The 72089-nt window shown below is 43.8% G+C and overlaps 2 protein-coding genes across 3 annotated transcripts; one reads left to right on the plus strand and one right to left on the minus strand.

Annotated features, from left to right (window-relative positions):
• The first annotated feature begins 6458 nt into the window (after positions 1 to 6458).
• st6gal2b (ST6 beta-galactosamide alpha-2,6-sialyltranferase 2b) lies at positions 6459 to 22957 on the plus strand. 2 transcript variants are annotated; one of them, XM_062527996.1, is made up of 7 exons: positions 6459 to 6670; positions 7458 to 7512; positions 10219 to 10798; positions 12908 to 13005; positions 13155 to 13256; positions 16598 to 16772; positions 20534 to 22957. In XM_062527996.1, the coding sequence occupies exons 2-7, from the start codon at positions 7465 to 7467 to the stop codon at positions 20779 to 20781; spliced, it is 1251 nt and encodes a 416-aa protein (XP_062383980.1). In that variant the 5' UTR covers positions 6459 to 6670; positions 7458 to 7464; the 3' UTR covers positions 20782 to 22957. The 2 variants fall into 2 exon arrangements, with proteins under 2 accessions (XP_062383980.1, XP_062383981.1); XM_062527997.1 differs by lacking the exon at positions 7458 to 7512.
• A 41628-nt stretch (positions 22958 to 64585) lies between these two features.
• On the minus strand, positions 64586 to 68007 carry ecrg4b (ECRG4 augurin precursor b). Its single transcript, XM_062528238.1, has 4 exons — positions 67840 to 68007; positions 67264 to 67314; positions 66521 to 66687; positions 64586 to 65020 (listed from the first exon to the last, which is right to left on the minus strand). The coding sequence occupies exons 1-4, from the start codon at positions 67907 to 67909 to the stop codon at positions 64871 to 64873; spliced, it is 438 nt and encodes a 145-aa protein (XP_062384222.1). The 5' UTR covers positions 67910 to 68007; the 3' UTR covers positions 64586 to 64870.
• Between the last annotated feature and the right edge of the window lie 4082 nt (positions 68008 to 72089).

Consider the following 72089-nt stretch of genomic DNA (forward strand, 5'->3'; position numbering starts at 1 on the left):
TATCATCATCGGGGCTTGGTGCTGTGTGGGAAGTTGGTTATTGGTGTCTTAGGAGCCATGTTGGACAGGAGGTGTTCACCCTGGAGATGCACATATTATCATAGTCCAGCAGAGGCACATGGCCGTCAGTGGATGGGGTCAGTGTTTGACGTCAAAGATGAACTGGAAGGACACAAGGAGAGAGTAGACCTCCGCAAAGGCCAAGCTCCCTGTCGCAATGTTACAGAAAGTGAAAAAAAGGGGGGAAAAAATTATCCTGAATCCACCTCCATGATGATCCAGAGCCGCTACGAAATCAAATGGGTTCTTCCATCTGAAAATCACTCTGGAGACATCATGAAACCACAGCCTCCTTAGGGCAGCCGATAGCCTCATAGCCTCCCTACAACTGAGCATATCTCAAGACCTCTGATCATTCTGACCACACAGCAGCTTCGTGAAGGCACATCTGTTGCCAGGACAAGGAAATGGTCGTGGGGAAGGTACCCCAATAAGCACTGCATGCATGTTTGCATATGTTTTGCTACCAAGACAGGTTGTTTCTGAAGGCAGGCTACTCGACGGGAGAAAATGGCCTCCACTGTGTACTAAAAGGGCCCTGGGGCCTGGCTGGGAGACGCAACCTCGCTGGTGTTTTAGCACTTAAGTCTGGTCTCACACAACTACTCTCTTCATTATATCTCTGCAAGCAACCTGTGCTTTTTGTTTTCTTCTTCTTTTTTTTTTTTTAAATGTTATCATCATCAAACCGGATAGCTCTTAAGAATGGCCAAACCCCACCCGTATTATCCTTAGATACGCCCACACATCACGTAAAGTCTAAACTCATGAAAACATGTCATGGTGCTCTTATCAGCTCTGTCAGACACATTTCTAAGGAAAGGGAAAGACTAACGTTAGTCAAATGTAATCAAACGGTCCATCAGGCATTGCAGTAATGCTCTGCTCTGTCCTAAGGAAAGGGAAAGACTAACGTTAGTCAAATGTAATCAAACGGTCCATCAGGCATTGCAATAATGCTCCGCTCTGTTGAATGTATCTGCTGCTGTGTTGTGGCTCAAAGTTGAACTGACACATCAAGGGTTTGATGCCATTCTCCTTCTGATGACGTTTCCTGAGTGTGCATCAGCACAAGCAACTCGCGCTGGGTGGTGGGATTGTGCTGCTTCACTTCTGGTTTCCGTTGCATAACATTCACAGCCATGCAGAGACACTGTTAAAGGTGCGGTGGGAGATCTTTGGAGCATGCTCTCTGGAGCATTTTTTTTTTAAACATATTCCTTGAAACACTCTTCACACCCCCATTGCAACCAATTAATTAAAAGTTTTGACACAAAAATTAAAAGTTTTAGTGGCCTCTAGAGGGAACAATCCAGGAAAAACACTATCCAATCATACTGAATGGACTGTTAATGAAGATTGGATTCTGATGCATCTACCCAACTGTAATCTGCTCCTCCCTCCCACTCGTGAACAAGCATTGCCAGTCCTGTACTCTGAAGGTGTGGCTTCGGGGGAAGTCTGAAGAAAGGGGTTGGGACTTTTGACCTGTGTATTTTCAAAATGCAGCTTTGCTGGAATCGTTTTCCAGGATCTTCTACCCTACCTTTAAGCTTTGAGTAAATTATGGGATCTATGGCGCTCGTCTGAACGCCTGAAGCGCCTACCGTGCTGTACACAACACCATCTCACCTCCACCGAGCTTTACAAACTCAGAACGGGAGCAGAGACATTGTGATCTTTGTGCAATAACTGAAATGCTAAGGTTGTACTCTGACAACATGCACAGGCTGTGTAATGAAATAACACAAATTAAAATTACATTCATGCAAAGACAAGCTCACTGTTATCTTTTCCCTGTGATCCTCTGCTGTGTCAGCCATTAGTATGTCAGTAAGTCAGAAGTATGTTCATACTCTGTGCTGTAACAACCTAAATGTTGTTTGCCATTACGTCTCGTTATGTTTAAAGATTACAGTGAATTAAAGTTGCCCAGGAATGTGTTTTACTGTCAAAAGACATGCATGACGATTCCAGATATAAATGACAATGGCCAACAGGGGGCAGTATTGGCCATTGTCATTTAAAGAACGATTACAGTAAATACACTAAACATGTGGAGATGGGACTCATGCATAGCAATTTAACATCATTTATTGTTTCATCTTTTGTGAGAATTTACTTTGAAAGACAAACACACAAAAAAAGACCTTAGTAGACAATGTGGTTGGTGTGTAACAACAACAAGACCTCACAATAGGAGAGATACTTGGTCCGTGTGCCATCTCTACAGTTTAACATTATGAAAGCCTCTTATTATTGTTGATAACACTTTATGGTGGATACAGCACATGAATGATCATAAATTCATACATGAGTTAATTCATGATTTATGCATTCATTCCTTCATACCTTATGAATCATCAGGAATTTACATGAGTTCATAGTCTCTCATCCATGAACATCACATCAACTAAGGCATTGTGCTCAAATCAGAATTTGAGCAATGATGACCTCATTTTTGTCAGAAAAGAAATCCTCACGCTCATGCTTAATAATCTTAATTCATTATGTGCCCACCATACCTTTTGCTTTAGGCAATGTGATGCCCATGAATGGGGTCATTTAGGTGGCTCTCTATTTCTGGTAGATCGTCTGATAAATGTCATGGACATGGAGCCCAATTTAAAAAAAAATGCTCTGACAATATGATAATGACTATGACCAAAGGTAATGCATGGACATGACTTTATATGATGTGCACAGGTGATTGTAAAGGTCAAACCAGTGGTTTTGAGATGTCTGGCTATCACCTTTATCAAGCTCAATCAGAAACAATATGCAATCGCTCAAGCAGAGAGGAGAGAGGGAAGGAGAGCAGAGAAGAGAAGAGAGAAAGGTAGAGAAGAGAGGGAGGGAGGGAAGGAAGGAAGAGAGAGATGAGACAAAGAAAGAGAAGTGATATCTCTGTAGTCATGTTGGGAGTGGGGCTAGTGTGAGCTGAGACTGAGGGGACTGGCTGTCAATAGTCTCACACCAGTTGTCTCGGAGTCATTCTGACCTCACTTGCAGTAATCAACTGCACATGCTCATCGCGGGTAAGGCCTTAGGATTGGCATTCAGGCCCCGGCAGTGGCGCAACTGGCTGGGGCACCTGCACCGTACGCTGGCGACCCGGGTTCGATTCCCGCCCCGTGGTCCTTTCCAGATCCCACCCCGACTCTCTCTCCCACTCACTTCCTGTCATTCTCTCTACTGTCCTGTCCAAATAAAGGCATAAAAAGCCCAAAAATAAATCTTTAAAAAAAAAAAAGGATTGGCATCCAGCTTCATCCATGTGATACGGCAACATGCCGGAACTGTATGAATACCCTGATTGAATAAAACGAGAGAGTTCCCATGGCGACTACAAAGCAGACTCTATTGAGCACCGTGTTGTTCTCAACGCACTGAACAAGGGCTTCATTGAGAGGCCTGTGTTGAGGACTGAGCCGTGTGTGCATAATGTCAGGGCGGAGGTGGCTCAGCATGATGGAGTTGAAAACGGTGGTGATGGTGGCGGGCGGCATCCGCACAAGTCTCTGCAATAAGTGTCGGACGTACAAGGCAAACTGTGTTGCGTCATCAAGGAGACAGCATGGAGGTGATGGAATTGGAGTTTGGGATATACTGTATACAGTAGGTGGAATTGGAATTGGGATGTATTAGGTGGTGGAATTGGAGTTGGGATGTATGCTGGAATTGAAGTTTGGGATGTGCTGTAGAGGGAATGGAATTGGAGTTTGGGATGTATGATGGAATTGGAGTTGAGATGTATAGGGGATGGAATTGGAGTTTGGGATGTACAGTATGATGGATTTGGAGTTGGGATGTAGCCTATAGGGGATGGAAATGGAGTTGGGATGTATAGGGGATGGAATTGGAGTTGGGATATGATGGAATCGGAGTTGGGATGTATAGGGGATGGAATCGGAGTTGGGATGTATAGGGGATGGAATTGAAGTTGGGATGTAAAGGGGATGGAATTGGAGTGGGGATGTATGCAGTAGGCGTCACAGTGCAGGAAAACGCTTTCCCAGGATGCCAGAAAGGAATGCTAGGAACACCAGCACCAGGAGATCGGCATGGGAACCCAACCAAAAACTTTGCATAATAAACTGCAATAAACAGCTTGTGTGTTGTGACAAACAAATTGTGTGTGTGTGTGTGTGTGTGTGTGTGTGTGTGTGTGTGTGTGTGTGTGTGTGTGTAGCCGAGTATAGTGTGAAATGCTCTCTGTTTGCTAAACACTTCAGCAGGACATGACTCTCTGCAGGCAGATTAGATAAGTCCAGAGGCCATAATGGATAAGAACAGGCCTGAATGTGTGTTGTGTGTGTGTGTGTGTGTGTGTGTGTGTAAGAACAGGCCTGATTGTGTTGTGTGGTCAGCGGTCAGCGCATTATAACCCTATTACTCTCCTGCCGGCCATTTAAATGCCACAGAGTATATGTCCGGTGCATGGGCTTTCAGTCTGGCCACACACTCAAAAGGAATAATGGCCAGTACCAGTTCTTCAGAGCGGTGCCATAGATACTGTAGAAGAACCTTTTTCAGTGCTTCAAAGAACCATCGAGGGACCAATTCACCTGATGCAGTCGTTCAACACAGAGGTTTGACTCCCCATGGGAAAAAGTAGCCTGAGGAAGAGCCAGTGGCTCGAAACGTTGCTTGACAAATAAATATCAGCTATACACTGGTGTGCGGACAACTTGATCTTTTTGTATAGCTTATATCTCTTGATCCTGCACCCAGTCAAAAAATAATTTTCCTTAACTAAGGATGTGTGTGGATTTTCAACTTTTTTTGACTTCTCCATGGAACCATCCAGAGATCTAAATAACCATTTAAAGGGACACTTCACTGATTAGCATTAAAGGGACACTTCACCGATTAGAAAAACGGATTTCAATGTTAGACTTTCTGCTTTCAATTATGTAAAAATCATCATTTTACATAATTGAAAGCAGGAAGTCCTATTCATGGGTTTCATTGAAATCCCTATTTCTCCCATCTCAAGGCAAACTGAGGGGATGATGCACGACCATTCAAAAACATGACTCTCTTTCTAAAGATACAAAGCTTAATGCTAATCGGTGAAGTGTCCCTTTAATGCTAATCGGTGAAGTGTCCCTTTAATGCTAATCGGTCAAGTGTCCCTTTAATGCTAATCGGTCAAGTGTCCCTTTAAGCACCTTTATGAGCACTAGTGGGGTGAATGGAGCATGGGCAGTGTAGCTCCTGGTGTGGGAGAGAGAGCGTTGAGACAAAAGATGCAGCCGGGCCCAAAGATTGACCTATTTGTGGGCAGAGCAGATAACGCACCCATGAGTATGTGGTGACCGTCATGGCCTCCCCTGGGACTTTTATTTTGTCAGATCTTTTGTTCTGCATAGTGGGAAGACTGAAACACATGAAGCACCTCAACCGGACCTTGCCTCTCCGAGCAAGATGCTGATTCTTTCTCTAATTTCTGAAATGCACAGAGAGAATGGCTTTGTGTGTGTGTGTGTGTGTGAGAGAGAGAGAGAGAGAAAGAGAGAGAGAGAGTGTGTGTGTGAAAGAGAGAGAGAGAGAGAGAGAGAGTGTGTGTGTCTGTTTGTATTGTGTTTTAAGGTAAATTTGGATCTTATCCTACTTGTCAATCCAAATAAAGAATTAAAATGGCAGAATGTCTTCTCACTTCAAACTTTACCATGATCTAGCACAGTTGTTCATGCAGAGCTCATTGAATTGTGCCTGTTCATGAGATGTGCTATGTACTGTAAATGAACTTGGGATTATTTAAAGGTGAACTATGCACGTTTTTTTTTTAATATATATATATATATATCTTAATTTGCCTTAAAGGAACACTCCACCTTTTTTCCATGTTAAACTACGTTATTCCCTTAACTAAGACGAGTTACAGTAATACATACCTCTCTCACATTTAAATTCCCATAAGAGCAGGAGGATGTTTTTTTTTATGCTTTTATTTTCAAAGGCCAGCTATTTCATGGATCCAGGATACTATGCATCCTGATAAAGTTCCCTTGGCCTTTGGAATTAAAATAGCCCCATCATACCTTTCACCATAGCTAGAGATTGGCATGGTGTTTTAGTTACCCTATTAGCCTGTTTGATGCTCATTGAGCTCAATGCAAATCATACAGGTTTTCACTGCTTGGTTTATTATTATTTAGTTTATGTAAAGCACTTTGGTGCAATGCTGTTGCTTTTAAATGTGCTATATAAATAAAATATGACTTGACTTGACTTGGTTGAATTCCCCATCTTCATAGCCTGCCATTTCCTCCTTCTCATGACTCATACAATAAGAGCTTTTATTACGACCAATTGTTTGCATATCATCGTCTAGCCTACTTTCAGTTTAATCATTAGGCTGACTCTCCTTATGACGCCCTCCTAGAGCACAGACAGTTTAGCACAGCGAAGAGTCCACAATGGAAAGCAGGTGTAAGTTGTGCAGTGAAGAGTAGGCCTACAGAGCGACTTTAATGTACGACAGGTGTAAATTGTAGCCTACACAAGCGTCGGAAATGCGACATATTCACAGATAGTCCTGTTGGAACCGGAGCTGAACTGAATGTCGATAACGCCGCGGTCAAGAAGTTCGTTCTTACGCCAGGTGAGACGCTTAGCCTACTGTTTCAGGAAATGAAATTGGAACTTGATCATGCTATTAAAACCTAAATGATTGACCAACTTTTAACGCAGGACACGTGTTCACTCTTTTGTTAGCCATAGCCTATTCAGCTGAGGAGAACGTTAACCTTCTTCCTTTCTAAAATGAGATCGCTGCGTGAGTCCATTTGAATGACTTGGGTTTTAATTGGCTATATGGAAATGTAGTTAGTTTCCACCGTTCTTCCTTCTCTCTGGTTCCTTACTTTAGATTGTCATAGACTAGGGCCTATGGGTCATAAGGCTATGATTTAAAAACATTTACATAATAGGTCACAACCACGCCTCTCATTATCAGATAGACTATGCTTGATAACACTTTCACTCTTGGGATTAAACGGCTCGTCCTTTGAGCGCGGCTTGCCTCACCAGTTGATCGTAGCCTAATTTTCATAACTGCACTGTAGCCTACAGTACTGTAGGCTATATGACTGCATGACACTGAACTATTTATATCTGTTGAACAAACGAGTTCGTGTAAGGAATTTCTGTATTTGTTCCTGTATTTATATCTGTAAAACAAACGAATTCGTGTATTTGTTCAACTTCAGCTTGGAACTAAACAGAAAGAGAGACGCACACATTTTGACTGCACAGGAGAGCGTCTGTAGTCAGAGGACTTTTCAGTTTTTATGATTGTTGCTGGTAGTAGCACCACGGATTAGTTGTTTCCCTAAAACAGGACTTCATGGATATAAAATAGTTCTCTTTTGTTGTTGTTTTTCATATAGGGAAAAGATGAAGGCAGCAGGGCCAGGGGAGCAAAGTCAGCTGGAAAAGAGCAAGGTAGATTGGTATACTGGTTAAAACGTTATAAATAGCCTAAAGGGGCTGCCTTAGCATGTCGCATAAAATACTGCTTGACTAAATACTGCACATAGTCTATTGTCCTATAAAGGATATTCTTCTTCACACATGTCATTCCATTCCATTAAAAAAATAGAATAGAATAGAATAGAATATATACTTTTTTGATCCCGTGAGGGAAATTCAGTTCTCTGCATTTGACCCAATTTAACCGAATTAGTGAACACACAGCACACAGCGAACACACAGTGAGGTGAATCACACAACCCAGAGCAGTGAGCTGCCTGCCCAACGAGCGGCGCTCGGGGAGCAGTGAGGGGTTAGGTGCCTTGCTCAAGGGCACTTCAGCCATGGTGGACTGGTCGGGGATCGAACCGGCAACCCTCCGGTTACAAGCCCGGTGCGCTAACCAGTACACCATGGCTGCCCCAAAAGACAGCAGCATTTGATGTTCACATCACAGTCTCATACATATAACATATCACACATCACACATCACATACTGTATAACATATACTATGACACACATCATACCCCCCCTCCCCTCTAGTTCCCCTCACTTCCTCACACCGTGCAAGCAAAAGTGGACAGTGCAGACAACAAAGAATAGAGGGGATGGATTATTGTCACCAGAGGTTGTTTAGTGCAGTGATGGCTGAGGGGACAAACCTGTTCTTGAAGTGCACTTTTTGCCAGTCCAGGGCTCTGTATCTGTACTGATGTTAAAGTATAGCCTACAGGCTGTTTAAAGTACAAACATATAGCGAACAGTCACACACACAGCTGAAAAGTTGGTTGGGAGCTTGCACAGAAAGTAGTTTTTCCTGTGAACCAGAGTGTGTGTCATGGCATGGGCACATGTTGATGATGCGTTGGTTCCGCTCCAACCTTAGGAAAACAGGCTGGTGCACTAGACAGCACCAGAGTTCAGAGTTCACACAGAGAGGTTATCAAACAGCCTGTGAGCCTCCCTTTGTTCCCCATGTGCCTGGTTTGATCTGGGCTGTCTCTGCTCAAGCCTTTATTAAGTGTGTCAATAGGAATGGGGGCCAGGCTGCCAGGACCCACTCTTAAAGTCCCTGTTAAACGAAAACAAATATGTGGGCTGAGTTTGTCACTTGTCACACCACAGAAAAAGGTGTAATTAACTTCCCAGATAAAGCTGAATGATTAAAAACGGCTAAGTATTTTGAGTTTAGACTTTTAATGTGTCAAATGAAAAAATGAAACTCTGCTCTCAAATTCTTGTTGGACAGGTCTGACTATGTTCAAACCACACCTGGGACAAGGTGTGCTCTCAACTGCCAGACTGTAATCGGTCTATGTGTAAGTCAATCTACTGTATGCACAGAGAGTACAGTTAGCTACAGTATAATGCACGAGTGTTGATGTCAGATAAGGATAGTCAATAGAGTTTGTTCAGATGAACCACTCACCTGGCCAGGTGTGTGTGTGTGTGTAGCCCCCTCCTGAAGGTAGGCACTGACAGTATGCAGTTTCAAATCAGAAAGCTTTATTTATCCCCAAATGGACAATTCAGTTTGACAGTCCTCAGTCTTATACTGTATAATTAGATCATAAAGATAATACAGAAGTATAATCCTAAATAGCAGCAAAGTAGATACAGAAACACACTTCATATTCAGCAGTAATCAAACACACACACACACACACACACACACACACACAACTCACATTCACATTTATTTCAGCCTGTCGGTAACCACAGCCCTGCACCTGGGAGCACCCAACAACACAATGAGCTGACCACCTACTCCTGACTTTGCTCCTCATTTAATAACCTGATGGTGGCAGGAAGAAAAGAGGGGGAGTATCCTACTGTTCTAGCTGTGGTGTTAGTTTCTGTTGGTGTCATGTGATGTGACCATTAATGGAACCTTGATGCCGGTATCCAATAGCACCCTATTAAGCATTGTGCAGCCTACATTTTAAAAATAGATACATTTCTTGAAGGAACATTTGGTGTTAGTAAGTCTTTAATGTGTTAACATGTCATTTTGGAAACAAATTATGATAAAAAAAAATCAAACAAGGATATATTTACACAACTCCAAACTTTTGAATGGAAGTGTATGTCTTTACGATGTTATGGTAGACCTAGGTTGAATGCACTTTCACTTTGAGTGAGCTGTGCTGTTTGAACAACAATCTTGTCCTTGAGAAATTGGGAACAATGATTGAGGTCAAGGTTAGATTTATTGCCATATAGTGTAAGATACACAATAGGAATGCAATTAAACCATCTAACCTGTTGTGCACAAAGTGTAGAGCTATTGAAAACAGAGAAGAACACTGCTGCCATTCTTCCTCTTGAGCTCCTAAATATACAACTTACTTAACTGGTTCAGCATTTTATTCCACTGTCATCACTGGTGTTGTTTTGTTTAACACTCGGACATCTTTTTACAGTTGAAAGAGAACGCTATTGTGTCTTGTCTACTGTATCTGGTCATATGATTTGACTGTTATCTTGATCTTGTGCTGCTGCCAAATAACTTCCAGTGTTGAAAGCAAAACAGGGTCACAGGTACTGTTCCGTTGAGGTGTGTAGAACCTGATTTTCAAGTATGAAGAGTGATGCGGTGAAGACTTGAGAAGAGCGATGAAGACAAAAGCAATACACTTTACTTTTGCTCTGCGTTGTGATCTTATTTCTCATTGCAGGTCTTGAATAGGAGCTGTGCGAGTTCAGTCATGAGGCACAGGAAGCAGCTGTACCTGCTGGCCTGCGTCCTCTTCTTCCTCATCTTCATCTCCCTCACGCAGATAGAGGAGGACTGTAGCCCCGTCGTCCCTCACAACGGCTCGGCGCAGGAGAGCGGTGTGTGGCCGGAGCCGTACCGGAGGCGGCCGGAGGCGAGCGAGGAGCGGATGTGGCCCGGGGACGACTGGAGCGCGGCGTGGGCGGTGGCCGAGCAGCTGCGGCGGGGACGCGTGTCGGAGCTCATGCTCAGCGCCCGCCTGCGCCGCGCCATGAGGGACCACGTGGAGTTGAACCGCTACGGAGTGGCCTTCCGCGGCCGCCGCGTGCTCACCCGCTCCCGCCGCCAGCTGCTGTGCCGCCTCAGGCGCCAGCTGTTCGGCCTCACGCTGGACGCCAGGGAGCCGCCGTTCTCCGCGCGCCGCTGGGAGGAGATGATGCCGAGCAGGACCCTGAAGGAGCTGTACGGAGCGCGTCTCAAGACCTGCGCTGTGGTCGCCTCCGCTGGGGCCATCCTCCACTCTGGCCTGGGACAGGACATCGGTGAGTCTGTGTGTGTGTGTGTGTGTGTGTGTGTGTGTGTGTGTGTGTGTGGAGAGGAGAAGTGTGTGTGTGTGTGTGTGTGTGTGTGTGGAGAGGAGAAGTGTGTGTGCCCAGGAGAGGACGTCGGTGAGTCTGTGTGTGTGTGTGTGTGTGTGTGTGTGGAGAGGAGAAGTGTGTGTACCTGGGAGAGGACGTCGGTGAGTCTGTGTGTGTGTGTGTGTGTGTGTGTGTGTGTGGAGAGGAGAAGTGTGTGTACCTGGGAGAGGACGTCGGTGAGTCTCTGTGTGTGCCCTCAGAGGAGGAGTGGAGGGATGCTTGATAGTGGATAATATGGGCCGGCGGTAGTGTAGTGGTTAAGGAGCTGGGCTAGCATGGAGTAGCCTGAAAAATGGTACTTCTACCATTGTGCCTATGAGCAAGGCAACTAGCCCCAAGTGCTCCAAGGACAGTAGCCCTCGAAATATAATTGATACTGTATATGTAAGTCGCTTTGGATAAAAAGTGTCTGCTAAATGAATATATGTCGCTATTTTTGCCATAATTGAGCAGACCTATTTCAAACTAATTTTGACTGATTGTTAGTATCGGTATGCACAACTTCTTTATGCCCCTTAAGGGCCTGTCCTGCACTCAACACAATGCATTCTCTACTCTAATTGTGATGGCTTAGTTGATGAGATACATAGCCTGGAGACTCTCTTCTTCATAGAGTAGGCTGCGCTTTGTTTCTACTGCACAAGAGCTATACCAGACAGTGTATGAGGAGAAATGAAATTGAGCGGAAGTACGTAGTATGATGCTCCTTATACACTTACAGTACGTGGATTTTGTAGCCAATTGTCTTCTGTGGACTGTGCACCTGCATAACGAATAGGCATGTTAATAAGAAAACATGATTGATTTGGGGGGCGGGGGAAGCTATTTTGAGCAAAATCCCAGTGTTGAATCACTTTTACTGTTACATGTAAACACACGTCCTCACCCTCCTCTCTCCCTCGCTCACATGGGCAGCTTCTCAGAAGGTGCCCTGAACTGTTACATGTAAACACACGTCCTCACCTCCTCCCTCCTCCCTCCCTCCTCTCACCCTCCTCTCTCCCTCCTCTCTCCCTCCTCTCTCCCTCACTCACATGGGAAGCTTCTCAGAAGGTGCCCTGAAGCACAAGCCTGATTGTTGCTAGTGTTGAGGCAGGAGTGCTGTACACGTCCCGACAGCCAATGAAAGACACCTGCTTCAGAGCTCAGAAAGACCTTGAATGCAACCTTCAAGTTTTTTTTTGTTAGATAAAACTTGGCAAAGTGGATATTAACAGGGCAAGGCAGCCACTCTAGTGGATATAGCGCAGGAGTATTCTCAGCAGGAGCAACATGTTGTGACCAGTATTGACCGTGGGAAGGTCATAGTATTTTTGCAGTCTTATTTTTGCTGATAGTGTTCATACTTTAGAGAAAAAGGAGAGAAAGGAACACTACTCTGGGTCAGATATCTTTTGAGTGCTCTTCAAAAAAGGGCCTAAGATACCTTCATGAAAAAACAGAAAAGTTGAGGCACCTCCTATTCAATAAAAAGCCTTTAATACAAAAATGGCTACATGCCATTTTTCTGTTTTTTCAGTGCTCATACTTTGTTTGTAATTGTTATTTTATAGCATGTATTTGTTATATTTAGGATATGTAATTGTATTTTAATCTGGTTTAATTGAAATAGATTCTAGATTCGGAGACATCTATTTTTCCATTCGTGGGTTCTTCAACAGTCATATCCTGCTCAATATTTGTTTTGTGCTTCCCCCTAGTGGTTAATTTGGTGCATTGCATCTGTCATACAAATTCCACCATAACTGTGAGTGACTACTGGCCAATAAGAATAGCACTATATGGAGCACAGTACTTGTGAGCCTGATCTGCAGTAACTGTGGATGTGTTTCAGGCTGAGATGAGCTGTTTTTCACACAAACAAATGCAATGGCTCCAAGTTCCAGTGACCTGAGAATTCAGTTCATCTTGTAACTTGCATCTTTTTCTGTAATTCTCATAAGAGTGAGTTGAGCCGTAACGGTCTGAGAGGTTACAGGTTTGTGTTTTTCTGCTGTTTCTGTGCCCGCTCAGATGCCCATGACGCAGTGTTGCGCTTTAACGGCGCCCCCACAGAAGGGTTTGAAAACGACGTGGGCACCAAAACCACCATCCGCCTCGTAAACTCCCAGGTGAGCAAACTCACCCTCCACCTTCCAACATGAGGGCAACGGCAGATTCACTTATTATTTTATCATTTTTTTGGCGGGCAAATCTTTAATTATTTGATTTGCACACACACACACACACACACACACACACCATCATATAATCATAACAGATTATGGTCCAGCCGAAATATGAGTTCACCACCAGCGCCCTCTACAGGAACATTACTCTGCTAGCATGGGACCCTTCACCATACAATATGGATCTGCTGAGGGTGAGTTACCACACACACACACACACACACACACACGCATACATACTGTGTATGTTTTTCACCATACAATGTAGACTTGCTGAGGGTGTGTGAGTGAGTGTGTTTTCTGTCTCTCTGTGAGGATGGTGCTTTCTTGTGGCTTTGAGATTCTCTTTCCCTCTCTCTTCTGTGGACGTTTCTCTGAGTCAAAGTTCTTCTTCTTTGGGTTTTTCTTTTTAATCTCACTCTTGGATTCAACCTCCTTCTCTCTCTCTCTCATGCAGACACACACACACACACACACACGCACAGACACACACACACACACACACACACAAACACAGACACACACACACACACACACACACACGCACACACACACGCACAGACACACACACACACACACACACACACGCACAGACACACACGCACACACACACACACACACACACACACACACACACACACACACACACACACAGAGCGAGAGAGTGGCGGTCCTGTTGTCTTTGTTTACTGAGTGTGTGAGAGGCAGCTACTGGGCTGGCTTTGATTAAGCTGCGTTTCACAGTAAAGGGAATTAGTAGTTGCCAGGATGGCTCTAGCCTTGATTGTGTTTTAATGAAAGTGCTGTAACAGGCCGTGTTGTGAGTGTGGGGCCACTAATGACTTGTCCAGTCTACAGGCCACAGCACAAACTGATTTAATCACCTGCTCGGCCTGTTCTATTCCGATGCTATTCCTGTTGTATTCCGATGCTACTGTATTCCAAGTAGCTCTATTCCAATGCTATTCCTGTTCTATTCCGATGCTATTCCAAGTAGCTCTATTCCAATGCTATTCCTGTTCTATTCCAATGCTATTCCAAGTAGTTCTATTCCAATGCTATTCCTGTTCTATTCCGATGCTATTCCAAGTAGCTCTATTCCAATGCTATTCCTGTTCTATTCCAATGCTATTCCAAGTAGTTCTATTCCAATGCTATTCCTGTTCTATTCCGATGCTATTCCAAGTAGTTCTATTCCAGAAAGGGAGCAAGTGTCTACACATGTTCTGTCTGGATTTTTTCATCCGATGTGAATGAAGTTTAGCCATTCAAAGCCAAGTTTACTTTTTCCCCTACTGCTTACACACTAAATCTTTGCTTGTCACACAATTGTTATTGCTTTAGTGTAAGCCTATAAATAGATAGACTCTATAATATATGATATTATATTTACTGTATAGACCCTTTAGTGTAAGCCTATAAATAGATAGACTCTATAATATATGATATTATATTTACTGTATAGACCATTTAGTGTAGGCCTATAAATAGATAAACTCTATAATATATGATATTATATTTACTGTATAGACCCTTTCGATCTGTTCCTAGAGGATTTCAGGTTGAAATGTTCAGAATCAGAACCAGTGCAGATACTTTGAAATGCAAATGAGCTGGGCTTTAGTGTAATGTTCTTTACATAAAACGTGTCTTTTGTCTCCAAGTTACTACTAGCTTAATGTTGTTTTCTGTGACTCTGGAAATGCCTTTGGCCTATAAATATGCACACCTAACTGTCATTTGCAAAATCAACTTTTTCAAAACTCCATGTACACCTGGTGGTCGTATTTTACTTCCTTTTTTCCTCTATGCACAATATGCAATGTTGTAGTTACAATTCATCTGCCCATGTGTAATGTTTAAGATAGCAATATTGTGCAAAAGCATGTAGCCTACTACTGTAATTGCCATGTCAATACTTTTGTTTGTCTGATCGAGTTTCCATCAAGTGAATTATTGATCCACAAAAATGACCACAGCACATCACTGAGTTTCACTGAATGCTTAGACGAGTGTCCTTCATAGATCTTGGGAAACCCACAGTCGAGGAAGATCTCATATGGAGGTGTCTTTTATAGATCTTATTAGACAAGTCTCCTTTATAGATCTTATTATACGAGTGTCCTTTATAGATCTTATTACACGAGTGTTCTTTGTAGATCTTATTACACGAGTGTTCTTTGTAGATGTTATTAAATTTCCTTTATAGGAGTTTCTTTTATAGATCTTATTCAATGAGTGTCCTTTGTAGATCTTATTAGACCTGTGTCCTTTATAGATCTTGGGAAAGCCCCAGAGGAAGCGTTTTCATATCCTCAGCTGTGAGATGTTATGCATTTAGATGTGACCCGGGGGCTGTAGCTTCTGTCTGGAGTAGCCTATGTCCATAAAGCATAGCACCATCAGTAGAAATCAGGAGTATGTCCATAAAGCATAGCACTATCAGGAGAAATCAGGAGTATGTCCATAAAGCATAGCACTATCAGGAGAAATCAGGAGTATGCAGGCATATCCCGACCTGGGATGTGACAAAACATCCACATCTAGACGTGAGGATGAAATCTGCTGTGTGTGTGTGAGTGTGTGTGTGTGTGTGTGTGTACGTACGTGAATGTGTGTGTGTGTGTGTGTGTTTGTGTGTGTGTGTGTGTGTGTGTGTGTGCGCGTACGTGAATGTGTGCGTGTGTGTGGCTGCCTGCCTGTGTTTGCTGAAAGGACTTAAAATGTGAACAGATGTTGTTTTCCTCGTCTGCACAAATGGGCCTCAGCATTAATCAAGATGGCCGACACGCCTCTGGCACAGCAGCCGCCACTTGGAGATGAGAAGGAGCGAGAGATGCACACACACACACTCCTCAAGTTCCCTCGTGTCAGAACTCAAGCACAGCCGGATTGTAATCTTATGTAACCAACACTAACCACCATATGTTTCATAAATGTTGAAAATAATATAGACATATGAACCTAACTGTGATATTTTAAAAGAAGGCAGGCAGCAGAGACTCGTTAAAGTTTTGAGGGGAAAAACAATTGTTATTTTGATAAGCCTTGCAATATAAATCTTCAAACTGCTAGTTTGGGAATATTCCAATTCCATTCAAATTGTTTACTAATTATTTTCTATTTAGGGGAATCGTTCTCTCTCTCTCTCTACAACCATCATGTTGTAAACTCACCGGAATCAGCTTTATTGGCCAGATTTGCGTAAACAAACAAGGAATTTGACTCCGGTTAACTCTGCTCTGAAAGTACATTCAAACACTCAAACAAATAAATCATGAAAAAAGATAAATAAAAAAACAGAAGAGTAAGAATAGAATGAAGGGCAGTAGAATAAGGCTATGTATAAGAATAATATGCACATTGCACATAAATAGACACGATGGGTGGGATAGAGTAATGCAATTGTTTGCGGCTAGGAATGTTAACTGTTGTCCTGCCACTAGTGGTACCACCAAGTCAGAGCCCGACTGCGACCTGTTCACCCCATATGAGGAGTGTAAACTCAGAGTCCTGATGTCCTGTTGTCCACTAGTGGTACCAAGAGCCCGACAGCGACCTGTTTACCCCATATGAGGAGCGGAGGCAGCTGGACCCCAACGAGCCCTTCTACATCGTCCACCCGGGCTACATCTGGAGACTGTGGGACTTCATCCAGGGGAACACCATCCAGGACATCCAGCCCAACCCCCCCTCGTCTGGCTTCATAGGTGAGGCAGAGGCCAGTGGGGCCACTCACAGTTAAGGACTGGGCTTGGTTGTTTATGTTGTGTTTGTCTGTGTGTTCGTGCAAAGCACTTTTGAGTGGCCTTCTGTGCTAGAAAATGTGCAGAAATGTTTCCTACTTACTTACCTACTTACTTCCAGTCAGCCATGTGCTCTATATAGAGCGTATAGGCTCTGATTCGTGTAGCCGTTCCTGTGTTTTTTAGATATCCTTTAGGCAACAGTGCCACAATGAATGACTAGGATTAGTTATCGCCGCTATAGAAGCTAATCAACTGAAGAGGAACGGTACAGAGGAACTGACTATTGTGTTGTATGCTGGTGGACAGCTGATTTTGATAGTAGTCTCAGTTAGACAGCTAAACTATAGCACATCCTGAACCCTCTGTAGCTTTTCATTTTTTTTTTAAGTTGTTTAAGTTTCAGAATAGAATAGAATAGAATATATACTTTTTTGATCCCGTGAGGGAATTTCAGTCTCTGCATTTAACCAAATTTAACCGAATTAGTGAACACACACAGCACACAGTGAACACACAGTGAGGTGAATCACACACTAACCCAGAGCAGTGAGCTGCCTGCCCAACCAGCGGCGCTCGGGGAGCAGTGGGGGGTTAGGTGCCTTGCTCAAGGGCACTTCAGCCGTGGATCGAACCGCCAACCCCGCCAACCCTCTGGTTACAAGCTCGAAGCCCTAACCAGTAGGCCACAGCTGCCCCCAGCATAGCAGAGCAGTCTGGGTCAGCATTGTAGCCTCTGACCAACTTTCAGACGGGGATCATTGGTTATGTTTTTAGGTACCGCTCGAATGAACTGGCATAGGAGGGCCTGCGTACACTCTCCCCAGAGATAATCTAGAGCAGGGGTGGCAGACATGAGGCCCCGGGGCCAGATCCGGCCTCATGTTTTGGGTACTTCATGGGGGGGCATTGGTATCTTCATGATCCCTTGTTTTTTTTTTTTTTTTAAAGAGAGCAAACACACATTCACTTTCAACCAAGACGCATGCCTCTGAGTTAAGGTAGCCATGGCCTTAGTGATGGCGGTTAGCTTCATCACTTCAGTTTAGCTGGAGTGATGTTTTTTACCTTCGTCGTGTTTGGTTGATGGCCTTCCCCTTATAGGACTCACATTAGAACGCCGGACTCAAGCATGGGCAAGAGAGTCGTTTAAATTCCGCCACCCAACCTCACTCACTCCATCACTTACACCAACACACATAGTTCTGAGTTAAGGATTCAAAGGAACACCGATCTCGAAGCCCTTTAGCCAATTCAATAAAACGCAGGAAATCTTCAGCAAGGACATAACACTTAAGTACCCACATTGACGACTCCATCTGGGTGTTGTAACACTTTTATTGTATAAACCTGCAGTGCACTGAAACACACACTTCACATTCCAGTCAGTTCAGGTAGCACATGGAAGCATGAAGCCGATGTGTAGAAATGAGAGATAATAACAAAAGAATGCACAGCCCATAATAAGACATGAAGCACTGCAGGTCTATCGCCAGGTGCACTGGTCAGTAACTCGGGACAACAGTCTAGTCTGGACTTCCACTCAGGAGGCTGAATCTGCTCTGAGACATGTTTGATGGAACATTGCGACTTCACTTTTCCACAAGGGGGTTAGGAACTTACAAGAAGCACACACACACACACACACACACATACACACACACATACATGTATTTACACACACACATATGGACTCATACTCATATACACACATTCTCACCGTCATGCACACACACACACACACACACACACACACACATACTGTACACACATATGGATTCACACTCATATACACACATTCTCACCGTCATGCACACACACACACACACACACACACACACACATACTGTACACACATATGGATTCACACTCATATACACACATTCTCACCGTCATGCACACACACACACACACACACACACACATAGACGCAGCTGTGTGGTGGTTATGGTGAGGGGGGCTGGGTGGTCTCCTCGGCGGGGTTGGTCTTGTCGGACTCCGGCGAGCTGCACTCGTGATGGTTGGGTTGGGGGGGCGGAGGGGCTCCCGTGGCGTTGGCGTTGGCCAGCGCGTTGCTGTAGGCGCGGCGGTTGAGCTGGATCACCGTGGTCTTGGACGGCATGGACGAGTGGCCGTTCTCCAGCGCCTGGTGCTTACAGTGGAACAGGATCAGGAAACACCTGTAGAACTGGGGCAGAAAGCACACGGAACACCTGTAGAACTGGGGCAGAAAGCACACAGAACACCTGTAGAACTGGGGCAGAAAGCACAGGGAACATCTGTAGAACTGGGGCAGAAAGCACACGGAACACCTGTAGAACTGGGGCAGAAACAGATCAGAGAACACCTGTAGAACTGGGGCAGAAACAGATCAGAGAACACCTGTAGAACTGGGGCAGAAAGCACACGGAACACCTGTAGAACTGGGGCAGAAACAGATCACGGAACACCTGTAGAACTGGGGCAGAAAGCACACGGAACACCTGTAGAACTGGGGCAGAAAGCACACGGAACACCTATAGAACTGGGGCAGAAAGCACAGGGAACACCTGTAGAACTGGGGCAGAAACAGATCAGGGAACACCTATAGAACTAGGGCAGAAAGCACACGGAACACCTATAGAACTGGGGCAGATACAGATCAGGGAACACCTGTAGAACTGGGGCAGAAAGCACAGGGAACACCTATAGAACTGGGGCATAAAGCACACGGAACACCTGTAGAACTGGGGCAGAAAGCACACGGAACACCTGTAGAACTGGGGCAGAAAGCACAGGAAACACCTGTAGAACTGGGGCAGAAAGCACAGGAAACACCTGTAGAACTAGGGCAGAAACAGATCAGGGAACACCTGTAGAACTGGGGCAGAAACAGATCAGGGAACACCTGTAGAACTGGGGCAGAAAGCACAGGGAACACCTGTAGAACTGGGGCAGAAAGCACACGGAACGCCTGTAGAACTGGGGCAGAAACAGATCAGGGAACACCTGTAGAACTGGGGCAGAAAGCACAGGGAACACCTATAGAACTGGGGCAGAAAGCACACGGAACGCCTGTAGAACTGGGGCAGAAACAGATCAGGGAACACCTGTAGAACTGGGGCAGAAACATGGGGACAATTGGGGGTGACCTTTGAGTTTGGCCTTTGAGCTTGGGTTGTTTGTTTGAACTCAACTTGGTTGTTTTGTTCGTTTATTTGTTTGTTTGTTTGTTTGTTTGTTTGTTTGTTTTAATGTGCAATATAAAGGAACGTGCTGACATAAATCCAAACTATCTGTTGGGCTGGGTGTGACTTCTTAATATCCCCTGCAAGTGAACCAAAAGTAGATGCAGTCCGAACTCAGTCTAGTCGGTCCTCATCATCTTGTTGACTTAATGAGTTCAGTTCTCAGAATATTTGGGAAATGGAGATTGGTCTGTTTTTGTCTATTTCATTTGTCCATGGAAAATGCGTGCAACAAACATAGAAATATACAACACCATACAAATAATAGTAGTATAAGTAGAACAGCGACTAAAACAGAACGATTATTTGTCCAGTAAAAATTGTCCTGCTTTGTGGCAGCTCATAGATTAAGTCATGCTGTATTTTTGAACTGTTCAGCATATCATCCTTGAATAAGTACCAGATGTCCGTGTGCAGTGTTGACTCCTTGCTTCGTCCATATTTATATTATCTTGAGTGGTTCTCTCTCTCTCTGTGTGTGTGTGTGTGTGTGTGTAGGCATCACGGTGATGCTGGCCTTATGTGAGAGGGTGGATGTGTACGAGTACGTCCCGTCGGAGCGGCAGACGGATCTGTGCCACTACTACGAGGACTACCAGGACGACGCCTGCACCCTGGGCGCCTACCACCCGCTGCTCTACGAGAAGATGCTCGTCCGACGCATGAGCCCCACCTCCGAGAGAACCCTCAAGGTCAAAGGTCGGCTCACTCTCCAGGGGCTTAGGAACATCAAGTGCAGGCCGTGACCTTGTGACCTGGTGACCTTGGTGACCTTGGTGGTAGTTTATGCTGCACTAGGATCAGCAAACACAAATGGTGCAACAAACTGTGATTGGCTCTACAGGGACAAATGAACTGTGATTCGCTCTACAGGGACAAATGAACTGTGATTGGCTCTACAGGGACAAATTCAGACGCTGCACCTGATACAGAACCGCAGTATGGGACTGCACCTGATACAGAACCGCAGTATGGGACTGCACCTGATACAGAGCCGCAGTATGGGACTGCACCTGATACAGAACCGCAGTATGGGACTGCACATGATACAGAACCGCAGTATGGGACTGCACATGATGCAGAACCACAGTATGGGACGTGCCGAGACAGGCCAGATGTAAGTGCTCTGCCTGTCATTACAGGCAGGGGGCGCACTGCAGAACCGTCCTAAACGAGTGTTAAACTAGCGACAGCAATTGCCCCGTTATGTTTTGGCCTGATGCGCCACCTTCTATCTACTAATCAAAAAGTCAGTAGTGTCTCGGCATCTATCTACTAATCAAAAAGTCAGTAGTGTCTCGGCATCTATCTACTAATCAAAAAGTCAGTAGTGTCTCGGCATCTATCTACTATTCAAAAAGTCAGTAGTGTCTCGGCATCTACTGTATCTACTAATCATGAAGTCAGTAGTGTCTCAGCATCCGGGTTGCCAGCTCTGCTCTAGTTACGACAGCTGCAGCTATAGACGTGTCAAATAAAAAATGTGTAAAGTTTTGAAAGAACGTGATTGCATTACCAGCTTTGGCCACAATACTGGTACACACTACATACGGTTCCTCTAAGTCTGATGCTCAGGTAGTAAGAGTGGGCTATAAGATATTTTTTTCTTCGTTTTTCCTCATTTTGTATTACAGAAGCAAATCTTTCACAAACATGTCAAGAATCTCATCTTATCTTACTTCATCCTGTTACTGTATGTCAGGGTTACCAAACAGTTAAGAGAGTACGATTGGATTGAGAGTTGGGAAGTTATAGTAACAGTAGTCTTGCACTGATATTATTACGGATATGAATGTGTGGTGAGGCTGAAATGCACGTACAAAAACGTGTAAAAACAAATCACTTCCATAGGTTACTGCACTGTGTGTTGTACTGTGTCATATTGTAATTATTTACTTACACTTAGCTATATGGTTTTATACTATTCAAAATTATTATTTATTTGAACTAGTACTACTAGTACAACACACTGAGAATCACTTAAAAGTACTCCATGAAACGTTTATTTTAATGAAATAAATGGGGTGACAAAAAAATCTGTTTTTGAAAGTAATTGATTTTGTATTTTTTTTTTATTGATGATTGAGTGCACAGTACACTTGTATTCTGTATTGTACAGTATTTGTATTGTAAGAATCTGAAATGGCTTGTAACGGGTCAAAATGGCTTATTTCAGTAGCCTACACATTTGAATCTTAAAACGATAACGATAGTGAAGTCTAGTTCAGCCTCTCTGAGTTCACATTGCTGTGAAAAGTCATGTGGCTGACTTGGGGCCACTCTACCTTGTCTGTGGACATCGTTCTTTGCTGGATAAAAAAATAGCGTGCGACAGAGGAAAAGTGCTTTAGTGTTGCTTTAATCTAGTGCATGTTCTGCCAGTCAGTGTACTCTAGTCTAGTGCATGTTCTTCCTGAGTTTCAGTGATGTGATTCACACATCTTCTACAACTGCTCTCAATGTTTAGCCTTGAGGACACAATAAGACATTTTTGTGCGATTTTCTCATTTATATCATTGATTTGATTTATGTATGGATAAGAGTTTGTGCACCAGGCAATTGATTTAATACATACATGTGTGTAATTAATTCTAAATATATATTCTTATTTTTTATATAAATATTAAAAAGTGATTAATTAAAATCTTTTCTGTTAATAATACCTTCACATTTACTGTGACCACACTTCTTTCATACCATGAAAAATAATTACAGATCAAAATCAGAATGCGTTAGAAGCTCGCATGTTTAACATAAATACGATCGAGATCAGCTGATGTAATTATGAATGCCATTGGCACATGTTTGCCACATATGTAATTATGAATGCCACACGTTTCCTCGAGCTAATGAACCAGTTCCAGAAAGAGGAAGGCTGTGGATGGGACTACGGGTTCACCTGTTTGTTCATGAGGATGTATATTAGGGGTTGATTGAATTAATTAAAAGTTTTGACACAAAAATGAACATTTTTAGTGGCCTCTAGAACAAAGAATCCAGGAAAAACATTATCCAATCATACTGAATGGACAGTTAATGATGATTGGATTCTAATACATCTATCAAACTGCAATCTGCTCCTCCCTCCCACTCGTGAACAAGCATTGCACGTTCCTGTACTCTGGAGGCGTGGCTTCGGGGGAAGTCTGGAGAAAGGGGTTGAGACTTTTGACCTGTGTATTTTCAAAATGCAGCTTTGCTGGAATCGTTTTCCAGGATCTTCTACCCTACTTTTAAGGGGTTGATGTGAGTCTACCTGTTAGTTCATGATGTGTATGAAGGGGTTGATGTTTACCTTTTAGTTCATGAGGATGTATATTACTGTAAGGGGTTGATGTGAGTTCATGAGGATGTATATTAAGGGGTTGATGTGAGTTTATGACGATGTGTATTAAGGGGTTGATGTGAGTTCATGAGGATGTATATTAAGGGGTTGATGTGAGTTTATGACGATGTGTATTAAGGGGTTGATGTGAGTTCATGAGGATGTATATTAGGGGGGTTGATGTGAGTTTACCTGCTTGTTCATGAGGATGTATATCAAGGGGTTGATGTGAGTTTACCTGTTTGTTCATGAGGATGTATATTAGGGGGTTGATGTGAGTTCATGAGGATGTATATAAGGGGGTTGATGTGAGTTTATGAGGATGTATATTAGGGGGTTAATGTTTACCTGCTTGTTCATGAGGATGTATATTAGGGGGTTGATGTTTACCTGCTTGTTCATGAGGATGTATATTAGGGGGTTGATGTGAGTTTATGAGGATGTATATTAGGGGGTTGATGTGAGTTTATGAGGATGTATATTAGGGGGTTGATGTGAGTTTATGAGGATGTATATGAGGGGGTTGATGTGAGTTTATGAGGATGTATATTAGGGGGTTGATGTGAGTTTACCTGCTTGTTCATGAGGATGTATATGAGGGGGTTGATGTTTACCTGCTTGTTCATGAGGATGTATATGAGGGGGTTGATGTGAGTTTACCTGCTTGTTCATGAGGATGTATATGAGGGGGTTGGTGTTTACCTGTTTGTTCATGAGGATGTATATTAGGGGGTTGATGTGAGTTTACCAGCTTGTTCATGAGGATGTATATTAGGGGGTTGATGTGTGTTTACCTGCTTGTTCATGAGGATGTATATGAGGGGGTTGATGTGAGTTTACCTGCTTGTTCATGAGGATGTATATGATGTTTACCTGCTTGTTCATGAGGATGTATATGAGGGGGTTGATGTTTACCTGCTTGTTCATGAGGATGTATATGAGGGGGTTGATGTGAGTTTACCTGCTTGTTCATGAGGATGTATATGAGGGGGTTGATGACCGTGCTGCTCTTGGCCAGGAGGGAGGGCACCACGCTGGCGATGGGGGTGACGAGCCCCGGCGGGCCGAACGTGGCCATCATGGCCACCACGCCGTAGGGCATCCAGCAGAACAGGTAGCACGCCACCGTGGTGATCACCATGAACAGGATGTGGTACTCTCTCCGCCGCGCCGCCGTCTTGCGGATCCGGCCCACCTGCCGTGACGTATGGATTACCATGGTTACGGTTAAAGAGCTCTTTTCCAAAACGCTATGAATCCATTTTTAAAAACCATTAAAATGTCATGTTGTTTAATTGTGTATTTCAGGTAATATCAATAAAAGTGCAGTTGTTTTGTTTTGATTGAGTAAAGATAAATCAACTAAACATAACCCAATACAGTTCCACTGAAATTGCTTGGAAAACAACATTTAAAAAAATTTAAATTCATTAAAATGGTGGATATAGCGTTTTGGAAAAGAACTCTTATACTTTAATGTCACAAATTTGTCTTGGACTCATCCAAGCAAAACCCAGTTACAAACACAGGACATAATAAATACGATAATAAATATGGTAGAGTGGGGGGGCATGTTAGAGTGGGGGGGGGTGTGGGGGGGCAAGGTGAAGCTGTGTAATTGGGGGGGGGCATGGTAGAGTGGGGGGGTGTGGGGGGGGCATGGTGAAGCTGTGTAATTGGGGGGCGGCATGGTAGAGTGGGGGGCGTCATGGTGAAGCTGTGATTGACAGACAAAAGGCAGAGAGGGGCTCAAGTGTTCCCTCTCTGGGCTTCATTAGTTACTTATCCGGATTTGCCCTGAATGGAGCACACACACACACACACACACACACACACTCTCTCTCTCTCTCTCTCTCTCTCTCTCTCTCTCTCTCTCTCTCTCTCTCTCTCTAACACACACACATATACACACAACGCACCTCTCTCTCTCCCTCTCTCTCTCTCTCTCACACACACACACCACACCACACACACACACACACACTCTCTCTCTCTCTCTCACACACACACACACACACACACACACACACACACAGACAGACACACACACACACGTTCACCTTTTCCATGTTAATTATGCACAGAAGTTTCATGCTGCAGGGTGCAAAAGTCTAGAATCCCGGGCTAACAAATTAGCATTTTCTCTTCAAAACTCTCAGCAATGCACATAGTGAAACAGCATAGCAGCAGCACACACTGCAGCAGCTCTCATTAATCGTGAGGACAAGAGGAGACAACTGTGTACAATGCTTCCTGGGTCTTAATTATCATATAGGCGCCTGGAGATGGGCCTGAATCTTTCCTCTCAGCTATACGTGACCTGCTCAGCTAATTAAAAACATGTCGGTAGGCCTACCACTTGATAATGATCAACAAAAGTCTACATAACTATTTCAGGAGTGCCCCCATAAAGCCTTGCAGTGTTACTGTCCACCCCTTAGAGCTTGACGTCTCAGAATGCATAAACATTCTGACGCCTCTTGACAATGGACCTGAAATGTTGATGAAGCACTCATTCATATATTAAAGCAAGAAAGTAACAGTGCAATACTTAAGTCTTTAGAACTATTTGTGATGAATAGATATGATTGCATGATTATTGTTATATAAACCATACAGAACAATTATTATGACTATCTGATCTTATCAAGCATTTCATATCCTAGATCTGTTTACAAAACACTTCAACAGAACATATGTTGTGTGATATTTGTGTTGTTTGATATACACTGTATACTACTATGATAAACTGTATGGCATGCCTGTCTTCCATCCTTGCTTTAACAGATCTCTGAAATTCGCCAACAAAAAGGACCCAAAGTTACACATAAAGGCCCTTATACGGGCAGAGATGGTACGCAGATCTCCTTATATGGGCAAAGATGGTTTCTGGATCTCCTTATATGGGCAAAGATGGTACGCAGATCTGCTTATATGGGAAAAGATGGCAGCTTTGGTTCCTTTTTTATATAAGCGAACTTCAGAGGTTTATTGTAAACAAAACAGGTTTCAGTTGGAAAGCCACCCATTGGACATGCAGGAATTCGCCAGTGAGAGGCCACTGCTGAGCGAGGAAACGCACCTGTTTGACCGCATAGATCAGCCTCCCATAACAGTACACCATGACCAACACAGAGGAAACGCACCTGTTTGACCGTGTAGATCAGCCTCCCATAACAGTACACCATGAGGAAACCCACCTGTTATAGATCAGCCTCCCATAACAGTACACCATGAGGAAACCCACCTGTTTGACAGCGTAGATCAGCCTCCCATAACAGTACACCATGAGGAAACCCACCTGTTTGACAGCATAGATCAGCCTCCCATAACAGTACACCATGACCAACACAGAGGAAACGCACCTGTTTGACCGTGTAGATCAGCCTCCCATAACAGTACACCATGAGGAAACCCACCTGTTATAGATCAGCCTCCCATAACAGTACACCATGAGGAAACCCACCTGTTTGACAGCGTAGATCAGCCTCCCATAACAGTACACCATGAGGAAACCCACCTGTTTGACGGCGTAGATGAGCCTCCCATAGCAGTACACCATGACCAACACAGGGACCCCCAGGCAGAAGATGAACAGGCAGATGATGTAGGAGTGGGAGCCCACTGTGTTCGACCTCCACGTCACCGAGCAGCTGGTCCCGGCACCCTCCAGGCCATAACTACTCCAGCCCAGCAGGGGGGGCACTGTCCAGATCAGGGAGTAGAGCCAGGAGCCCCCCACTGCCAGGATAGGCTTGCGGTAGTCTGGGGCCCGCTTGTTATAGACTGTCAGTGTGCTGTAGCGGTCGTAGGAGAGGATGGCCAGCGAGATGAGCGACACAATGCCTGTTGGGCAAGAGCAAGATGGATGTCAACAAACCACTCAGTAAAAAATGTTTTATGTACTGAGTTTACTATCATAAGGACATAGAGGGTAATGAAAGATGACAGGCAAGCATGCTGGGCACGTCTCAACATCATACACAGTTGAATATGGCCACATACAGTATTAATACTAATATTGTTGGTAGGAGCAGGAGGAGTGGGTTTCCCCCTAACTGGTTTGACCAGCTTCAAGTGAATTGTGCTAAGCTAGGCTAATGGTATCAGATTGAGCTATTGTATGCACAGACAAGAGATGGGTATGTATCCTCGGGGTAGATGGCAAATAAGTTAATTTCGAAAAAAAGTTGGCATGTTCCTTACAAGCCACATCCTGTGGACATGGAGGACGAAGAGAGAGGAAGGGCCAATGCGTGATGTAAGTGTTGGGGGAATATGGCTTCACTTGGGCTCTGGCATCCACATCAGAGATACTGTTTCAGTGCGTCAGACTTACACAATGGAGCCTGTCAAATGAATTTATCATGTGAAACTGAATTGATTTTACGACCAATGGTTCAGATGTTACTCAGCACAGTTGTCATCAAATCTGACCGCTCATATACGTTTCGCAAATCCCACTCCCACAGCTTGTCACGACAACGGAATGACAACATTCTCTATGAATAGACTTTGTCCAGATGTCAGCTGATTGCAAGGTTAACGAGGTACAGACTTTGTCAGGAGATGAGAACTGTCATGGTTCAAGATTATCAATAATACAAAAAGTCATCAATGCCAGTGAAGTTGCTATGAGAGCAATGGGGATATTCTGTTTAAATCCGGCCAGTAGTGTTTATTACTGTTCAACTGACAAGTCTGCAAATGGAACATGGACCACGACAAATTCAACAGCAGCTGAGCTTCAAATTCTGAAAATGTAACTGTTTTGATCAGTTTAACTTATGTCTCTCTTGTCTAAAGCACTTTGAATCACTAATGTGTATGAATTACATTATAAAAATTATCATCTTGCTCTGAAAAACTGGCTAATTCAGCCACTGAAATCACATTATGTATCACGATGTTATGTTATGTATTAGCAGTAGCACATATATAGGCTACATGTATTCATATATCTGTACATATAATGTATCAGCATATTCAAATGCATATGCTCCATCAATAAGGTATACAACAGCTGTTCTCAATAATCAATTACGTCACTAATTGTTAAATACGCTTGGTGTATTTGAGTAAAGCATGACAACAACACAGGTACAAATCCAGCACCTGTTATTTAGTTCCAATAACTTTGCTATTGATCACAATGAGTGATATAAACAAAAGCAACTGGTCTTGCTGTGAACAGATTACTTTATATCACATTTCTTTTAGTCCAACGTGACCCATTTGTCAACTATATTACAAGGGATTACACCGTCCCCGGAGCAACTTGGGGTTAAGTGCCTTGCTCAAGGGCACAACCGGGAATTGAACCGACAACTTTCAGGCTAGTAGACGCTAGCTCAGCTCCTTAACCACTACACTACCACTGCCCACAGGTAAGGCTCCCATCTCATCCCATCTGATCTGGGTCAGTCCTCTCAATGGAGGAGCTCCAACTCCAACTCCATACTTAAGTGGCTTTCAGCAATGCCAAAACTTTATAGAGTCAACCCACAAGGGAGGGTGACTCTGACTTTAAGAATTTGAATCTAAAAAGTAGACAAAAGATAAGCCTCTTAGCAACAGAGAGGAGAGGAAAGAGACCATCATCTCTTAGCACGTGAAAGCCTACGGCAAGCACTCAAGATCAAAAAGCTTTAGCATGGAATTGTCTAAGGGTCTTTTCAAGAAACAGTATTAACATATTTTTTTACTCAACACTCACTCTCTCTCTCTCACACACACACACACACACACACACACACACACACACACACACACACACTACAGCTTTGTGCTGAGAGTGAGTCGTGTGTGTTTGGGGCTCTGTGAGGATCCAACACTTCAGAACACATCGTTTAAACTCCATTTTGATGCCACTAAGACACCAACCCGGCACCCGCCATGTTGGTGATACACAGCAATGTAAAGATCACCCGCGCACTCTGGTGCAGTTAATGTATGCAGTAATGTAAAGATCATCAGCGCACTCTGGTGCAGTTAATGTATGCAGTAATGTAAAGATCATCAGCGCACTCTGGTGCAGTTACTGTATGCAGTAATGTAAAGATCACCCGCGCACTCTGGTGCAGTTAATGTATGCAGTAATGTAAAGATCACCAGCGCACTCTGGTGCAGTTAATGTATGCAGTAATGTAAAGATCATCAGCGCACTCTGGTGCAGTTACTGTATGCAGTAATGTAAAGATCACCCGCGCACTCTGGTGCAGTTAATGTATGCAGTAATGTAAAGATCATCAGCGCACTCTGGTGCAGTTACTGTATGCAGTAATGTAAAGATCACCAGCGCACTCTGGTGCAGTTAATGTATGCAGTAATGTAAAGATCATCAGCGCACTCTGGTGCAGTTACTGTATGCAGTAATGTAAAGATCACCAGCGCACACTGGTGCAGTTATGCAGTAATGTAAAGATCAGCAGCGCACTCTGGTGCAGTTAATGTATGCAGTAATGTAAAGATCACCAGCGCACTCTGGTGCAGTTAATGTATGCAGTAATGTAAAGATCACCAGCACACTCTGGTGCAGTTAATGTATGCAGTAATGTAAAGATCACCAGCACACTCTGGTGCAGTTAATGTATGCAGTAATGTAAAGATCATCAGCTCACTCTGGTGCAGTTACTGTATGCAGTAATGTAAAGATCACCAGCGCACTCTGGTGCAGTTACTGTATGCAGTAATGTAAAGATCAGCAGCTCACTCTGGTGCAGTTACTGTATGCAGTAATGTAAAGATCATCAGCGCACTCTGGTGCAGTTAATGTATGCAGTAATGTAAAGATCATCAGCTCACTCTGGTGCAGTTACTGTATGCAGTAATGTAAAGATCATCAGCGCACTCTGGTGCAGTTAATGTATGCAGTAATGTAAAGATCATCAGCTCACTCTGGTGCAGTTACTGTATGCAGTAATGTAAAGATCATCAGCGCACTCTGGTGCAGTTAATGTATGCAGTAATGTAAAGATCATCAGCTCACTCTGGTGCAGTTACTGTATGCAGTAATGTAAAGATCATCAGCGCACTCTGGTGCAGTTAATGTATGCAGTAATGTAAAGATCATCAGCTCACTCTGGTGCAGTTACTGTATGCAGTAATGTAAAGATCATCAGCGCACTCTGGTGCAGTTAATGTATGCAGTAATGTAAAGATCATCAGCGCACTCTGGTGCAGTTAATGTATGCAGTAATGTAAAGATCATCAGCGCACTCTGGTGCAGTTACTGTATGCAGTAATGTAAAGATCATCAGCGCACTCTGGTGCAGTTAATGTATGCAGTAATGTAAAGATCATCAGCTCACTCTGGTGCAGTTATGGATTCTTTATTTTGAGCGAGCGGCGTGCTCCGCTGTCAGCGTCTTCAGGTTGCTTCTGACCATTTTCATGCCATCTTGATGTGTGTGTGTGTGTGTGTGTGTGTGTGTGTGTGTGTGTGTGTGTTTGTGGTTGCAGATGATACTGCGGTGGCAGGCACACAGCCACGGGAAGTGGAAGCAGAAGTGAAAGTGGACACTGATGCCACCGCTGCTATTTGAGTGACCAGTTCCAGTGACGGCCGGGCCGGAGATGGACCGTACAGTAAGGGGAGCCGTCTCTTCCTCTGCAACCACACACACACACACACACACACACACACTCATCCCCCAGACTGGCCCTTCAGACACACCCTGTACTGTAACTGTACGTGTTCTATGGATCCGCCCGTGGGATCAGCCCTGGCACACACCAACCACAATAAGCCTGCTTGCCAGCTTTGCTCCAGTGTTGTGTGTTGTGTGTGTGTGTGTGTGTGTGTGTGTGTGTGTACTGATCCAGTGTTGTCTGCCAGTGTAGCCAGCAGCGGTGGGGTGGACTTCATCGTCCACTTAAGCTGACCGCGTTCTGGCGCCACCACGAGCGCAGTGCACTCCTCTACTGACGGTAGTTTACATCACTTCATCTCCATTGTCTTCTGCACACACACACACACACACAATCAGTACATACACACACACACACACACACACACACACACACACACACACACACACACACACACACACACACACACAATCAGTACACCCACACACACACACACACACAATCAGTACCACACACACACACACACACACACACACACACATACACACCCGTCACTCATGTCCTCCCCAAGGTGGCCAATATACTGTAATTCTTGGCATATTTTCCTTGCCAGTCTTTTATCCAGTCACCATGCTTCCACAATTACAACTGAAGGTCAGAGTTTCACCTACAGCATGCATTCAGAATTACACGTATACATTCAGCATTACGCCTATACTGTACATTCAGAGTTACACCTACTGTATACGGTCAGTATAACACATATATTCAGAGTTACACCTACTGTATACGGTCAGTATAACACATATATTCAGAGTTACACCTACCAGTATACATTCAAAATCATACGCTAACACACTCAAGGAAGATTCAGCTTTCACTGTCTATCAATCATCACTTTCAGGGACAGCCTTACAGAATATAGCAATATAGAAGGGAAAAGACAGCAGTGAGGTTATATTTTTCTATTTTACTTTGACTACAATTTTAAACATGAGTGTTTTTTTCACTAATACATTGTATCCGAATTCGCCTCGCAAATTTGCATCCAACGGATGATGCCATCCATGCCAGTGTTTGAAAGTAATGAAATGAAAGTTTGCCAATTTAAAAATGAGAACATCAGGATTAACCATATCAAAGGTTTCACACAAATCTAAGAGTACAGTCATTTCCTGCATATAAGCTGCATTGTGTATAAGCCGCAGGACAATGTTTTATGCAAGTTAAAAGAAACAAAACCATATTACAGTAACACCATATTAACTGGCCCCCTGTGTCAACCTCATAGCTGAAGACATTTTGCAATATCAATGTATAAGCCGCGGCTAATAGTCGGGAACTGACGGTATAGCGTCTACTCCTCCACAGTCATCAAGTCATGATTTGTTTTATACGTGGTTTCAGCAGAGCATTTTTCTAAAGGGGAAATTCAAGGTCCCGGCATCTTCAGACACCACACACAACATACAATACAATGTATACAGGAAAATACAAAGCAAATCAACAAATCAACATGACTAAAGGAGCAGTAAAATACTATAGATAAGATGTGCATGAATGTACAGAGGATTGGTACTGTGATCCAGTATGAGGTGTGTGTCAAGTTGGTAGTGCAAATAAGTCCAACAGTGCAACAGTGCAATATTAAATTCTAGTGAATTAAATTCAATGACAACTATCTCAACAACCTTTCAAAGCACTGGTCATACGCTCACTGCTTTCAGGGAAGGAAAAATGGCAAGTTTCCAGTAAGTAGACAGAAAACTACAGTATGTTTGTACGTCAAGGAGGTTATGCTTTCATCAGCGTTTGTTGGTTTGTTTGTTCGCAAGATAACTCAAAAAGTCATGGATGGGTTTCGATGAGGAATTTTCAGGGAAGGTCTGAAATGACCCAAGGAAGAAACGATTACATTTTGGGAGTGATCCGTATCACCGTCTGGATGCAGGAGGCAGTTATGTGTTCGTTTGGCAGAGGTTTGCGCTCTCTGAGTGCTTTTCTAGTGTTCCTCCAGCATTTTTAAAAATCCTGCAATGGAGCAGTTTGACAACAATGTTGGTCGTTTTACTTTTACTGTGGACAGGAGAATCTGCAAACATCTGAATACGCAGAAAATAATTAATTGACATTTTAATTCTTTTGTCTATGTATAGTCCTACAGTATGTTGAACTCTGTAGGTTACAACACTATACCCATAAACTCGTCTTTTTTTCTTGAAGAAATAAGTTAAAACCAAGCTATGTGCCCATCTTTAGTCCACTGAGTCAACTGACTAATTGCCATCGCATGGATCAAGTGTAGTCAAGCTTTGGTACTTGATCTGTGTCAAAACACATTGGTGTATTCATCACCAAACATTAGCCATGCTTTAAAGTTTGTCTTTCCGTACAATCCCATCATTTCCCACCTTGACAGAAAACCTAATGACCCGGGATTCCTTTCCTTCAGACGGTGCAAGAAAGTGAACTAATTATGTGGAAGTCAAGTGATAGGCTTACACACACACACACACAAACACAAAGCTCTCTTCCCCTAATGAGAAATGGATCTGCGTGAAAACAGAGCCACTGGAATACTGCACGTAGCCCAGATCATGTGAGTTTTGCGTCTCTAATCCTTGTGGGAATGGATGTAATGGGGGAGTCAGGAAGGAAACCGGTGTGTTGCAGCAGCCTCCTGTTTCAGGGGCCGTCTGTCTTCTGTGCCCCCATCAAGTAGTGCTCGCTGCTCTGTGCCCTCATCAAGTAGTGCTCGCTGGAGCCTCAGGCTCTGTGCTGTGCCCCCATCACTTGTAGTGCTCGCTGGAGCCTCAGTTGGCAATACATTCATAAACAAACATTTGACCTGTCTAGTTATAATGAGTTATGTATGTTAATTTGACATTTTATTTTTATGCTATTCGTTTGTTATAGCATGTTTATGTAAGGCATAATCAACGACGCGCCGTGCGATTCTAGGAAAATAATACACGTTGGAAGTGGTAATAAGGAGCCGACACCGCAGGCGTACACACACGTGTGTTACAGTATTGTATGCTTGTGTGTGTGTGTGTGTGGGAGGTGTGTTACAGTATTGTATGCGTGTGTGTGTATGTGTGTGTGTGTGTGGGAGGTGTGTTACAGTATTGTATGCGTGTGTGTGTATGTGTGTGTGTGTGTGTGTGTGTGTGTGGGAGGTGTGTTACAGTACTGTATGCTTGTGTATGTGTGTGTGGGAGGTGCGCCTGGGTAAGAGAGGGAGTCACAAAGTGTCAGATATGCACCATTTTGGTGTCAACGTGAGATTTTAAACGGAGTCTTGATTTGGCTCTTTCTGTGTTTGTATGTGTGTATGTCAAAGAGATAATGAGTAAAGGTGAAAAATACATATTTAAAACAGATGTATTACTCCCATTGAATACCCCATAGTAAAATCTCATTACAAATTCTATGGACTTATACCTGCCTATAACCCAGGCAACAGCACTCCATATTATGATAAAGCTATGTGCGATGATTCACTTTTCCCTCTCCAAATGATAACCAATATCCTAAATCAACAGCACAGCAGAACCACCAGGAAGCGCACATGGGATAATATATGGGAGCTGTATGTCAGCAGGCTATAAGTCATTTTCCCCCAGCAGTGAGAAATGAACCAATACTGCACCTGATGTTTAAAAACACTTTATCAGCATAGGTCATCCACACCCACACCACGCACAGCTTTAGCTGCCAGGCTGAACAACATCTATTCAGCAGGCGAGAGCCGCGTCCAGCTGAAAGACTTGTCCGCCATCCTTACAGTGGGACAGGAAGTGGACCATCTCTTCATAGCCACCGTTGTTACAGTGGGACAGGAAGTGGATTCACCGTTTCGCTGTCTCAATTCTTGCATGTTTCCTGGAGGGGAGTGATTCACCGTACTAACATTATGGCAAGAAGTGGACTATGTCTTCATAGCCACCGTCCTTACAGTAGGAGGGGAAGTGGACTCATCGTCCCTACAGTAGGAGGGGAAGTGGACTCATCGTCCCTACAGTAGGAGGGGAAGTGGACTCATCGTCCCTACAGTAGGAGGGGAAGTGGACTCATCGTCCTAGTGGAAGAGGAAGTCGACTCATCATCACTACAGTGGAGGGGAAGTGGACTCATCGTCCCTACAGTAGGAGGGGAAGTGGACTCATCGTCCCTACAGTAGGAGGGGAAGTGGACTCATCGTCCTAGTGGAAGAGGAAGTCGACTCATCATCACTACAGTGGAGGGGAAGTGGACTCATCGTCCCTACAGTAGGAGGGGAAGTGGACTCATCATCACTACAGTGGAGGGGAAGTGGACTCATCGTCCCTACAGTAGGAGGGGAAGTGGACTCAACGTCACTACAGTAGGAAGGGGAAGTGGACTCATTGTCCCTACAGTAGGAGGGGAAGTGGATCATGTCTTCGTACCCCAGTATCACACCTTCTCTCACTGAGTTCTGTGTGCTGTGCTCACGCCATGCGCTCAACTACAGTGCAGCCCGTAGCACAGAAGCCCTCAGAGGGGAGTCCAGTCAAGTCAAGTCACTTTTATTTATATAGCACATTTAAATACAACAGGAGTGGACCCAAAGCGCTTTACATTAGAAGAAGTCAGATTTGGGCAGGACAGTTGATAAAAAGGGGGCCCAAGAGTACACAGGTCTTGACTTAATAATGCATAAAATAAGTAAAAAAGAAAACAATATTAAGAACAACAGAGTAAAACAGGTAAAATAGAATAAAACAAGAACATAAAGATAGTACAAAAAATAAGAGCAAGGTTAAGAGCAATAAATGAAATAAGATATAAAAATAAATAAAAAGATTAAAAAAAAACAGTAAACAGTAGGGAATGGGAGGGAGTTAAAGGTTGTTAAAAAGAAGAGTGAAAAGGTATGTCTTTAAGTTGGACTTAAAGCTGGCTAGGGAGTGGTACAGTATACGCTAACATGAAACATGAAACATGACACATGCTCAGTGCTTGTTCTGATGATGTGGGTGAGGGAGACCCTATGGGGTAATGGTGCTCTGTCCTCCCAAAGCTCCCTTATAGCCAACACACACACACACACACACACACACACACACACACACACACACACACACACACACAAATGCCTGCTGCTCCACACAGAGAACTCTCCTCTGCTGCCCAGGAGCTCATCTCCCCAAACGCGTGCAGGAAATATCCTATTCCATACTGCAGGGACAGTGCTCATGAAATGAGACACGTCTGTCTGCTACGGACTGGTTAAAAGTGCAGTCAGCATAGCTTAGCTTTAAGTATTTTCTTTTTGTATAATGTAGCTTTCATGTCAGATCATATATTACCACACCCACACACAATTCAAATAAACACAGCCAGACAATTCAAATAAGTGCTCATATGAGTGTGTCTGTATGGCCTCACTGACAATACTACATACTTACTACCTACCACTTGAGAGTTATCAACTTCTTATGCTTATTTGAGGTGGCACACACATGGGATATTCTGTTGAAAACACGGTGTCATAATTGTGACTTATTCAGGAACCCACGTCTCACACAGATGGGACCAAACCACAATAAGCACAAATAAAACAAACAGATAAATTATCAGGTCAGCAGAACAGTGAATTCCCCCAGGCAAAATCATTCTGAAAGTATCATCATTTAATTCCACATGACTGGAACATGTTCATTACAGGATCCCATAATATTCTGAACGGGCAGATCACAAAGCACAGTGGATGTTACTGAAAAACTACAACCACAAACTGATCATGAAAGAAACTGTCAACACAGCAGATATGACAGTGAACCATGTCTGTTCAACAAATATACCTAAAAAGGTTGGTGGTCTGAAGTGCTACTTCACTGGTGTCTCGAAAGCAGGTGCTCTTTTGTCTCAAGAGGATATATTACTTCGTAGGTTGGTTTGACTTGTGGAGCTTGTTTGAGGGATGGAAGCTACTGTATGTCTCACCAAAAAATCCCAAAGTCACACTGCTTATAATATAATTAAAAAGCCTTTAATTGAAGTGGGCTTAGGCGTTGCGACAGCTTGTGTCTTCATCAGAGCATACATACAGTAGGAGAGGACAGTTAGCGTTGACATATCTGTGCTGCAGTGAGAGGCACTGTACAATAGGACTACAATAGGAGGTGCTTTTCCACAGCATCGTGCCCAAGCGATGACACAGAGGCCACCCCACTGGTTCTGCTCCAGGAGTGTGAAAGGCGTGTGGCAGCAGGGGAGGATAAGAAGAACTAATAAGGAAGGGCTTAGGAACGACATGGCTTTAAAATGAGTCTGCACGCAATTCTGCAGTCTTACTCTCAGCCCTGTTTGGCTATGAGTCAGTGGAAGGAAAACAGCGCGCGAGGCCGTCAACACATACCGGTAGTCTAGTTGATAATGTAGAGACCAGGCCATCAACACATACTGTAGACTAGTAGGTGATAATGTAGAGACCAGGCCATCAACACATAGTCTAGTTGATAATGTAGAGACCAGGCCATCAACACATACTGTAGACTAGTAGGTGATAATGTAGAGACCAGGCCATCAACACATACTGTAGACTAGTAGGTGATAATGTAGAGACCAGGCCATCAACACATAGTCTAGTAGACACCAGGCCATCAACACATAGTCTAGTTGATAATGTAGACAACAGGCCATCAACACATAGTCTAGTTGATAATGTAGACAACAGGCCATCAACACATAGTCCAGTAGACACCAGGCCATCAACACATAGTCTAGTTGATAATGTACACAACAGGCCATCAACACATACTGTAGTCTAGTTGATAATGTACACAACAGGCCATCAACACATAGTCTAGTAGACACCAGGCCATCAACATATAAACTATCTGATAATGTACTGTACACACCAGGGGGGTATTCACATGGTTTAGTGTCAATCCTAGGTGAGTAGTAAATCTCCTCATAGAACAGCTGTTCTATGAGGAGATTTACTACTCACCTCCTCCTCACAAAGTAGGTGAGTAGATTTACTACTCACCTCCTCACAAAACAATGCCATTGGGCTCTTGTTGTAGGAGGTTTAGCACTTACTCTGAGTTAACTTACCCAGGTTTGTCACTAAACCATGTATTTGGACCCCTATGGCCATCAACGCATGATCTATTTGATAATGTACACATCAGGCCATCAAAACATAAACTATTTGATAATGTACACACAAGGCCATCAACACATGATCTGGCTGATAATGTAACCTGCGTCGCGTTGGACCCGCAAAATTCTTCCCCGCACACGACTCACCTCGGATCGGGAGTCGAACGTGCTGACAATCAAGCTAAAAGCCCAAGCTACAAGCTTTCATGCCAGCAGCACTGTTGAGGCGTCGGGGAGTGAGGTTTAGCAACATTCCACACACAAGCTAGCTGACATCCATTACATAAACACCAGGCTGTCAACACATGATCTAGTTGATAATGTAGACACCTGGGGGGTATTCCAAGTATTGGTGCTCTTCTATTAGGAGGTCTACCCCTTACTCTGAGTTAACTTAACCAGGTCTGTCACTAAACCACATACTTGAAATACCCCCCAGGCCATTAGCACATGATCTAGAATGATAATGTACACAGTACACACCAGGCCATCAACACATCTAGCTGATAATGAAGTCTTCCTATGAGGTGTGAGAAGATCAACAGTTGGAGGAAAGGTCACTGTAACTGTTAGTTTTTCTGTATTTTCCCGGGGACAGGCAACCAAAAATGGGGACTGGCCCATGAAACCGAGGACGTCAGGTCACCCTAGTTTACTCCATTAGGTGAAGCGGCCAATGAGGTATGTGTGCAATGTAATTTATGTTAAGATATTGTGCATGTATTTCTGTGAATAGTGTGTAAATATGTTGTGTATGTCTTCGTTTTACGTCTACTGTGTGCACAATGAATACAATAAACAGCCAGTTTTTAAGAACTTCTCACATGGTCATTTAACCTGGGGGAGCTACATATAGCCTGATAACACCATATGCATGTACTGTAGGCCTTTCTGTAGAGCCTGCAAATGGACCCTGTGCATACTGTATGACAAAAATATAATGATGCGACTATATCATCAACAGGATATCACAATCAAGTTGATCTTATTATGGGGGGAATATGACAATAGACTGATACTCTCATTGCTCCTATGCATCATCGCATCCCATTTGGATTTAGAGTTGTAATGAGCATGTCAGAACAGATCACAGACATACTGTGTACACACACACACACGCACGCACGCACGCACGCACACGCACACGCACACGCACACGCACACGCACACGCACACGCACACGCACACACACACACACACACACACACACACACACACACACACACACACACACACTTCACTACAACCCTGTGCTGTTCTGAACAGGCTCTGATTCTGCTATGGGCAGAGGGTAACACCATCAATAATTCACATCAACGATCATAAATAATCAGAATATTAATCATTTATACAAGGTGTCCGCATATTGCTTGCTCAGTGTTACAATTCATATTTTTAGTAGTCAGAATATATGCACTCATAGTGGTGTGCATAAGTGTGTGTGTGTGTGGGTGTGGGTGTGCAGTGTGCTTGCATGCATGTGTGTGTGTGTGTGTGTGTGTGTGTGTCAGTGGTCTTATCCGCATGCACTCAGAATGGTATGCATCTGTGTGTGTGTGTGTGTGTGTGTGTGTTTGTCTCAGGGATCTTATCCGCACAGACATATTTAAGGCTTAAAGCATTTCTAGTTACCAGCACGACACACCACTGTTCCATATGGTTTGATTGGCAAAGACAAACCAACTTCCATTATGAACCAACTCATCTGTGATATACTGTAACACACTGCACTGGTGACAATACTGAAGAAGGTTTGAGTAAAATCAGTGTCTGTTTCCAATCTGCATTCATTTGTTAAAACACAGAATAAAGCTGATATGTGCAAGTGGCAGTATGGTGGATCGATTCACTGGATCGTATGACTATTCGGACTGTTTGAGAATAATTGTATCGTCTTGCAGAGGGGTGAATGAAGCAAAATGAAGGGTAAGCATCTTTGATTATTTCTGTTCAAATGACATTCTAGCTTGAATAGAGTGAAATTCAAGCAGCAAAACAGCCTGACGCAATGAGACCTCAGACGGATTCAGTTGCCTGTCATAACACAGATAAACCTAAAGCTAAACCAAGATAGCGCTTATCATCCACAAACACTCTGTGTTCAAGCCTATTGCAGCTGTGCATTACTAAGACCCTCGTCAAAACACAGTTATGCAACAAGGTATACTGCATACCAGTATCCATACCATAAGCAGTGTAAAGCATACCAGTATGTGCCATACCATAAGCAGGATACTGCATACAAGTATCCATACCATAAGCAGTGTACTGCGTCTGCATACCATAAGCAGTATACTGCATACCAGTATCCATACCATAGGCAGGATACTGCAGTGCATACCAGGATCCATACCATAAGCAGTATACTACATACCAGTATCCATACCATAGGCAGGATACTGCATACCAGTATCCATACCATAAGCACTATATAGTGCATACCAGTATCCATACCATACGCACTATAGTGCATACCAGTATGCATAAGCAGGATACTGGATACCAGTCTGTGCCATACCATAATCACTATAGTGCATACCAGTATCCATACCATAAGCAGTATAGTGCATACCAGTATCCATACCATAAGCAGTATAGTGCATACCAGTATCCATACCATAATCACTATATAGTGCATACCCTAAGCAGAATGATCCATGTGAACTGACTCACCCCATGCAATACAGGGTAAATGGTGCAAATGTGAACAACAATGGGAAGACCTTGTGTTTCACACTCCTGTATGTACTGTAACACTTCTATATATCCATGAATCTTTAGTGTTTATAATTGGGACCTAATGTTACCTAACTTGAAAAAGCATCTCTATGCGGTATGCACTAACAGTGCTGTTCAGCTCTTTTTTACCCTTACATTCAGAGTTATGGAATATACACAGTAGAGTAGATTTAAACACATTCGCTGCATCCAACTGATAAAATTCCACAGTTCTGATCTACTTTTCCACATGACCGACATGTGTGAGCATAGCGTTCACACTCAGAGCAAAATCCAATTCTAATGGTAGCACTGAGTCCACTCTCAGAGCAAATATCAAGCATATTTTAATGCACCAACAGCGCAGGTAACGGTTTGTACATTTTCATATGCAAAGATAAATATCTGGCAATATCATCTAGGGCTGAAATTACATCCAACTCCAATCTGAGATTCAGAATTGCCTCGCGATTGCAAGTGCAGTAAGGAATTTATTTGAAATGTAAAAAGGTTCATCAGAGATACATTAAAACCCTCCACTTCTATATCTCTGCAGTCAAGTCTCTGTAATGAAACCCTTTCTAACAGACCAAATACATGGGAAGAGTGACACAGAAGTATGACACAAGAACACGGCAGCATAGTCCAACTCCAAATCAGTTGAGAGACATACAGCAGAGCAAGATACATCCTTAACCTTCTACCACACTAGACACAAATCAGTTGAGAGACATAGAACAAGATAAATTCTAAACCTTCTACCACACTAGACACAAATCAGTTGAGAGACATAGAACAAGATAAATTCTAAACCTCCTACAACCACACTAGACATAAATCAGTTGAGAGACATAGAACAAGTCAACAAGATACATGTTAAACCTCACCACACTAGACATAACTCTCAGATGGCCAGCCTAAATACAAAGTCTGTCTGTCATTGATGAATTATGATTGACTGCACGTTTTTCCCACTCTAGTTTGGTCAGCTAAATTAACTGCTGGGCCAACTCAACTCTCAGGCTTTCCAAAGGCCTCCACACCATTACTGACTCGTGGGTGTGTTATGAAACATAGCCTAGGCTTTAAGTTTGAATATTCAACAGCATTTCAATATTTAACGGCGGTGGAGAGTCCACAGGCCTGCTGACTGCTGCCTAATGCATCCTGATGCACCGGTAAACTGTATGACCTGTGCTGAAATGGGCCACATCACTTAGCCTAGTTCTGTGCTGTCACAGCTAAGAGTCAGCAAACATTTACTAGGTCAGCACTCATCCTCTCACATTCGTTATCATCATGAGTCAGGAATTCTTCTTCTTCTCAGATCTGCCGGACACCACTCAACATTATGGAAGAAAAATGTATTTGTTGCCTAACTTGCCTTTATCAATGCACATGTTTCAATAGGCTACTGTATGTCTCTTGTGTCGACCTATACACTTATGCATACATTTACTGTTTAACGCATTATTTCACTTTATATTACTATCATTCAACTCACCGAAACAGGAGTTGATGAAACCGTACCACATGCATCCATGTCTGCCCGCCAGCCACCGTCCTTTGATGCTGGACGCGAAGCTGAGCGTCGTCCCAAACATGCACACCAGCATGTCGCTCACGCTGATGTTGAGGAGTAACATATTCACTGGAGTACGAAGCGTCTTGAACTTGCAGAAGAGGACGAGTACCACTAGGTTGTTGAGGCAGCCAAACACCATAATAGATCCCAAACACACAGCGACAACGGTAAGGCCAGTTCGTGACAGTGTACCAGGAGTGTCATTCCAGTCCTCATCCAAATAATTAGGAGAGTCTTCGCCGGTGCCGTTAGAGCTGTAATTTAAGTTGGCCACTTCGGAAAACATAGTTGGCTATTGTTTCATGGTGCATTATAGTTGATCTGTTTTGAAGATGAAGGGTGTATTCCATTCATAGCGGAAAAAGCGGTGGCATTTGTACAGGCTTTGCTTACCAACAATAGTATTGGACTTTCATTTCATTTAATCTCCCACTGTGATTGCTGAAGACATAACTTTGTCTAAACACATTCAATTATTTAACACTAGTCAGTCGTTTTGTAAACAGGCTACGGCGATACTGAGAGAACGCGGGAGCCTTCAAGCGAATAAAGCCTTCCTTGAGGTACAAAATATGCACGTGTATAAATCCATAGGTCGTTTTCTCCCATCCCATTTAATAATGAGATATTTCTATACTTATTTCTAAACTCACATTCACACATGTACAGAAAGTCTATAAACAACAGTGGAACAGCTGTTGCTTCGGTTCCGAGCACAGATGCCAACACCACCTCCACGTTTCACTTTTACCACTTGCTAAAGACTAATATAAATAATACAAAACAACCCACCACGAAATTCTTAGGTTTGTGCTCACCGGTGCTGCAGAGAACAAGTAGAAAATGTCTCTCATCAAGAACAAAAATAAACAGAGACGAAAAAGCGTGTGGTTAAAATATTCTCTTCTGACAATATCACTCCATAAAGCGCACAACATAAGCTACTCCGACGTATATAAAGTTGCAGAACATAATTTGTTGTCAAGACAATAATCTGGTCTGTCGCTTGAGAAATCCACCAACTCTTGTTTATTTTCTGCGAGCTCAAATGCCTGAGCCACGAGCGCGCCTTGGATTTACCGCCTCGCCAATAGCCACGCGCTTTTAAAACAACGCTTATGTATCTCGCCAACGACTGGAGGGAGCGTAATGACGCAGCTCGTAGAGAAAGCGAGTGTGATACAACACCTTTGTTAGCACACACGAACACACACACTCACACACACACGCATGCACACACGCACACACACACACACACACACACACACACACACACACACACACACACACACACACACACACACACACAAACACGCACACAGAAAGAGCGGATTGGGTATTGAATAATTCAGAAAGTACAATTGATATTGAAAAGGTTTCTACTCCAATGGACACCTGGGTATGCAAGTGTATTGGCATGCATATGCACAGAACATTAATCATGAGAAAAGTGGGCACAAAGAGTAGGCTATTTCATGGAATATTTGTCTTTGATTGTATGACATTCCACATGATCGTAGATCTCTGTGTTTCATTCATGCTCGCTAATCAAAAGCGATTAGATTTTTTTCATAATGCAGCGTAAAACTGGTTTGTTGTGTACTGTAGGTAGGCAATTTAAACAGGCTTCTTTTTCTACAGTAGTCTGAGGTCGTAGATTCCTCTATTCTATATAAAGAATATACAATCAAGCTCCAAGGACCTCCGCTGTTCGAGGGATGTCATTGAAGATGAAGCTGGGGGGGTATGGCGTCCTTGCACAAGCATTCGATGAATACTCCAAATCCTGTTAGTCGTGAATTTATGCTTCCTGCGGCTCACATTTTTGTGTCCAGTCATGCTCCTGCAATTAGGAGGCTGCTTATGGACAATTCTGCCGCCCCTCCTAATGCATGAATTAACCTTGCTGTGGTTCCCCGCTGTGCAGCATTAAGCGAGAGGATGCACGATGTACCCGGAGAGGGAGCGGAGGAGACGGAGGGGATGCAGTCCGTCAGATCAGATGCCACCTGACGGAGCGCATCAGTAGTGGGGGCTCCTCAACACACGCATGCCATGCAGACACACACGCACGCCTGCACACACGCACGCACACACACACACACGCAGGCACGCAGACACGCACACACACACACACACACACGCAGGCACGCAGACACGCACACACACACACGCAGGCATGCAGACACGCACACACACACACGCAGACACGCATGCAAGCACGCAGACACGCATGCAAGCACGCAAGCACGCAGACACATACACACACAAACACACACACACACGCAGACACGCATGCAAGCACACAAGCATGCAGACACATACACACACACACACACACAGAGACAGAGCTCATCAGTAGTGGGTGCTCCTCAACACACGCACACACACACACACACACATACACACGCACGCATGCAGGCAGACACACACACTCGCACGCAGGCATGCAAGCAAGGACGCAGCATGCAAGTGTGCAGACACATACTGTACACACACACAGACAGAGAGAGACAGACATACGCACAGACACACAGACAGAGACACAGACAGACAGACACACACACACACACACACACACACACACGCAGACACACACGCAGGCACGAACACACACACACACACACACACACGCACGCAAGCATGCAGAACCAGCACACACACATTCACACAAAGAGAGACAGACAGACATACACACAGAAACAGACAGACAGACACGCACACACACACACACACACACACACAGAGAGAGAGAGACACACACACACACACACAAAGAGAGGGACACACACACACACACACACACACACACACACACACACACAAGGATACATACTCTACACTCAACAAGAGTGGTGTTTAATGTTGTAATGTGGTCTGTACAGTAAGTGAAGCTGTGGCTGCATGTTGATGTGATTGTCCTAAGGACACGTTACTGTATTGCACACACATGCAGCCCTCTGGCAGATGCAGTGGCATAGCGTAGCGTAGCAAGAATACTATATGAGCAGTGTTTTATATACAGTATGTATGCAGTTACAAATACAACATATGGAATACATACATACATGCATACATAGATACTGTATTTATATTCATTCATTCAACCTTCATCACTGAGGCCAGCTCTCATTTCCAGTGATGTGCGTCGTTCTGTTGACTGCTTTTGAATTGTGGCGATTACTGTGCAATTCCCCAAAACGTACACCACCACACCCCCACCCCCACCCCCATCCGCACCCCGCCTCCACCATACGGCATCCATATGAAGGCTCTGGGCAGCATGATGACAAAGGTCAATACGGAGATGGATGCCAAGCTAGCTGCCCTGGCTGTTGTGCTCATGAATGATGCATTCTCATTGTGATGCTCCGAGTGGCTCCTTACTGTATGTGAGTGATGAAGGCCTTGTGCAAAGCCCCAGCGTCAGAGACAAAACCAAATATGGTCAGTACGAGAAGGCAAGTCACCTTGCACAGGTATGTTTCAGAATGCCTACGTGTCACAGGAGATAGCTGGGCTGGGTGGTTGCTATGCACTGCGTGGAAATGTATTCAGAAGGTGCTGTTGTGAGATCCCCTGGCCCTGTCTGATGGAGCCTCTTTTAACATAATGCAGAGATACAGTACTACAAACCACAGAGCACACAGTTTACACAGGCTCACACACACACACACAGGCTCACACAGACCACACAGCTTACACAGGCTCACACACACACACACACACACACACACACACACACACACACACACAGGCTCACACAGCTCCCCCAGATGTTCCTCCCCAGAACGCCCTCTTGACTGGACGTGTTTCTGGCTGGTGTCCAAGATGGGTTCAAGCTGATACTGTACATATGATGGTGCACAGCACAGGATAGTACAGTACAGTACAGTACAGTAGGTAGACTAGACTGTCATATCGCTTTCCACTGTATTTCCACTGTATTTCCACTGTAGTTCCCACTGTACTTCCCACTGTATTTCCACTGTATTTCCACTGTACTGTATTTCCCACTGTATTTCCACTGTATTTCCACTGTATTCCCCACTGTATTTCCCCACTGTATTTCCCACTGTATTTCCACTGTATTCCCCACTGTAATTTCCCCACGGTATTCCCACTGTATTTCCACTGTATTTCCCACTGTATTTCCCACGGTATTTCCACTGTATTTCCACTGTATTTCCCACTGTATTTCCACTGTACTTCCCACTGTATTTCCACTGTATTTTCCACTGTATTTCCACTGTACTGTATTTCCACTGTATTTCAGCATCCATGTCTTGAGTGCTGCTTTACATCATCAGTTTGTCCATGCCAGCAGCACACTTGCATGATATCATGCCCTGCGCACACACTAATTACATTTCTTTCTTTACACGAAAGTTTTTGTGAAACTTTTGTGTTATGCCCTACACATTCATTAAGTTTCATTCATATATACCGTATACGTTATGCCCTGCACAGTAATTATGTTTCTCTTCTTTACGTGATGCCCTGTATTCATTACGTTTCTTTCTTTACGTTTTGTCCTGTATTTATTACGTTTTTTCTGTCTATCTAACAGGGATGGTGAAATGACTGAATATTACTGTAATATGCCTGAGTTATAGGGTCAAGGGTCATTGTCATGTTTCCAGACAGATGTTGCATAGGCTCCACACACACACACACACACACACACGCACACACACACACACACACACACACACACACACACACACATTCCAAAGAGACTGGAAATGATATCCAGTCCACTATCTTTACTATTTATAGTGCTTAACACAACAACCAGAATAACGTTTGAGAAGACATTTTGTTCTTGAGCCTTGATGAAGACCAGAAGTGGTTGAATCATGTTGGCGGTTAATGATTTAGCGTCATTAGAAAGGCTTTTATGATTTGGCGTCATTCTAAAGGCTTTAATGATCAATGCCTCATCGCCTTGTCTGGTGTGCCTGAATTGATGCTGTTTTCAGCCAACTTTGTCAGTTTACTTTAGTCAGTTCTTTATGCAAGTGAATCTAACATGCTATATTCGTTACATTTACATCATGGGTGAGGTGAGGAGTTCTGAGAAGGGAGACAAAGTATTTTCCTGTCAGACATTATTTGCACTGGGTAGTGTACAGTCAAGTGACAGATGTATCATGCCGACCAATTTACATGTGAATAATGTCCCCTGAATGTGTCTGAGGAATTATGCAGTCTTTAATTATAATTTGCATCAAGTAACAGCTGCAGTTCATTTTCAGCAGGAATGCAAATGTGTTATGAAAGGAAATTAGCTGCAGGGAGAGCCCTCCCTATAAGACAACTCAAGCCCTTTGCCCACACGGCCAGCATTTGGACCATTAGGGAGGAGCTGTGGGTGAAATGGCACAGCAGGCTCATATACGGGCAGACTCCTTCATCTCCTGAGCAAGATGTGAACACCAACTGGAACCCACCATTTGTGTTCAGAGAGTAGCCTACACGTACTGTACTGTAGCTTTCCTGCTTACTGGAAAAGATTTATATATTTTTTCAGTCCACCAGCGAGAGGACATGCACAGCGATCAGGCAGCTCTCATGCAGGGTGCCCATTTTGAAATGTCATACATTTGTATTAATGACATTTTAAATATTACATTAAATATTAATTATTATTTCGTTTGTACAGGTAGTTGTTGCCATTCCATAGCTCTCATTGTTTTAGTCTGTCTTCCATTAGTTTCCCATTTAGTCTTCCATTTTATTTTCCATTTTGTTGCAGATTTCCTCATGTCTGAAAACTCTTTGTCATCATTATTCCCATTTGCTTGCTCAGTAAGGGAATTCAGCCCTGACCGTGACTCCGAGCAGATTTAAAACGGAGCTTATTTCCCAGTTTGTGTATCTCCCAGGTCTTTCCATTTTATTGTGATTTGATTGCCTCTCATCCCCCCCATGAGAGCATGTGCCTGCGGTGATGTCAGGTATTAGGTCATCCTATTGAGCAGCTCCTGCTCCGGAGCTACTGGCTGTAGCTGTATTAAATGACAGATATTGAGTTGCATTACCAAAATAGCTTAAACTTATTGCTTGCTCATGAAGGATTTGAGGAAACATTCTCAATACACTTGAGGGGAGGGCTGCTTCTCATGTGTCCTCTGTGTGTGTGCAGCCTGTTGGATTCTACACAATAGGTTTACAGTAGTGACACATCCATGTTCTGTGTGTGCTTGTGTGGCATTCAGACGGTTGGATCTTCTAGTGGTTTGCGTTGTGTTTTAGTTCTAATGTCTGAACTGAAGATGGGCAATAAAGCTTGACGGCTGGATCGGGATCGGCGATTAGATGATGATTTATTGTAGATGGTACAATCAATGGATAACAGCACACAGAAGAATGGAGGTGACGATGCAATGCCTGGCATTCAAGAACAAGCCTCTTGTGCTTGTCTGTTTTAATTGCCTCGTCTCTTTATTTGTCTGTTTTAATTGCCTCGTCTCTTTATTTGTTTCTGTCACAAGTTTTTATTTGTATTGCATGGTTGCACTAATATTAATTTTCCGCTCTGTGTTGAGCATTTGGCCCAACTAAGTAAAAGTAACTGAAGCATTCTGTTTGCGGAGCATCTGCTACAGTATTAGCTCCCACTGCAATCAATGGAGCTGGCTACACCAGAAGAGATAGCGGCGTATTAGCTACAGTGTTAGCTCCCACTGCCATCAATGGAGCTGGCTACACCAGAAGAGATAGCGGAGCATCTGCTACAGTGTTAGCTCCCACTGCAATCAATGGAGCAGGCTACACCAGAAGAGATAGCGGCGTATTAGCTACAGTATTAGCTCCCACTGCAATCAATGGAGCAGGCTACACCAGAAGAGATAGCGGCGTATTAGCTACAGTATTAGCTCCCACTGCAATCAATGGAGCTGGCTACACCAGAAGAGATAGCGGCGTATTAGCTACAGTATTAGCTCCCACTGCAATCAATGGAGCTGGCTACACCAGAAGAGATAGCGGCGTATTAGCTACAGTATTAGCTCCCACTGCAATCAATGGAGCAGGCTACACCAGAAGAGATAGCGGCGTATTAGCTACAGTATTAGCTCCCACTGCAATCAATGGAGCAGGCTACACCAGAAGAGATAGCGGCGTATTAGCTACAGTATTAGCTCCCACTGCAATCAATGGAGCTGGCTACACCAGAAGAGATAGCGGCGGCGCGTACTGTATGTTGCAGAGCCGGTATAGCCTGGCGGTTCCACAGGGCCAAAATGGCGGCGCGTCTGCCTGGCTTCACACGGTCTGATTTGATCTGGGGTGGTCTTGAGGGTGTACTCAGCCATGACTAGTCAGGTCACTGGCCGGCTGCAGATGGCTACCGTCACCAGTTATGGAGTCTCTGTTGTTTTATTGCTTCATCATCAGCTGGGTCCATCCGTTACCCCGGATACCTTACGTGACCCACCGCTACATTGCAGTTCATTAGCTCTCTGCAAACGCTCTCTTAGCCGAAGCTCATGTGAGCAATATACCATGTTAATGTTTATCTGAGAGATGAACCTCTGAGTAACTTTGCCACACCCATGTTATGTTTTATGACAAGTTCATGTTGTTTGTCATGTTTTTCCTCAAAGTGACTGTAACGTGTGGCACATTGAGTACTATAGAGGCACAAGTACTAAAGTGGCACATTGAGTAATATAGAGGCACAAGTACTAAAGTGGCACATTGAGTACTATAGAGGCACAAGTACTTAAGTGGCACATTGAGTAATATAGAGGCACAAGTACTAAAGTGGCACAAGAATTAAAGAGATGTTGCTATGTACCTTCTATACAACAGATTCAGTACTATGTGGAGAGAGACACAGAGAAAGAATGATATAATAATATAATAATATATATTGCTATACATTCTACCCAACAGATTTAGTACTAGAGAGAAACATATTTATTGCTATATACCTTCTAAACATTCAGTACTACAGAGAGAGAGAAAATATATTGTTATGTACCTTCTACACAGCAGATTCAGAACTGTGCAAAGGGAGATGATGTTGCTATATAAAGTACCACACAGCAGATTCAGCACTTAAAGGGAGATGATGTTGCTATATAAAGTACCACACAGCAGATTCAGTACTCAAAGGGAGATGATGTTGCTATATAAAGTACCACACAGCAGATTCAGTACTCAAAGGGAGATGATGTTGCTATATAAAGTACCACACAGCAGATTCAGCACTTAAAGGGAGATGATGTTGCTATGTACAGTACCACACAGCAGATTCAGCACTCAAAGGGAGATGATGTTGCTACAGTATGTACAGTACCACACAGCAGATTCAGCACTTAAAGGGAGATGATGTTGCTATATACAGTACCACACAGCAGATTCAGTACTCAAAGGGAGATGATGTTGCTATGTACAGTACCACACAGCAGATTCAGTACTGCAGTGCAGATCTCTAAACCAGACTCAGGTTTGTAGAACATGTTCAATGTGCTGAGGCGGAAAGAGAAAGACATTTCTTTCCTTAATCAGATGTAGATGTTTGGAGCTTAGAGATTGGCCTGTGGTTTTGCACTCATTGAAATCTGGTCCAGTTTTTGTTCTTTTACTAGAAGAGGTTATACAAGTGCAATCTTAAAACAGAAAGGGATGGCAGCATGTGTTAAAGAGCTATTAATTGCAACCATAATAAGGGGGTAGACTCACTGAAACTTAGTTCATTACACTCTGAAATGTGGAAAGTTGTGACGGCTCGTGAAATGGCTAAAAATACATCAGGGTTGAATTCCGAGAAGCACAATGTGAGCGCTGCTGCACTGAGGCGGGAGGAGAGGAAGAGAAGAGGAAGAGGAGGAGAGGAAGAGGAGGAGAGGAAGAGGAGGGGAGGAAGAGAAGGGGCATGAAAAGGCTCCAGGGTAGCGTGCAGGATGGCATGTTGAATCCAACAGGAGCTGCGGGGGGGGGGGGGGGGGGGGCAAAGGTGCCCGCGGGCAAAGTGTGGGCTACAAACGCGGGGCGGCACAAACACGGGCAGGAGTGTGGGCTGGAGAACAGAAAGGTCATTCTAGGGTAACGTTTATATATTTATTTAGCCGGTATGAACAGACTTTAAGGCCATCTTGACAACGCATACAATGGCACAACACCGTTAATGTGCATGGCTAAATACATTTCATATATAGACAAGATGATAGACATGCTATAGGCTAAATATATTCCATATATAGACAAGATGATAGACATGCTATAGGCTATTTACATAATGCACAGTGTCTATGTTCTGTTCTGTTTGAACAACATAGAATTTACAAGGAATTATGTTGGTCATTCTAGCAAACCAGCTTGACCATCTCTGTCAAGCTGGACAGGCTGGTCACCAGCATGACCATCTTAAATCAGCTGTATCCCAAACGACAGGCTGGTCACACCAGCATGACCAGCTTCCTCAGATGGTCACGCCAGCATGTCTAGCTGGTGGCCTAACCAGCTACACCAGCAAAGACCAGCAATAGCTGGAAGAAAACCAGCAAAGACCAGCTAAAACCAGCTAAAACCAGCTAAAACCAGCTACCAGCATGAGCTTGCTGTTTTTTTCAGCAGGGAAGAGCTGGACCACTGATGGGTGCCACGGCAAAGAGCTTTTCCTAGACCAGCGCTTCCCAAACTCTTTTCCTGCGGAGGCTACTGTACTGCCACCTTCTACATTCTAACTTGGCCCGCAGACCCCCACCAACCGACTCTTTTCCTGCTGAGGCTACCACCACCTTCTACATCCTGACTTGGCTCTTTTCCTGCGGAGGCTACCAGCCCTTCTACATCCTGACTTGGCCCGCGGACCCCCACCGACCGACACATTAAAAAGTGACACCTCCTACTGACGTATTCCAGGCATCATTAATAAGCTACCCTTTAAAAGAAAAAAAAGAAAAGAAAATATAGCCTATAGAGTTTACAACTGATATCCTTTAATTTCCATCCTTTAATTTCATGTTTCCATGTAATTATGACCTGTTTTGAATTTATTTACAGTATTCCACTAGCCTGGCTAACGCCTACCACTTCTCAAATGAGACGTGGTCTGGCAACCAGACGTTCATTTTCTCGTATTTGAAAAAATGCCCAGATCCGTTCATTGGGCGCCACGGATGTCTATCAAATACGCATAGCTCACCCAACTCGTTCGTATGCAACGCTAAGGGCTGCCGTAAATCCTTTGGCGTCGAATGTAGACGCAAGAAGGCAACGGAAACTTCTCGGATGTTCTGTGATTGGTTCGCCAACATCAGGCGAACATTTGGGCGTTAGTTTCCAGACTGGCTTAGTAGCGGGATTGAAATCACCGCGCAAGGCAGTATGGGAAAACCCAGGCTAGTATTCCACTATTTATTAACTACAAAAGATTTTAAAAGATTCTTTTTTTAACACCTCTCTGCCATAGCCCTTTTCATCTCGTGCAACCCCTAGAAGCAGCTCCGTACAACCGGTGGTACGCGTAGCACAATTTGGGAATCCCTGGCCTAGACATGCTGTATATTCACCAACAGTGTACATCCTATCTGATGCAATTACACCTGCAAACCTTTGAGCCGCATTTGAACTCTCTGAATCTTTGTGGCAGAATGGCATTGAGCCAAGTGGGCATTTAAATGGGCATTTAAATGGGCACAGTATGCAGGTACACGCTCCTGAGCAGCTATTCAGCTCGACCGTGTCTTCATCTTCAGTGTGGCAGATGAGCCAGATGTGTCAGAGTCTTGCTGGATCGTTTGACTCAATAGCACCTGATCAACGATCGCATCTGACATAACAGCCAGTGACACTTCCGCTTTGAGCATGTATGTATATGTATATATTTGTGTGTGTGTGCATGTGAGTGTGTGTGCGTGCGTGTGTGTGTGTGTGTGTGTGTGTGTGTGTGTGTGTGTGTGTGTGTGTGTGTGTGTGTGTGTGTGTGTGTGTGATGGTGTAAGCTGTCATAGTGAGCTTAATGTGTGCTGATGGTGTGATACTCCCCATGGCTCTGAAGGGAAGTGCAGAAATGCTTACACACACCAGCCTACTGACTATACCTTTACACAGAAATGTATGGACTATAAACCTTCACACAGAAACGTACGGACTATACCTTCACACAGAAATGCTTACACACACCAGCCTACTGACTATACCTTCACACAGAAATGCTTACACACACCAGCCTACTGACTATACCTTCACACAGCAATGTATGGACTATACCTTCACACAGAAATGTATGGACTATACCTTCACACAGAATTGTATGGAGCACATACATGTATATTTATAAAAACGGCACCAGCCTACTGACTATACCTTCACACAGAAATGTATGGAGCACATACTATACCTTCACACAGAAATGTATGGAGCACATATACAGTATGTATACATTATAAAAACGGCAGGATGACAACAGATGGCCACCTACAGCCAGAGTTCTCTGAGAGTATTTGAGTTGAAGTGTGTGAATCAGCTTGAAATCAGACATTCTGTGTAGAACTGTTGTGTTGATGTTGGCCTACTGCAGTCATCAACACTGATTCAGAATGGTTATGTTGCTATTAGCCTACTATGCCATTAGCATGGCTAGATTTGAGTGGTTTTCTGTACGTCATAGTTTCTCTTGTCTCTCTGCCTCAGACACTGAAATGGCTGAGACAGAATGTTTATTATAAGCAGACATAATATCTAATGGTGTACCTAACTAATTGCTCTCTCCAGAAGAGACATCTTAATCAAATCTACCCAGGAAGGCCCCATCATTACTTGATGGGGCCCCCCCTCCACACACACACCCTTTCCAATTTGACCTAAGTCGTGAATGTGTATTCGGGCATTATAACTAGCTACAGGTATCAACAGTTCAGGGCTTCATTGCTACCTTGGCTTCACTTTGGAACACGGTGCCGTGCTGTGCTTGGAGATGCTATAACATCCTGAATAAAGAACTATTCTCGTAAACCAAGCCAGCCTCAAGTGTTACCTGCTCCTGCATACATTGGATGAACTCTGTCAACTCGCTGTCTCCATTTGGAATAAAGGAGATGATTTTAACAGCATTCTTCATCGATTCAGAATTTCTATGTTTATCTTAAGTCATTAGCATTGACTCCTGATCCTTTTTTATTTTCCCATTTCTATAACGTAAGGACTTCTCTCTCTCTCTCTCTCTCTCTCTCTCTCTCTCAAGGAGCAAGGATGTTCATGAATATTGGAACCATCCCCCTCCCCTCGCTTGTCAACCGTTCATGCACGCACGCACACACACTCACACACACACACACACACACACACACAGACACACAGACACACACACACACACACACACACACACACACACACACATAGATTCTCTTTCTCTTTCTCTCTCTCATACACACACAAACACACACACACGTGTAGACTCTTTCTTTCTCTCTCTCTATCTCTCGCTTCTCTCTCTCACACACAAACACACAAACACAAACATACACACACACACACACACACACACACACACACACCCCACTCCCACCACCACCACACACACACTTGCCCATAAAGCTGCTGGCTAAAATATGCTCACACGTTTTGATGACCCATCGAAAAGCAGCTGGCATCCCCTGAGCGCAAATCAGAGTGAGGCAGCCTTCTGCACTCTGCATGTGTGTGTGTGTGTGTGTGTGTGTGTGTGTGTGTGTGTGTGTGTGTGTGTGTGTGTGTGTGTGAGGCGACTTCTGCAGTCTGCATGGGGGTGAACAGAACGTCCAGACGTTTTCATTTAGCAGATGAGTTCCGAGCTCAGGTGTCTGTGTGTGTGTGTGTGTGTGTGTGTGTGTGTGTGTGTGTGTGTGTGTGTGTGTGTGTGTGTGTGTGTGTGTGTGTGTGTGTGTGTGTGTGTCTGTGTGTGTGTGTGTGTGTGTGTGTGTGAGAGAGAGAGAGAGAGAGAGAGAGAGGGACTAAGCATACAGTATACTGTATATGGGTGTGTGTGTGTGTGTATGGGGTGGAAAAGGGAAAAGAAGCTTCGACTAACATACATTTCCTCCTTTTCTCATCCCTCTCCCCAGTATCATATAGCTGTCTTGATACATAACATATACTGATATATAAATATAAATATTCCACACACAAATATGATCGTTTTTTTTATGGGTGCAAATGTTAAATTAAATAAAATGTGAAAGAAGAATGTTCAGACATTTTGGATAATTACCTTGCAGAACAAACCTCTGATATTTCCTTCACCCTTTCTCTGTGCTCACTAACCAGAAATGTCATCTTAAAAAATAGGGACTGACTTTGCTCTCCTGCCATTTCACTCTCCAAAAGACTTTATTATCGTGCCAACATCAACATCACTTGGCACACAACATGACAAAGACAGATAAGGACAGCATTGGTGACCAGCACGGATGCTCTGGTGGTTTGTCATCGGGGTGTTGTGTTGTCCAAATGCCTGCCTGACCAGTGGGATGCCGGAGGACCTGCTGGCCTTTATTAAGCTGGGGCCGGGGCTCTCTATTGAGTCCAAAGGCCACGCTAACGAGAGACATGCCACCTAATATGAACTCCCCGGGCCGGGACGTGAGGAAAGGTCAGCGTCACATTAGAGCGCCGGTCAGCTCAGCTGGGGTCACCGACCACGGCGGCCGCTCTAAAGGTGTCAAAGTGGAGGTCCTTGTGACCGCGATGCCCCCGGGCTCTTTAACGAGGAGGACGTCCGAGCTCTCAGGGGTCATCTGAGAGAGGGGTGCAGTCACACAGCGCACGGACGGACGCCGGCCATCGTTGCCGGCCATCGTTGCCTGCCTTCGTCGGCCTTCCTCGGGGCGGCATCGGCTCCAAGCATGAAAGACTCTCAGTGCGTTTGTTTCTGCTGGATCGTCAGCTGTTGCAATGGCGTCTTCTGTTATATTCTGCTCCGTACTTGAACACCTTCACCCGACACGGAATACCTTGTTTGCCCAATGATTACAATTTTAACACACACATAAATTCTTTCATATCGTAACATGCTGATTTCCTAGAGCAACACCCAACAGGATCTGTGTAGCCACTAATTACAGTAACAATAGCGGCAGTTCCACACACACCTGGCTCCACAAATGAGCGCTCTGAGAGCCTTTGGCACGTTGAGCGAATAAGACAACAGGCGAGACGTGATGCTCTGGTGCCCCCTCTCTGTGTGTGTTCTGTGTCTCTGTCGGACTGAATACAACAGCTTTTGCTTTGTTTTTGTCTCGTCTTGTTTTGTGTTGCCCTTCTTCAAGCCTCTCCACCTTCAGCCTGCAAATTACACAGCGCCATTTTGTCAAGCAGATGCGCTATGAGTGGGGCTCTCATGACAGGTGTGAGACTCGACAGGGCGAGTGTCGGAGGAAGAGATGCTTACTCATATTGACATTTCCTCACAACTATGGGGTCACTTTGCCATTTTCTCCCCTTGTGTCTACCGTGCGTGCTGGCCCCAGGCACCATAGACATCTGTTGACTGTATATTTCAAAAATAATTCAGATGCAAAGGTGGGGTGAAACAACTTGTTGAAAGCATGCCTATATTATTAAATATTGTGGCCTCTAAGATACACTGTATAATATGTCTGAATATTGGTACAAAAGCAAGTACACAATAATGACATTAAGTGATGCTTCTCTTGTTTTTATTAATTTATCTGCATTTATCTAGTTATTTAGTTCATAATGTATTGCCGTTTTTGAAATTGAATTACCCTGGGAAGATTCCATTCAACAAATTGGATGAAAGGTGTTGGCAACAGGCAGCAAGCAGGCTGAGATTAAGCATGTTGTTTGTGTACGGCCAGCACCCCAAAATAGCCGTGGTCCCTTCAGATAAACTACCCCCTGCTGCTGCTGCAAGGACATCACCACAGGAGGCAGCTCGGACCTCCAGAGACAGAGATGAAGAGGAGGAGGAGGAGGAGGAGGAGGAGGAGGGTCCTATTATTATTACACGTTCACCTTTTCAGTGCTTTTATGCATGTATTTGGCTTTCTGGAATGTCTTTCTATGCAAAAGCACAGCTATAACTAAATCCAGTTGTTTGTTTAAGGGCAGCCTAAATTTGAAAACACGATTCATTCAGAGACGTTCAAAGCTTTCTGCACAGTGTGACATCAAGTCTTGCAGCTTGTTGAATAAAGCCACCTCAGTCGTTCCTGCAGTGCCTACCAAAAATATTCACCCCCTTGGTTATGTCCACTTTTACTGCTTTTGTAAATGGAATATTGATCAATTTAATTCACCTTGTTCTGCAATCGTTTACAACAATTCCCTCTTTAATGTCAAAGTGAAAGCAGATTTTGCAACATTGATTTGATTGCAAAAATATTCACTCCCTTACAGTCAGCATTGAATAGATGCACCTTTGGCCGCAGTTAAAGCATAGTCTGCGTGCATACTGTAGGGCTTAATTAGGCTGCACATCTGGGTACTGCAACTTTACTACGTTTTTCTCTACGCAAGCTCTGCCATGTTGGAAGGGGAGCTGTGTGTGAACAGCCCTTTTTAGGTCTAGATAGTGAATATTTATCGCTTATTTTATATTATATATTCTTAATTAATCAACATTACTGTAGAAATTGGCATTCAATTTGAAATTAAAGAGGGGATTTGTTATAAATGATTGTAAAAAAAAAGGCAAATTAGATTTATTAAAGCAATATAAGGGGACATTTTCAAAGGGGTGAACACTTTTTTATAGGCACCATATGGGCCGAGTCTCTGCTCACGACTGGAGAACCAGAGTGCAGAAGTTTGTTCTGCAAGTTTGGGACGTGTACCAAAAATGTGGGAGCGAGGCCATTGTGCAATAGGCTTTTGTTTGTAGACCAGGCAGGCCCCACCATTGGGGCATTCTGTACAGAACTCTTCAGACAGACATGAAGATGGTGCTATGGTGCATCTTCCCTCTGGTATGTTGACCACAAAATAACAGCTGTATTATTAAGAGACCTCAGGAAATAATTCATTCATTTTTAACAGCCTTCCCAGACTTGCACCGTCACGAGACATTTGTAATGGCATCCCTCCATCCTCAACGACTAAATACATACAGCGTGGATTTACAGTGACCGGTTTAACATCATATGTACCGCTATGAGGTACATCTAGTTTTCTGTCATGTCAACGGATGTCTTCTACGGTGGTTAATTTTCAAGTGTATATCAATAACAAATGCACAGAAACCCTTCTTTAATGAACGCAATCAGGTTACTGCAGATGGTGCGATCTGTGTTCCATTGTAGCATATTTGAGGAGCTAATAAGCTTCATGTGTTATAACATGTATTGATCTTAACACTGCAAAAACAGAGCCCATTGCCACAGTCTAAACTCTATTCTAACCCAATGGGCTATGCTTATGATAACAACCTGGACAAAAAATGACAAATCAATCAGACTCAACAAAAGAATGACCTTAGATGAGACAATGACAGACAGCGACATTCAAGATGAGTGTAGCGAGCTTCAGATGATAAAATTACAGTTCCAATCCCATCGTGCTGTCTCATCATGACTGTCTATTTTGTGAAATGTCATCTGGGTTCTGACAGAGAGGGAGAAGTCAACAAAACAGAAACATTAAATGTCCTTAGTTACTGTTATTACTCTTTAATTCATCAACACCAAGTTATTTTACCTCAGGCTCCCACTCTGATTGAATCTGTGACTGTGTGAATGTGTTACAAAACATCCTCTTAAAACCACCACCAATGCTGTCCAAGGTCCCAGATTGTCTGGCTGAGGTCTGATTAATAGGGATATTCATTGGGTTTGAAAAAACACCAAGGCACGTGGTGTTCACATCAGAGTACAGACTTGTGTAAAATTGAATTGAGAATTCTTGAATTTGAATAGAAATAGAGGTCAAAAACTGGCATTTGTATTAAAACGTGGAGTATTCAGATTCCGAAGTCACATTGTTGAAGTGCTTTGTAGATATGTGTAGGCCTTCATTGCACACAGTGAGACCCTACTGTTGTTTCCACAACGTTTCACAACATGTAGGTGCCAAAGGCTCCCATGGGACTCAGCTTCTACACGAGGAAGAGAGTAGCTGGCAACATTCAGAACTGAATTGAGAACGACTCCTGAATTCAAAGTAAATTTTTAAATTTGAAGTGAATTTCTTTGACTTGAGGCCAAGAATTAAAGGAAGCAGAATAGTGAAATTAAATGCAATTCAAAAAAAATATTATACATATTCTTTGGCTTTTTGGCCAAATTTAGCAAATGGTTCAGAAGGGTACGCTGAAAAGTGAAAGCAGCCCGTCTGTGACCCTTTGTTATTTCTCCCCCTCCCCAGTTTGTTATATTTATTACCTCCGCCAAGGAGGTTATGTTTTCATCGGGGTTTGTTCGTTTGTCTTTTTTTCTGTCTGTCTGTTTGTCTGTCTGTTTGTTAGCAAGATAACTAAAAAACTAATGGCTTTTAGTTATTTTGGGACTGATCCGTATCACTGTTGGGATTCCGCAGGCGTTTATGTTTTTCACTTAGTGGTGTAATGGCATGGTATAGCCACGTGGTGGCGATCTGAATAGTTTAAGTTCAAATATAAGACAACCTAGGAAGAACAATACAAGCGGAGGTCTGCACTCTCTGAGTGCTTTTCTAGTTGTTTATTATCTTCCTTTGAATGGAGTGCTGACCCCGAGGACCGCTATCTGCGCCGGTGGTTAAATCTGTGCTAGGCTACATTGTGTTGGGAAGCTAATGGCGGTATTCTGCCCCTAGTGGGCAGTGTGGGCACGCCCTGGTGGATGAGAGTGGCCCCTAGTGGTGGCCCTGAGCACCTGCATAAGCTTGTCCTCTGTGTGCTCTATCTCGTCTTTCAGACATTTCCCGTGTGACACTGCCGTGGTGTGTGAGTGTACTGTGTGATCAGGCATGGTTGGATATTTACCAGAGGTATTCTCACAGTGTTATTGTAGCTTCCTCCGAGTTGGCACATCACCTCATGTCATTTGACTTTATTCTTGTATTGTACCCTCTTCTGCGGGCCTGACCAGGAGAGACTCAAATCAAATCTTGATTGTAACCGTCTTTTGTTTCCATCCATTTAGTTAGATAGATAGATAGATAGATAGATAAATACTTTATTGATCCCCAAGGGGAAATTCAAGATGGATGGCCTCAGAAGGACTAGGTAGCCATCACCAGTGTTAAGTATACTGTACATCCACTTATTATAAGTGTGTAGATCTTGCCTTCTGGGATTAGTCCTGGTCACAATTGTATACATTATAGGCTGTTTGGACAATGTGTAAGCCCAAAAATGGCAGTTTCGGTGAAAATGGAATATTATTGAATTATAAGAGATGTCTGAAAGCAGTTGGGAAATGTGCTAATGCCTCGACACCACTAAGACCCATGGCATGTATAATCCTGTCAAAGGTCAGGATCTTCAGCAGAATTTCACAAATCTCCATAATGTAGAATAATATTTTTCAAGTTTCTCTTTAATTTTCTCTCACTCTTTCTCCCCATCTCTTGCTCTCTCTCACACACACACACACAGACACACAGACACACACACACACACACACACACACACACACACACACAAACATACACAGACACATGCAGACACACACACACACACACACACACACACACATACACATACACAGACACAGACACACACACACACACACACACACACACACACACACACACACACGGACAGGGAGGGAGAGAAAGTTCACAGCACCTAGAGTATCAGTTTTGACATCTGCTTCACACCCTCTGTTCTAATTCTGCTAATTGAGAAGGTTTCTCAGTTGGAGGCAAAGGTTACGAATCCCAAACCGGACTGAGCTGATCTGCCGCTATTAAAATAACATGCAGCGAGCACATTTACAAATTGGGGACTTGAGAACAAAGAACAGTAAGTCGATTCTTAGAAAGCTTTGTTCCTAAACATAATCTTACAGGCTTTTCACTTAGGCTTGTTCTCTTTCTCTTTTTGCAAAGAAGAAGATTTTGGACACCCAAATGAAGACCTCAAGACAGTACAAGTTGTTCTATCTGTTTGCCAATGCTCAGTAATTAAAATCTAACAGTTATCTGACAGGCTTGCACAAAATTAAAAATGTTAGTTGTACACCATTCCATTGGAAATAAAATTGGTTGTGAATTTGATGCAATCATATCTGAGATTACATAAAATTACATTACATTACATTTGGCTGACGCCTTTTAACCAAAGCGACTTACAACATTGTAAAAACATTTAAGCTTTTTAGAGCACTTCTAACAACAAATTAAAAACCAAAATAAGTGCATCAATGATTGAAGGAGCGATGGGCCCCTTAATAGTCCAAGTGTAAATGGAGTCCCATGGGAGGTCTGGTCAAGCATTTGGCACCTCCATGTTGTGAACACAACAGTAGGGATTTACTGTGTGCAGTGAAGGCCTACTGTACACATGTCTACAATGCACTTAGACAACGTGACTTCGGATTCAGGAATTCTACACGTCTTACTGTAATACAATCGGCCTCTGTCAGAGGTGACCTTAGTCTGGTTAACGTGAATCAGAAGATGATAGTGTCATATTCAGAGTTCTGCTATAATCATCCTTACTTCCGCCAAGGAGGTTATGTTTTCATCGGGGACCAGCGTTTGTCTGTCTGTTTTTTTAGCATGATAACTCAAAAAAGTAATGGATGGATTTCGATGACATTTTCAGGGAAGGTCAGAAATGATCCAAGGAAGAAACAATTCAATTTGGGAGTGATCTGTTTCACCGTCGGGATTCCGGAGCCGTTTATGTTTTTCGCTTAGCGGTGTAATGGCATGGTATGGCCATGTGATGGCGATCTGATTAGTTTAGGTTCAAATGTTTGACAACCTACTGTAGGATGAGGTGCTTTTCTAGTTTTCTAGTTGGAATAGTGCTGTCAGTAAAAAACATTGCCATTGGGTTGTAGTCATGGAGTTCAACACAGGAGTCACGTGCTGTCCTGCCAACATGAGAAAAGGCCGCAGTGATCAACACAGGATCACGTGCTGTCTGCCAACATGAGAATAGGCCGCAGCGATTCCTCATGGTTGTCATGGCCACCGTCAGATGGCTCCGAAGACCACACAGAATTGACTTGCAAAGTATCCGTTACCCTGAGAACAGGGCCTTGCCGTACGGTAGCGCCACATGACAGATGAGTGTGCCGTTTACTGGAGTTCAACAGAGGGCACAAACAGCGTTGATTGTCACTTCTCTCAAAATGCAAAGTTGAAATTCAAGGCTCTTGGAATTTGCTTTTGTAGAAAGGAGAGGAAATGACACGTGTTTGGGCCGAGCCTGTAATACAGCAGCTATTTCTCCACATGGGCGCTTATGGGGAACCAGCAGTCACGTGAGGGGCTTCATGTGTTTGGGGTGAAGGGTCCTCAACAAAGCCTCACATCCCAGATTAACTCTCAGTGGCCTGGCCGTACAGTACGTGGAGACGGACATTCTCACCGACGTCCGTAATTCCTTGAATTAATCCTGTGGTTTCTCCATGTTGTGCTGTATGGGCAGGGAGTGTGTTGTGGAGAGCAGACCAAGAGCCTGGAGGGGAGAGGCAGGACATGTCTGGGATGGCTGACTGCAGTCTAAAGAGGGATGAGTGTCTTATTAGCTCTTATTCCCATCACTTAAGCCATGGCATGCTCGTTACCTCCTGAAAACCTCAAAAACAGACCATACAGGAGTTTGTCCTTTGTAGTGTGTTTCCAGACTCCCCCAAAGCCAGACTTTCTCAGTGAAAAGAGGACAACATTGTTTTACTTTCTTTTAACTCCAAGGAATGAGTTATTGTCGCAGGAAATCCCCCAGAGGGCAATTAAAAGTGGTAAACAAAGTCCTAATGGCTTGCGTTGTTTCACTAAAACAAGGAACTCCAGAAGTCTCCCCCACCCTCGTACAGACGTTGAGAGAAGGAACTCCACAAGTCTCCTCCAGATCAGTAGCTTGAACATTCGAAAATCTCCTAACAGTTTTCTTCTAAGTTTGGAACAGTCGTAATTCACCATGGGGAAAGTAATTACATGTACTGTACTGTACTACGGTAAATGAAAAATCTCAACAGTCAAACTAATCAAGTACTCCCTCTGCATCTGTACTCATTTTCATTCATGACATTCAACTTTTGACCTTCATGGAATGCTGCTGGAAAGGTTTGCCATTAATTATCCATTCCATGCCTCCTTTAAGCTCTATATAAGTCATATACTGTATGTGTGTTTACATGTTTCATAATTATATGTGCATTAAAACATTATATAAATGTTATGTTTTTATACATTATGCCTATTATGTTTGAAAACAGCAAAATGACACATGAATACAAACTGTGCCCTTCCTCCTTCTTTTCTGCTGGGAACCTTCTTACAGTCAGAACAGTAGTCTAGAACCTGCTTACAGTCAGAACAGTAGTCCAGAACCTGCTTACGGTCAGAACAGTAGTCTAGAACCTGCTTACGGTCAGAACAGTAGTCCAGAACCTGCTTACAGTCAGAACAGTAGAACAGAACCTGCTTATGGTCAGAACAGTAGTCTAGAACCTGCTTACAGTCAGAACAGTAGAACAGAACCTGCTTACAGCAAGAACAGTAGTCCAGAACCTGCTTACGGTCAGAACAGTAGGCTAGAACCTGCTTACAGTCAGAACAGTAGAACAGAACCTGCTTATGGTCAGAACAGTAGTCTAGAACCTGCTTACAGTCAGAACAGTAGAACAGAACCTGCTTACAGCAAGAACAGTAGAACAGAACCTGCTTATAGTCAGAACAGTAGAACAGAACCTGCTTACGGTCAGAACAGTAGTCTAGAACCTGCTTACAGTCAGAACAGTAGAACAGAACCTGCTTACAGTCAGAACAGTAGTCCAGAACCTGCTTACGGTCAGAACAGTAGTCTAGAACCTGCTTACAGTCAGAACAGTAGAACAGAACCTGCTTATAGTCAGAACAGTAGAACAGAACCTGCTTACAGTCAGAACAGTAGTCCAGGATCACAGCACTTGTGTGTGTGTGTGTGTGTGTGTGTGTGTGTGTGTGTGTGTGTGTGTGTGTGTGAGGAGTGTTTTGACACTACTGTGTCACCTTCATCGTATTCAAGAAACATCCACTGTGGACTGTCCACTGGATTTAACTAAAACATTTAACTGCACAAAAAACTACTAGCGAATACAGCTTAGTGAGTCCAACACTTTTAATACATTGAGGATATAGCACATGTTTCCCATCATATAGATTTGCTCATAGTATGCAGTCCAGTCGAAGAGGCACCTGTGAGCCTCAAGGCTGACGGAGATCCTGGGGATTGGATTATCTAGTACATGATATGAGTATAGCGGTAGCAACAGGCTGGACAGATTAGCATGGACATGGGCAGCGCTGCGTTTGCTCACATCACTGAGGTTCCCACTCCTGCAGGCCCCTAATGAGGAGCGGCCTTCCCCTGTGGGCTGCAAGCGAAGGCGGATTAATAATAGTCGTAATTGACGTTGGCGCCATAGCGGTATGAGCGAGGGTCGTGGTGTCCCGTCGGGGAGTTCTCGTCGTAATGGTGCTGCTGGTTGTGATCCCTGGATCGGGATTGGTCCATCCAGTAGGAGAGGTCCGTCTCCAGCCTCTGAAGAGGAGCAGACAAGGCAACAACTGAACACACTCTTATGAGAGACGTTTCATATTTCAAGCAGCAGCAATGCAGATAGCTGTGGGCTGATACATGCTACTGTGTGTTTGTGACTTATGGCCTTATCATGGGGCAGTGAGTTGACTTGATATCAGGAGGAAAAACAGGCGTTAGCTAAACCCTGCTTAATCCTTTTTGTTTTGTACATGTATAGTAAATGCTTTATTTTATTCACAGGAATCGTTCTGCCAGTCAGAAGACAAATCATTCCAACAGAATCACCATTTACAGTTCATGAATTGACAGGGTTTCTAAAAGACTTTCATAAAAAGTGTATGTTGCAGTCAGACTCAGTCAGCTCACAAAGTCCGTTTGAAAATGACGGGACGAAGAAGGAATATGACATGGGGTCACTGTCATAGACAGGAAGTGAGGTCAAAATGAATGTCTGCTGTGATGTGGGCACATCTGCGGACCCAGAAGGAGCGCAGATCTCTGGCCATTAAAATAATCACACACTTCCACCTACCAGAGCTGTCAGCCTGGCCCTAATCACACGGCCGTGACAAGGCTGTCAGGTTAAGAATAACCACAACATTAACATCATACGGGATTCAACCGCATCAACAGCGCATCAACACCACCTGGCCCTCTCGCTAATAAAGCCGTCATTAGGAGTGACCATGACAGGTCACTCATTTCATTAGATGAATACTGACTCGGTAACGAGAGAAGAGAAGAGGAGAGAAGAGGAAAAGAGAGAAGAGAAGAGAAGAGAAGAGAGATGAGGAGAGAAGAGAAGAGGAGAGGAGAGAGAAGAGGAGAGGAGAGAGAAGTGAAGAGAAGAGGAGAGAAGAGGAGAGGAGAGGAGAGGAGAGGAGAGGAGAGAAGAGAAGAGAAGAGAAGAGAAGAGAAGAGAAGAGAAGAGAAGAGGAGAGGAGAGGAGAGGAGAGGAAAGGAGAGGAGAGGAGAGGAGAGAAGAGAAAGTGTGCTTGATCATGCTTGACGGTGAGAGGTACATTAGCTCAAACCAGTAAGGGAGAAAAGAAAGAAATACAATCATTTCAAACAACCATGAAATCCTTTCTACGTGTGTACTATGGACTATGGAGTGATGCAAACCAAATGTCCCGAGTTACGAAAAACGGATAATACTTTTTGCACATTCTCCGACTTGATTATGAGAGAAGTGCGTAAATTTGTCATGCATGAAGATAAAGAATGTGAAAAAAACAGTATACTCACTGTCTCATCATAGCTTATAAAAAACAGTATACTCACTGCCTCATCATAGCTCATAAAAAACAGTATACTTACTGCTTCATCATAGCTCATAAAAACAGTATACTTACTGCTTCATCATAGCTCATAAAAACAGTATACTTACTGCCTCATCGTAGCTCATAAAAACAGTATACTTACTGCCTCATCATAGCTCATGTACATAAAACAGTATACTTACTGCCTCATCGTAGCTCATAAAAACAGTATACTTACTGCCTCGTCGTAGCCCATGTACATAAACTGCATGATCCACTGCTGCACGTCTGCTCTGCTGCGGTCCCAGATGTTCCTCTTGGCTCTCCGTAGTGGTGCCAGGAACTCCTTGGCCTTGGCTGGCGCCACGGCGACAGGTGATGGAGACTTTGATGGAGACTCTACAGCTGAAGGAGAGAGCAAGAGGTCAATACACACAACACACAACACCTGGCCTCAGGTACACGCACCACACAACACCCGCCCTCAGACAGACAGGCAGGCAGGCAGACAGACGAGCAGGTAGACAGACAGACAGACAGACAGACCTCGTCACAGTACCGTACAGACAGACATGTGGCGGTCAGACACTCAACACACAGTAGCCTCCCGGGGCAGTGCTGCTGAATTCTCCTGCGCTGACAGGAAGACAAAGTGAGTGTGACATGTAGCGAGAGCCCAGGGCCACTGCCACAGCCCTTTATCAATAATCATGCTCATTAATAATAACGATGCTCTCTTATGACACCACCGCTGATCAATCACACTGTCTGCGCCAGCAGTCAAGGTCAGCATCTAAAATGGGTCTAATCACTCTTGCACACATGTGGACGCCACAGCCCATGATGCTGGAGGTGAGGGGGGCATCAGAGAGAGGCCTGACGCCAAAGACTGAGAGGAATGTTTGAAGTTTGTGACCTCACTTGTGGGGTGAGCTTTCCGTTTGTTTACATAAACAACACAAACGTTGACACAGTGCCTACCATCTCTCTTCTTCAGGAGCCTTTTTAACGGGTTCTCATCGCTGGTACTGTCTGTGAAAGAAATGCAATGCAAAGAAATCCATTTACTGGTCAAAGTGCACCCAAACACCCAAAAACATCCATTAACCAAACATCGGCCGAACTCAGTTCTGATAAAATATACAAAATTAATGTTGAATGAATGAATTTCAATGAATGTAAATTGGTTTGGCTTGAGGAAAGTCCTCACAAAGCTCTGATGGGGATGCAAGAGCACAGCTGGATTTCTGAGGTGTTTTATCGACTGGAGAAGTATTTCTGAGGGACATTTGAATAGGTGTCCTCGCACAACAAGCTTCACCAAGCTCTGCCGATCAGCACACACACACGGACACCCCTGAAGGACTGCGCGCACACACACACACACACACACACACACACACACACACACACACACACACACACACACACACACACACACACACACACACACACACACACACACAACTGCAGGACAACACACAGACTCACCTGCAGGTCAGCACACACACACACACACACACACACACACACACACACACACACACAGGGACTCACCTGCAGGACTGCACACGGAGAAGAGAGTGCAGAGCAGCAGGAGTTGCATGAGGAGCTGCTGCACTGCCATGGCTGGAGAAGAGTGTGTGTGTACCACCGTGTGTGTGTGTGTGTGGAGGTGGAGGTAGACCGGGGCTTCTCCCCAGGCTGCGGAGGAAGGGGCAGAGTCGGAGCCTCCAGGCAAACATTCCTCCCCACAAACCCGCCCGTTCCCGTGAAAGAATGCGCTAGACTTCACGGCCACTCTCACAGAGAAGCCCTCTGTGCTGCGCAGGGCTCAGTGCTCAGGCCAAACCTTGGCCAGCGTGGGACTCGGCTGTTTGCTCACCGCCACAGAGTGCCACAGACCGCCACAGACCGCCACAGTACTTTTCCTCCGTCGTGACTCCCTGCACACTCAGAGACTGAGGTGAAAAAAGTGACTCCGCTTAGAAGATTTCAAAAGAGCACGTCCACTCTAAAGAGAATCTGCATTTATTCAGCCCAGAAACATGACTTTATATGAAAGGAGTATGCAGAATGGTGGATACTCTTTTTTACTCTGTGCAGTATTGCTGAGGCATTCTGGATCAGCATGACTGGAATCTGCAATCTTAAAGGCAGAAATATTCAGCTGCTAGAGGAAATTCTGGTTGAATGATCCAAGGATGAATGAAATTTGAACCAAATTTAAATAATAATTATTAAGAAATGAATGCCCTGCCGTCGTTCCTTGCTAAACAATCTATGACAGACCCTAACACATTGAAAATCTCATTTAACCACATATCTATCTAAAACGCAGAAATGATGATGGATAAATTCAATATTTCCTCTCCATAGTCATAAAAGGGGGAAAAAAAGAAGCTTTTTGCAAATGACTTCTGTAAAAGTACTCGTATGGCACTCGGTATTTATGGAACACGTCTCGAGGTTATTTAGTCCAGTTGCTTTGCTAGCATAACAGGAAGCATATTTCTAGACAGAAGGAGCAAACAACTTGGGGGGGAGACAGATGTTTCTCAATATGCAATAAACATGCAGCTCCTCCAACCGCTTTTTGCTCTTTTAACTCAATTTCCTGCCCATACTTTAGAGTGCTGTACGTATGCTGGGCTCCGTAAGGCCTGCCCATACTTTAGAGTGCTGTATGTATATGGGCTCCCTTAGGCCTGCCCATAGCATCCACGAGCATCCGGGAGAAGGATTGTCTCTAGGAAAGGATCCAGGATCCAGAAGTTGCCTCCCTTCTGAACACCATGTCCCAGAGAACAGTGGAACTAGTGTGGTGTGGTGGACTGGTGCACATAGCCAGAGGATATAAGATCCCATCATGCCTGTCATGACTGTATCGTCAAAGGACTGAACTGCAACAAGGATGCGTCTTTCAAGATCCTGTTGAGCTACTTTACTAGTGTACTGCACTGCTGAGGGAAGAAAGGGATGCTGCTCTTCTGGAAAGAGAGGAGTGAGAGAAAATACACTTATTGTCACAAAGGACACTTCACAGTACCACAAATTAGATGTTATGTTATGTTGTACATGTTTTTGTTTTGTATTGTACATGTTCTGTTTTCAGCCTGTGAGAAACATGGCTCAAGAATCAAGAATCAAAAAGAACAATATTTGGAAGTAGTAACATGGAATATTTGACAAAAGATACAAAGAACAACACAATCTTACCAAAGTCATTTCTCTGCCATGCCACTATTTCATGAGCATGTTTACCATCTGCATAAATAAAGTTTCTGATACTAACAGCATTATCCTTTGTCAGCAAAGACTCACAGTCCTATCGAGTACCGTGGCTCCTTCAGGGCAAAGTAATGCACACCATTTCCTGATTTCAAAATATTGTTGGTTTTGATTCCGTGCTGCCCTTCAATCTGCAAAACGTGGTATCTGTAGACCCATAGGCCTCGAGGCAAGATATTAGCTTTCACTCTCAGAGAGCGCACAATTACATTTAGAACCTCAAACCATGAAAACCTCAGTTCTCATCCAAGGCACCATCTGTTTGTTATTGCGTGTAACTGTCAAGTACAGCATTCATTAGGGAATTCATACATATTTATGTCCACGATTTTTTTTCGTGGAATTATCATTTCCCCTTACCTTGTTAGCAAATTAGATCTACCCTTCCACAAACATTTTTGCGTTGCAAATGTGATTAAACAACACAGAGTAGCCTAGTGTAGCCTGTTGGGGCTTTTCCTCCAGGAACACAAAGCAAAAGAGATAAAACTTCAAAAATGTTCAAATCACATAAACACACCGAGGTATCAGCAGTTGTCCCATGTGTACTAAATTACAGACAATCAACAAGGAATTTACAATTCAAATGCACACATATCTATGCCCTTCAAACAATGACAATAATGTGATACCTGGTACTGCTCGTTTATTCCTTGAAACCTTCACTGTTTCATTGCAAGGCTCAACTTTTTGCTTGGGGTCTGTGTGGATATACTTAAGGGAAAGGTCCATTTCCAACTATCCAGTGCGATTGGCAGATAGGCAGAAACTATGGTCAATCAGCAATTCAATCAAGCAACATGCAGAAATGAACTCCTTTAATTAACAAATGCTTATTGTAGGTTGTCAGACCCACTGGCTTTCCCGTCTGATACGACCCTCTCACAGAATGTATTTATTTATTCTTTAATTTAATGTCCCAATGTTCTCTCAACAGAAAGGAGTGAGCAAGCCTGTGCACACTTCACTCTCTGCCCTGTCCTGAGGAGTCTGCACTCTACACTCTCTGCCCTGTCCTGAGGAGTCTCTTCACCTCTTCACTCTCTGCCCTGTCCTGAGGAGTCTCTTCACCTCTTCACTCTCTGCCCTGTCCTAGGAGCCTCTGCACACTTCACTCTCTGCCCTGTCCTGAGAAGCCTCTGCACACTTCACTCTCTGCCCTGTCCTGAGGAGTCTGCACACTTCACTCTCTGCCCTGTCCTGAGGAGTCTGCACACTTCACTCTTTGCCCTGTCCTGAGGAGTCTGCACACTCTGCCCTGCGGAGCTGGACTTGAGCATCAGAGAGCAGGAGAGAGTCAAAGCCTCCAGGCAGCGTCTCGTTGGGCCCTTAAGCTTCCCGTTCCTTTGGGAGGGTGTAGTAGTGGGACACACCTAGGATCTCCCTGGCAAAGAGTTAGAACCAGGCGGAGGAGCCGGACACTGATACAGCACGGGACGGGAGTGATGGGCAGTTCACATGGGGCACACAATCAGCCATTTCACTGGTGAATGCGCTTGGTGATACAGTAGGACACACAATCAGCCATTTCACTGGTGAATACGCTTGGTGATACAGTAGGACACACAATCAGCCATTTCACTGGTGAATACGCTTGGTGATAGGACACACAATCAAAATTCACCCGAGGAAGGTCTATGACCGAAACGTTGTAAATAAATATGCATGCGTAATGGACAGTGTGCAGGATTTTCTTTCACAAGTTTAACTGGGTAACCTATTCCGACACACCTATTCCCTTCAAAAGAGGTGTGCAAAAGCGTTTGGTAAACAGGACACACAATCAGCCATTTCACTGGTGATTATGCTTGGTAGATATTTAATAATTATCCATCAGGAGCTCATGGTATAGTTCTCTGTATTTACATCTCTATGCATACCTTTAATATATTATCATATATCATGCAGTTGTTTTAATCTGACTGTATTTTACACTTCCAATGAGATGTTGTTATGACATTTTTACTGGACAAAGAAAGGTTTCATCACGCCTCAGACAAGGGCATTGTTGTATTTCATTATGTTCATGAAAAGTAATACATAACATTTTTGAATACCACAAATTGAAAGACATTTTTTTTTTCAAGATGTTTTTATTGTCAAACACCCCTTCTGTTCTGGTCAAGTTTCTTCATTCATTTCCAAATATCCCCAAATGGTCACAATTTAGCCGACATTATGCACTACCGTATCTCCAGAACAGGTAAGGCCTGATTCATAGTCTACGCAAGATACATGAATGCACCCAGCTATGCAAATAGCATTTGGCGCCTACTTAAGCGTTTGTTTCCAAAACGCTATATCTCCATTTTTGAAAACATTTCAGAAAACAAAAAGATTTATGAACAATTTATTGAAATGCAGGATATGGCGTTTTGGAACCAAATTCTTCCTTTGCATAATGCAACACAAGCGCATCGTCCACATAATATTGCATAGGCTATGAGAAGACGCTTCAGATCTGCGTTCCTTGTGTAGACTATGAACCAGTCCTGAACGTCTTTTTGGGGTCCAGC

The sequence above is a fragment of the Sardina pilchardus genome, chromosome 23 (genome assembly GCF_963854185.1).
Source record: "Sardina pilchardus chromosome 23, fSarPil1.1, whole genome shotgun sequence".
Classification (NCBI taxonomy): domain Eukaryota; kingdom Metazoa; phylum Chordata; class Actinopteri; order Clupeiformes; family Clupeidae; genus Sardina; species Sardina pilchardus.

Bases quoted from the DNA above. Each gene is read 5' to 3' on its own strand.
- ecrg4b (XM_062528238.1), bottom strand. From the start codon at position 67,909: ATGGCAGTGCAGCAGCTCCTCATGCAACTCCTGCTGCTCTGCACTCTC. The intron at 66,688-67,263 runs GTAGGCACTGTG...TCTCTCCTTCAG, and splicing joins GCTCCTGAAGAAGAGAGATG to CTGTAGAGTCTCCATCAAAG. The intron at 65,021-66,520 runs GTAAGTATACTG...GCTCCTCTTCAG, and splicing joins ACATGGGCTACGACGAGGCA to AGGCTGGAGACGGACCTCTC.
- st6gal2b (XM_062527996.1), top strand. From the start codon at position 7,465: ATGAAGGCAGCAGGGCCAGGGGAGCAAAGTCAGCTGGAAAAGAGCAAG. The intron at 7,513-10,218 runs GTAGATTGGTAT...TTCTCATTGCAG, and splicing joins GTCAGCTGGAAAAGAGCAAG to GTCTTGAATAGGAGCTGTGC. The intron at 10,799-12,907 runs GTGAGTCTGTGT...GTGCCCGCTCAG, and splicing joins TGGCCTGGGACAGGACATCG to ATGCCCATGACGCAGTGTTG.